General features: G+C 33.4%; 1 long non-coding RNA gene across 1 annotated transcript; it reads right to left on the reverse strand.

The window, feature by feature from the left end:
* Positions 1 to 35633: 35633 nt before the first annotated feature.
* LOC124458524 lies at positions 35634 to 59771 on the reverse strand. Its single transcript, XR_006953249.1, has 3 exons — positions 59761 to 59771; positions 53137 to 53140; positions 35634 to 35703 (listed from the first exon to the last, which is right to left on the reverse strand). It is a non-coding gene; the product is annotated as an uncharacterized LOC124458524 (long non-coding RNA).
* Positions 59772 to 72089: the final 12318 nt, after the last annotated feature.

Consider the following 72089-nt stretch of genomic DNA (forward strand, 5'->3'; position numbering starts at 1 on the left):
TCTAGTAACAATTCAATTTACTTTCAGTGATACAAAAGAAAAAATGTCCTCGCCCTCTCCGTTTGAAGTCAAGGTAGCCTTTTGCACTTCACTTATCTGTGATTTGTCGCATATTGAAGAATTCTGTCGAAGATTTTGGAAGCAAACCTAAACTGTCACCTTTGCACTTATGTATCAACATAGGAGAAGCCTGTTTTAGACCTAAATCTTGTCAGTTTTAAGAACTTATGGTTAAATCGTGCGCAACTTCACTTTTCGAAGCATAGCAACGCATCTTCCCATAAATTTTTCCTTAAACACTAAACCTTGGTAAGAAATTGATCATTACCACTAAAGAATTTTATGTTAATAAGCTTTTAAAGAGGCACATCATTATGCATAGGCCTAAGATAAATGTAAAAATTGTAGAACAAACATTTAGCAGCTTACAGCTATGTTACAGATGCCACAAAGTACGTGCCTTTCTGATTAACCTGCTTTAACTGATGCAAGAGCAAAAATAAAGTTTTGCTATCAGGCTATTAGACTCACTAAATACAAAAATTGCTTCGATGCAATGTTTTGACCACTTTTTCTACAAGGTCACTCAACATAGGATAAATGAAGTCCATTCTTTACTTTGGAAGAGTAGAATTCTGAAATTTCTCTTTTTAAATATAGAAGGACAACATTTTTTTTTGGTTTTGTAGAAGCTGCACCAAACATTAAAGTGCTTGCTCACTTACTTCTAACAGAAGATCTTGTCTCTATTACATACCAATGTCCCAAAACCATCTTTAGTTGCTGTTTCCATGCATTGTCTATATAAAGAATGACTTCAAAAATAATTTAGATATTCTTTATTTTAAATCAAAATTATAAACTTTTATCAAAGGACACAGAGTAAATTAGTAAACTAGTATGTATAGATCAGAATCACAACTACATTTCTTGTTGAGAAATATATATACAGGATCACTTTTTCAATCATTGTGCCAGAACTCTTTCACTCTCCTTTTCATGGTATGCAAAGACAACTTTTATCTATGAAAGTCCTTGCTAATCAAATTTACAATAAAACAAAGTTTCACCTCAAGCAAAAAACCCAGCTTTCTGTCTTTTGAAATGGCTTGCTGAAAAATATTCTTTCTTGAACTGTAAAACATAATCTTGAGTATAAAGCCTTAACTGAAGATTAACAATCATCACAACCTGTGAAAGAGATTGTTGAAAAATACAAAAGTTTACCACTTCTGACATATTGTAAACAAATAGTAGCTAAGTTTGTTCTAAGAATCATATAATGTTGAGTTCTAGCTTGGTGTTTTGAGATTTTATGCTTCTTAACTGAGATTTTTAACTTCTTTTTGCAAAATACCTCTCAGTTGTATATAGAATGCAATAAGAATGACTTTAGCAATATTTACAATAACTCTTGATTAGCAAGGGAAGTTTATGGAACTTACATCGTTCTTCATTTTTGTAACAACCTGCGCTTTGGCCTTTCTGTTTACAACCACAAATGGATGTTACTCCTCCTGATGAAAATGGGTGGCAAACGAATGACGGGAAACTACAAGTCTGAAATCGTATGGATGACCATTCCACTAGCCCCGGATTCCCTACTTGATCACGTTTATTGTGGTTGTAAGACTGGCTGCAAGGTGGCTGTAACTCCCAACATTCTTCATGTAACAAAGCAGGAGTGAAGTACACAGATATGTATGGTCGTGTACTGCAAACACGAATGTAGATATTGATGATGACAATGATGTTGAGGAAGAGGAGTTTTTAGATGATGACATTGACGGCGAATTCGAGGCAGATCTTTAAAAAAAGCGCGCCTTGTCTTGCACAATACGATTATAACTTTTAAAATATTATCTTCGCAACAATTGCTATAATCCTACCTAATGCACGAGTGAAATATGTATTTCTTTTAGGCATTTTATTTATGTTGCCAGTATTATCGTGCGGAATAACTGTCTATTAGGTCTGGCAGTAGCACACAAAATATAAATAACATGAAGTTTCCATATATGTTTGTAAATGATGATCGTCCAGGTTAACCATTTACTTTATGAAGTTTCCATGGAAAAATGGCGGATTCCGAAATTGTAATGAGCTACAAATTTTAAAATTTGAATGTAATATAGCAATAAAACTGCAGCTTTTTGGATATGACAAGAAGTAAAACTGCGTTAAGCATGTAAAACTCCTGTCTTCAATTTTTCACGACCTTTCTGGAGGTGTCCAACGGGAATGAAAGAAAATCGGTCACAGATCACGGACTAAAGTGCCACGTTTCCCAGTCACCATTGGACCTTACCAGGTCACCCCGTATCGCTGGCAGCTTGTCGATGGTCACCATCGTAAAAACCCTTCATTTCGTTCAACCTTTTGTGCGATCGTAATGATTGCACGCATTATGTAAACTTGTCACTGAAGTCAGCAACCTTTCTTGCATTTGCTGTTGAGATGTGCGGCAGACTCAAAATCTTTTTTACGTACGCCTTTACCAGCTCTGATTCTTTGCCATACTTCTCCTCCAATATAGCCTTTGCTGTATTTTTACCTTCGACCGTGAATGGTAAGGATTCTGCTTCACGTTTAACTTTGTCTCGGAGAAGTTCTCTAAGGTACGAAAACTTATTTATACTTGCTAGTCCAGTCTTCTCGATGGATTCTGTGAACTGTCCCCCAAATCGCTGCCAATCCATGTATTTTCCATCGAATATTGGATATTACGAGCTTTCGAAGTTTCGTTTCCACTTGTTTTGAATGCGCATCCCTCGAGGAATTTTCTTCACTTAACTTCGCTTGGCGTTCAGCATCAAGTTTCAGTTTAGCTATGTGTAGATTTAACTCGTATTATAACTGCCTCTCACGCGCATTTCTCTCTTTCTCGGGTTCGCTATTTTCTCGCCATTCCTCTAATCGCTTTAAGTCGTTATCTGCCTTCTCGATCTCGTCTTCAACACCAATATTCCATGCTGTAACTTCGTCCTCGCTCACTTGTTCGATTTTAAAGGGTTCTACGTTTCGTCTCAAAGTTTCTAACTCGCTTGTTAGAGCCTTTACCGCTTCCAGTTGCCGTTTGTTTGCAGAATCTTTGTTAGAACTAATAACCGAATCAGTTCTCTTGCATGTCATTTTAAGTTGTTTTAATTTGACGCCGCAATCCGCTATCAAATTGCTGTCTGCCATTTCTGTCAACAGCTTGGTTCGAATATAGTGAGATTTCCTCACAAACGCTTGAATCCTGTCGGAGGTGCCACGTTTCACAAATTACCTGCCTCCCCGGTATGGATCTGCGAAAAGTCTCATGAAACTTACAACACAAAGTCTCGTATGTTTAAAGGATATAATGTAATGTATCACAACTCGCTACGAACAGTTATCTCGACTACACGTGAAAGAAAAATGACACTTTTCTTGCCATGCCCCGCCCTTTTATTTTCATTGGTTGACAGTAATTAAATCTACTTCCCGTCACGCGACCTAAACTATAACGATTGTTTTCTATTTCCAACATGTCCATCTGTTGATAGTTTTAAACTTATTTTTATAATTTAGAATGACGGGCGTTGGTGGAAGGCCTGAAATAGGTATTGAAGGAAGTGATTCTCTTGATGGTCCATGGCAGGTAGCTATATCGTGATATGGTGAAGTTAGAGTTAAATTGACTGCGCTTCCAAGATAAGATTATATTTAATTTCCACGACTAAAAAACTTCTCTTCTATGTTTCATCATAGAAAGCCACATCCGAGATTTTAGCAACAGAAAAATATCAAGGGTATTTTTGAAGGTCAAGTGCAGTTCAGCGGACGCCTTATGTCGCTGATTATCAGAAACGTGCAACAGGCTCAGACTATAAAAAAAAAAGATTGCAATTACAGCAATAAAGTAGAAGGTTAAATTTTATTTCAAACTTTGAAAGTCTGACCCTTGCCTTAACCAAAAACTAACCATAACTCATATTCTAACCGTAAAATGGATTTCTATAGCGTTCCTTTTACTTTTTATTTCGTTAAAGAGTGAAACGGCGTTTTGCTGTAGGTTTTGTTATTGAGTAGCATTTCCCGCCATTTGCTGCAACATGTGCCACAGTCTTCGTGATTACCGCAAAATACATACTGGTGTTTGCTAAGATTCTCTCTAGCAAATTATGTAATGATGTATGTGTGTTTGTGAGCATTCATGCTTACTTCGTGTTTGTTATTTTTTTAGGAGTACAATTTCAAATACAAACCTGGAGATGTGAACAATTTGCCACCATTTTTAGGTATAATTGTATATATTGCTTAGATTAAAGATCAATCATTCTTAAAGAGGTTTCAACACTATAATTATATAAATTCACGAGTGTTTTTCTATCAATAAAACACCATAACAGAATAGGGTGATCATGATAAGATAAATATTATTTTGGAATTTTTAGTTCCCCACCAGCCTAGACTAGATTGGCAAATGTGGTTTGCAGCTCTTGGTAGCTATCAGCACAATCCTTGGTTTGTTCATCTTGCCTATAGACTACTATCTGGTGAACGCGCTGTTCTGGATTTAATGGCTAAGAACCAAACATTGAAAAAGCCCCCTCGTTATGTTCGAGCAATTCTTTACAAATATCATTACACAAAAGTTTCTTGTAATTCTTTGATTGAATTCTTTCGAAAAGCAAGGTATTAAATGCATCATGTCATTTTCGTTATAACCACTCAGCAAATTTTTACTTGTAAGATTTCTTACTGCTTTAGTGCCGACCTTATAGTATACTAGTTTATCCAACTTTGCCAGTATCTGCAATGTTCTTTATTATTATTTCTAAAATTTGCATTGTATTTAAATCATCTAAAATACCCAAAAATAATTATTTTGTCTGTTGCGCAGCAACTGCAACGGACAGTTGGTTTTTGAGCTTCATTTTTAATTTCGAAAAAAGACAAAAAACATCTGCAGAGACGTGCACTGTATGTAGCCAAGAGACATTTACAGCAGATATAATTGCCTAACATAAAAATATGGCCATTGATAAATAGTTTTTGTAACAATAACGTTTTATCTTTGACTTAAGACATCATCAGATTGAAATATACGTACATAGGTAACATAATTAGATAACATAAGTACTATTTGTACGATATTTCCAGAGTTATAAGTTACAAGATATAGTGATAAAAGTGTGGTGAAATTTGTCTGTTAAGAGATAGAGTGGGGTTGAATAGAATAACTAAGACTCTCACTCAATCAACTCGATGGACTTTCTTCAAAAAAGTGTAAATATTTTTCTCATCTTTGCTTTGAATTCATCTTTGCAATGTATTAATATAATCAATAGAACTGTCCTTTTGAAAAACGCAATGACGTCACAAATTGACGCCGCTGAAAGAACCACGTATCAATAGGGCGTCAAAATTCTAACTTTGTCAGCTATTTCTCCTTTATTTTTTATAAGCATAAATATTTTACCGAATAGCAATAAATAGTTGTATCTTTTATAAGAGCCAATGTTTATTTTCGATTGGAATTCCCCTTTAAGGAAATCAAGAAAGATAGGTGCATGTATAGGAGTGGCTAGACATTTCTTTAACTTAGGCATTTCTTTAACCATGATTTCTCGTGGAAAGACATGAAGATATATTGCGAAGAGGGGGCCCTAAGGTACAATAACGATTTTTTGATACATACAGCCATTCAATGTGTAACTATACAATTTTAACTGAAAGTGACAGAAGTTTGGTGAATTTAGAACGGTTATAACCGTGGAAGCGAAAACTATCAAAAAATATGTAATTGGTGATTATCTCAAAGGTTTTGTCTACTGGACTTTCCACGAGAAATCATGGTTAAATAAATGTCTCTCTCATTTCAAGCCACTCATATACTGACTATACGTTGATGACTGTTTCCTGCTCTTGAGTTCCTTAGAACATGTACCTCTCTTTCTTGATTTCCTTAACCAACAACATGCAAACATTCTTTTCACTTCCGAATTAAAAAAAAAGGACGGTAATCTTCCCTTCCTCGTCGTCGAAATCGCGTGCTCTACTGGCACATTCTCTGTTTCTGTTGTTCTAAAACCCACTTTTGCCTGTCTTTTTACAAACTTCCATAGCTTCAAACTTGTAACATACAAAGCTCCTTATTTTCTTTTCTTGTTCCCTGAACTTTCCATCTTTTCTCCACCTACGAGAATTTTCATCGTCAATTTGAAGTCGTCTTAAATAGCGTCCCTTCCCAACTCTTGATTAACTTTTCCGACGTTTCCCTAATAACTTTCTCCAATCTAAACCTCGTATGCACACTTTACTAAAGAAAGTCATGTATTTTCTTCTTTCCTTCACCGGCTCATCACTGTCTTTAGATTCGCACCCAAATCACTAGACCATGCAATGTTGATTATTCTCACCTCAATATTCGTTTTGTCTTTAGCCCTTCCACACGATTTTCATCCTTCTTTCCTTTAAAGGTTGAGTCCCAAAACTTCTGACATCTGGTGTTGTATATCTAGTTAAGTTTCGACACTGCTTGACACGCGCAATTTTACACACCAGAGTATCGGAGCATTTGAGTATCTCTCCTTTGAAAAGAAAACCTTTATGCAGCCCAATCAATTCCAGCGTGCTATCCTATCTGAAAACAACTAATCACTCCGCCGACTTTGACGACTTCAAAATTGTGCCATCCTCTACTAATACATATGAACTATCCATCCACGACAGCCTTCTCATCTCCAAGTTACTAAATCTTATGTAATTCTATTCAACCCACTCTCTATTCAACCCTACTTTCCTAATGCATATGAACTATCCATCCACGATAGCCTCCTCATCTAAAATCTCATGCAATTCTATTCAACCCCAATCTATTAACACACATGCAAATCTCACCACACTGTCATCCCACTCATCGTTTTATATCACTATATCGTATAACTTAACACTTTTTTAAACATTGTATAGTTAGTATATTTATTTTCTAACTTCCTATGTGTATGTATTTGAATCTGTTGATGTCTTAAGTAGACAAGGCGTTAGTTGTTGATAAAACTATTTATCCATGGTGATATTGAAAGTTGTATGTTTGGCAGTTATCTTCATACTAAGAATTCGCTTTCAGCCTGATTGTCATAACATTTAGTACTGAATCTTGACACGTCCTTTATAAACACATGAAAAACATGTGATTTGGACGAGATTTGAACTCGCACCTTCGGAATACCAGTCCGGCCCTCTACCTGCTGATCTACCAACCTGAAAGGGGTTGGAGTCGAGGCATATCCTTTTTGAACTGCATATGGACAGTAAGGACTAGTACGCGTTAAGGAAAGGCAATTTTATATTTTATATGAGCTTCAGTTTCTTTTCAAATACAATGAAAAATGTATTTTCTCAGTTATGCTTGTTTTCTTGATTGGTTGTTTTATTTGTAGGAAGGTGAAATCATTTTGGTGGCGAGAATATTCTGGGGAATATCTTCCTCCATTGTCTAAATCTGAACCGAGTATGCTTCAATTTCTGAATCATTATGGCTTAGGACCTGTAAGTTATACCTGCATGTGCTTTATTTTTGTCTTTCAATTTGTCATCGCCCGTTTTTTTGTGTTAATTTTGTCATTTCATACTATAGTTAAGATGTAAAACTTGTTTGTTTTGTTTAGAGCAAAGAAGGCGTTACAGTTTCAAGAACTGGCTACCTCCACCATACTTTGCTATTTATACGATCTTATCTTCGTGCTGCAGATGCATGGATTCTTCTCGGCTCCTTGTTTTTTCTTGCATTTGCATTAAGTGATAGTTATATATATCACTTTAAAGGTGGACGTTATATTTTTTATAAAGTTCATTTACCATAATCTGTGCAACCTGCATGTAGATCTTCATAATGTTCCTATCTTGTTTACTATTTTTTTTCATTCATTCTTAAAAGCTCGCAGGTCGTATGTCCACACTTTCATTACTTTCTGTTTTTGAATCTTGTTTATAAACATTAAAATGATGCTATGTTTAACGTTGGAACCTCGGAAACATTGTTATTTGTATAAACCTCGATACGTTTGGAAAGTGTGTTTTGAAATAATCGTCTCCAGGCACTTTTACTGGTTTGTACAATGTAATAAAATGATTTTTAAAGGATGGGAATTTTTGATACACAAAACAAGAGAAACGCATCACAACAAAACTTAACATACGGACTACCATTATGATAATCTCTTGGATATAATGCAAAGTGTATTTAAACATTTTAAAGAAGTAATCCTGATTTCCCTACAGTATCATATAACAAGATTAAGTAGATAGTATGCCTGAACAGCACAATGAATTCTTGTGGACTGAGGCAAATATAAATATCAAGGATATAACTGGAAATGAGTAATTCGTATCCACATTCTCCACTTTTTGTAAAACTGCAGTACTTTCTATAGCATTTTAGAAGAATTCTCGAAGGAGTTTGAAAAGGAGTGAGCTGCAATATTTATATCCCAGGCAAATGCAATTTTAAATGAACTGAACACTCTAATTACATGGACTGGATGTTATAATACTAACTAGAATTGCATCTTGTAATCTTGGACAGTTCAAGACTGGTGAGGTATCTGAAGTAAACAGACTATCTTTCCAAGCAAATGTAACAGAACATGCACTTTATAGATCACACCCACTAGCTAAGGTACAAAAAGGCATTTAGTATTTAAGCCTCGATGACTATTTTGTGAATATTTTTCATTATTAATAAATTAATGTGTGAGCAGAATGTCAGCTTCCATGTGCTGCAAATTAATTTTGTTCTTAAAGAATATATCTAAAAAGAATTTTTCTTCAATGAGATTTAAGAAAATAGCTACCTGAAGATATTTCCTTTCCAAAGTGCCTTTTTCTTTATTTTCATGTACGTAAAATTTTTATGCTTTACCAAACAACTACTTATTGACTAAAACAAATCGTAATAGGATCAAGCAGGAAAGCCAAAATGCTGTAAATTTGCTTATATAAAAATTGAGCTTTGACCATAGTTATATTAACAATACTATGGGCAGCTGAATTTGAGACCATAAATCATGGAATTGTTTAGATGAGCAACTAAGTATGACTCTGAGGACTTGGGTGACATAATGATTCGTGAACAATGTCATTTTGGCCGTCCCCCTTAACTAGGGGCAGTTATTTAAATAGCAGCTTTATTAGCAATAGGTTGACATATAATGCAATGAAACTTTGTCTACACGAGGTTTGTCGGCCTGAGGACGTATGAAGGTAAATGGCAGGTAGAATTCAGTAACATGCACATGAATGAAAACATCATAAAGTTAAATTTTAATTAAAGATTATTCATAGTATAGAACCTTATAATAAAGTAAAATATTTTTTTCACATCCAACCAACAATAAATTAATGAGCAGAAAACTTTGTTCAAATAATAACAGTTTTAGAAAAGTTTATGTATCAATAAAATTGCAAATGCTGCCGTATGGATATTGGAAAACAAATCGCCAATTGGTACGTATGATTTAATCCCAGCTGCAAAAGAAAATTTAATATATTTTGTTCAAACATTCATACGAAACAGGGACATTATGTCTGGATCTTTATGTGAATAAAAAAAAATAAATTAATTGTTATAAATATTGATAAAAAAAATTTGATGAAAAAGACTTTATCTCGGTGGTTAATATATATACTCATAACTATATAATTAGAAAATTTTTATATTTTTTTATTTGAGATGGCTGGTTTAAAAAAAAGTTTTTCACTAGATGCATTAAAAAAATTATGTAAAGGTATTCAAAATAAAAATAAAAATTTACGACAAAAATTGCATTATATTCAAGATAATGAACATGATGCAGAAAAATGTGGAAAACCTCAAAAGAAAATCATTTTTTAGTCTCAATATTTAAAAATTACTAAAAGAAAATGAAAATTGATTACTTTAAATGAAGCATATAAAGCAAGAATTGGTGTGTTCAAACATAATCATTTTTTCAAGAGTTTATTTGATGTCGGTGAATAGATAAAAATTTTATAAGGACTAAAATTTATTTTTTTTAATCGAATTGAGGAAAAAACTCAAGAAAAGATTGCATTAAAATTAGATGTTGAAAAATTGAATTAAGGAATTGAAACTCTTAACCACAATATAGAACAACAAGATATTATAATAAAAGATCAAGAAACGGAAATTATCGAATTTAAGAAATTGATAGAAGGAGCGAAACAATTATTGAATGAAAATAGAAAATGATTATGATGATGATGACGATATTTTTATTTTTTATCGTAGCATTATTTATTATTTTTATTATTTTAATATTGTATGGGGATATATAATGGATGTTGTTGAACAATAAGAAAGAAAATCATTGAATGAAAATGGAAAATTATAATGATTATCATGATGTTGACGCTATTCTTCATTTGTTTTGGTATATTATGTACTATTTTGATTAATTTAGTATTGTATGGTATATATATTGATGTTTTTTGAACAATAAGAAGAGAGAAATGGATGATTCCTACTTTTGTCTTTTACTTATATCTGGTTGTATTCTTATACAATTGAACGAAATACATTCAACGATTAGTGAAGTGGAAATTTTGAAGACCAGGATAGAGATATTAGAAGAAAATATGAATGATTAAAAGATTTTATTCGATGCTTAAAGATGAATTAATTATAACATTTCTTGTGATATTATTATTTTTTCAATATTTGATGGAATATTGTTACTATTATTTTTATTTGGTGTATTCGATATCAATGGCATATTATTGAAGAGAATTTTATACAGATACTACGAATAGTGAAATGGAAATTTTAAAGATCAGGATAGTGATATTAGAAGAAAATATCAAGGATTTGAAGATTTTACATGTTGAAAGTACATTAAGAAGATAGGATTATAACATTTCGTGTTATATAATTATTATTTTCAATAAATATATCATGGTATATTTGTTATCATTGTTATATTATTGAAGAGAATTTTATGAAAACAGATAGAATACCAACAAAAGAAAATTGTCGAGATACAGAAATTTATAAAAGGTACGTATTTGTTTGAAGAAATTATCTGCATTGGTGGTGATGATAAATGGGAATGACTTAACTCATTGTAATTTTAACGGAATTTATGTGTTTTAATATGATGAAAAATTTTTTAAAATAATTTTTTCAAAAAATTATTTGTTGATTTTTTATAAAAGAATAACGAATTAAAAAATTACTGATCAAAAAAAATTTATAATTTTATATTATAATATAAATTATATCTCAAAAACTGTAATATTTATATAAATGAACAAAAATATATAAAAAAATATTGGTAAAGAACTATATTATTTTAATTATCATTTATTACTATAACAAAAATGGAATGGGAATAGTAAAATACATTTGCTGATTATTTTGTAAAAAATTTGTTTTTTGTAAAAAAATTGTTGTGTGTATATACATCTTATATTTTTCATGTTTTGTATCACTTGGTTTCATATACTTTCAAACAATACATCGATATAAGTTTTTTAAGGAAAATTAAAAGAAATGCCTCAAGATTTTAACAAAAAAAAAATTTTAGAGATTTTGTAACAGTTGTAGAAAGTTATGATAGTGGAAAAGCAATCGTTGGAAATAAAGTATGCAATTTTAATTTGTTTTAAAAAGCAATGCTTTTTTTCAAAATCTGTTTACTCTCCATACAATGATGGATGGTGCTGTGAAGATGATGTGCAAATGAATTTTCAAGCATGTGAAAAATTAGCAAGTGTTTTCAATAAAAATGTTAATTAAGAGGAATGTGAAGATTTGTAAGAAGTTTCGTTTTCATCTAATGAAAACGTGTTATTTTGGAACATGATTCAGGAAAATTAGTTTTAAAAACACAAAAATCATCTCGTACTGTTGATGAAAGTGTATCTGTTTATGTTGATGATAATGATGAGTGGGATGAATGTTTCAAACCCAGTGATCTAAATGAAATTCCAATTATTAATTGGATGGATGAATTTTACAAACTATATTTCAGAAAAGATGACGATATAAAAACTATATTACAAAAATTGCAATAATTTATTGGATTTTGTCGTGATTTATTAAAAAGTGAAGAAGAGAAAAAAAACGAAGCAAAGCAATGTAAGTTAAAGGAAAAAAAGTAAAATAGAAAAGCCAAAATCTGTGCCAAGTAAAAAAATAAAAAGTAATGAAAATGGTAATGAAATTGAAGCTATTTCTTACTTGAAAGATTTTTCTAATAAATTGGATATTTCAATATACGATTGCATTGCTTATTATAGTAAAATTATGAATGAAATTTTATAGGAAAAATATAGGAAAGAAATAGGATTTTGTAGAACATTAAAAAAATTATGGAAATGATGAAATCAAAAGAATATATAATAGCATTTTTCCTTCAGTATTTGATTATCATTGTCCTCCCCTTCCAACGATTGTAAATGATGATGATGATGAGGAGAACGAGGAAGAAGAAGATTAATTTAATTAACGATAATTTTATAAAGAAAGCTGCAAGATTATTAAAGGCGAAATTTTAGAAGACAATGAACAAAATATATATAGTTTGTATCAAAAAAAGGGGAAAATATAATCACTTAAATATAAATATATGGAAAAAACTGATTTATTGAATATTGATTTAGCTGGTATGAAAGATTTGCAACATATAATGAAAATTTGCATTATTTGTTATGAGTAGTTGGTGTTTGTTCAAGATATGCATTTGTCCATTTATTCCAAAATAAATCTAGTGAAACTGTATGAAAAAATTTGAAGATATTTTATTGAAAAAAAATGAGTTTCCTAAAAAAGTAGTATCCGACGAGGTAGCTGATTTTCAAGGGATTCAAAAAGAATTGTTAAAAAATATGATTTTACAATTTATAATACTTATAATCGTGAAATTAATGCTACTTATGCCGAAAGATTTATTCAAACAATAAAACAGATGATTAGAAGAAGTATTGACTTGTTGCAAAAAAGAAACGAAAAAGTAGCTATACATTTTGGTGCATTTTACAACAAATAACATAATCATGTTGCATGAGATAAAAGATAAAAATTGTGTATGAGTTATTAAATGAGAGCAAATTTTTAGAAACAACCCTTGTACCTAAGCATGCGTAATTATGAAAACAATCCAAGAATTTAAGTTTTTACTTAAATTGAAAGATACTTTTCTTTAATTTGAAAGATACTTTCAAAATGGAATTATTAAGAGGATAATTATTATCTAAGGGGCTGATAATATGAGCAATTTCATAAAATTCGGACTTTATAAATGCACAAGCATTTAAAATGAAAATAACTAATTTGAGCTGATGTCAGTATTACAACTGGAATAACTTCTGGCCTTTACGAACAGTTATAATTTTCCGCAAAAATTTTGCTCTTTCGATGACTCGAGATCCTCTCACGCCTCACTGAATTCTTCTTAGCTGGGATCATGTAAACAGCCCTAAGAAATTCTAACGACAGTTTGTCCGCTGTGCTCTCTATTCCATACTTTTATCCTTTTTAACTATAAACTGTGTGTTCGATTATGAATCTGCCGAGAGGCGAGTAAGGATTACATACACTTAATTTCCCACAACCAACATTATTTGGTTAGAAATAATACTAATTTTCCACGACCAACATTATTTCTTTCATTGTATTATACCAAGAAGCGAAAGGTCCTTTTTCTTAGAAAAACTACATGCTTCGATGAATTTATTTTCATCTAATAACTGAGATTTGCATGTGATGCTTTTAGCAACCAACCTTAATTTGAGATATTATGCATAAAGTTATCTTTAAAGCAATTACTAGATGATTCGTTCGTAATTAAAAATCCATTGTAAAAGTATTTATCCTCTTTTCATTGTACTTTAATCTTTTGTTGCCCTAATCTTATGTTGCTAGTACTTCATTGAACCTATGTTTGATGAATTTAACAAAGGATTTTTCTTATTTACGATGCAAATTTCATCCAACATTGCCAGCATTCAATTGTTCTCTTACTCCAGGGAGGATGGTGGCAACCCACCAAAATGAAATGCTTTACTTTGAAATATTTTTGAATAATAATTTATTACTGGTGTATAAAGCATAGATCATTCTGAATACGTTTCCCTTCTCGGTAATGCTCTTCATGTCTGTCGGTTCAAATGACAGGTTTCCGTTTCTTTTCCGATTGCACTGTTATTCTTTGAGTTATGCTGTCGTTGTGTCGGTAATCGGTTGTGTCATTTAGATTGTAAATCTCTTGTATTTGTCTCATCTTTAATTTGTTGATATCACTGGAATAAGTTTTCATGTTATCTCGTCATTTCGCTTATTTATAGCACTTACTATTATTGTTTGTTTGAAATTTGTCAGCTTTGTTTCTTAAATTCTGCTGTTATTTTCTTATTTCGTAGACCTGTAGTTATCTCTGTTTTGTTATGTATTTATCAACATAATTGATTTACCATTTTCTTTATTATAAGGCTTCATAGGTCTTGAATAACGTCTTGTGTCGTTAACGTTTAGCTTAATAATTGACGTTTACTTCCTATATTTTATTTGCTTGCTTGCGTTATATTTGTTAGCCCTTTAAGGTTTTGTTATTGTGACTTGTTTTAAATATATTTATTCTTATATACTCTAAAAGAATTCAGTTAAAAAAACTAAATAGGGTAAAATTGTAACCCTGATACAGGAGAATATGCCAACGATGCAAGTTGTGTTAAATTAACCAGAAACCCTTGTCAAAATTTGACTAGGATACATGCGTTCGATTTTTAACTTGGATTATTTTTAACTTTGATATGGGATAAGGTAAAAACTGACCTAAGCTACAGGTTATTTTACTCCTTAAAGAAAATGTCTTTTTGTAAACAGAAATTAAATTATTCCAATCCTTTAATAAGCAACAGTAAATTTGTGCTTCACAAAACACCAGCAAATGTTTTTAATCGTGTTAGAAGTTGACAACTCTATTAATACAGCAGTGTATTCGTGTTAAGAAAGATAAGCCTACTAACTATTAAATACGTAATCTAAAAAGAAGCTAAAGCTAATTAGCTGATGTTCCAGCACTACTTGGGATAATAAATCTCCTCCACATAAAACGGATTAGAGAATGCTACAAAAAACTTTTAGTAAGCTTTGTCACTACAATATAAAATCATTCAGGTATTTCTCAAGTACCAAGGGCAAAATCACGCAAATCGAGATCTTCTGGCTTCATCTAATTTTCCAGTAGACATTAACGAGTTTGCAATATAGCATAATAATAACTAAAGTATTTAAGTTTGCAATTTCCTATAGTTCATACTTTTTACTTTTAAAATTTCTTATAATTCATACTTTTTACTTTTACAATTTCCTATAATTTGCACTTCACCAACGCTCTGCTTTTGTGTTCGACAAGGTCTGTTTGAGACCTGACAGACAGATGCAGGGGTAGTTTTGAAAGTGACCGTTTTCATGCAGACATATGTTACATGACGCGCATGGAAAACTTATTTGTCAAAGGCGTACAATTTATCTCTTTCTTATGTATCGGAAGAGTCAAAGTATTAAAATTTGAAAGAAAGTAAGTTCTGGTATGACGAGGAGGCAAATTGGAAATGTTTGGGAATGTTCTCTTTCCAACAATACACAAAGACGTGGAAGTAAATTATATCAATTTCGTTAATTCTTAGCAGGTGAACTATAACGACTCGCCGTTTTGCATGGGCATTACCCATTCCACAATTATGAAATGAAGACGAATATCCAATGATACTTTTAAAGGCATGTTAAATTAGAATGGCTTACGTGTAGTCAATATACTAGACGCTGGTTGAAATATGGCTGTTTTTAGTATTTTAACAAGGCTTAGGCACTTTCATCATTGAAATGGTAAAAGCTTATAATTCTACTTACAACATGAATGAATTTATAAAAATCGGATCAATGATAATGCTCATTTATCATTGTTACTATAAAGCAAAAAAATATTGAATTTAAATTTATATGTTTAACATGTATATAAAAACCATTGTTTGTCGTCTTACATTTCTTTTTAAAAGGATGGCCGTTGATATGTATATTTAGTAGGCCATGGCAATAGTTAGCCACGGTTGGGATGTACTAGTTCTTAACAACTTTTATACCTGATCATCTGTCGGGATGAAAAACATAAAACCCGTATCTCCTATTGAGAAATAGACGGATGAGTTGCCGTTATTGAAACGGATGTTAATTTTATTCCATAAGTCCTTCAGTATCATACAGTCGTTCTCAGGACTATACCAACCTGGACGATGTACATTTTCAAACACGTAACAATACTCCCGGGTTCAAACCATTTACTTTAAGCCTATTTTATATTATGAAAAATCTTCATCTACGCAACGTCCCATTATTTCACTTGTTTCAACGATGAGTAATGGGGTATTTATAAGTTGAACGAAACACATCAATTTCATGACGTTTTTTGAGCGCAAATAAGTAAGACGACCTCGTTTCAAACAATTTTTATGTCCATCAACTCTTCAGCAAGCCTCAAAGAACAAAGTCAAGTTTAACTTATTAAACGTGTACAGACGGCATAATATTAAAAATATAACAGTTTTAGAAAGTATTGTTAGTCGTTCAATTTTATATTCGGGATTTTGCGTAATTTTGTTAAAAACATCTTTGTTCCTATTTTGTTCTGATTTGTTACGTTTAACCCATCTTCATAGCTGCGCATAAATTTGCTCATCACTGTGAATCAGACTTAACCTAGCTATAATATGAACATGAAAAACATATTTTATATCAAATGTGGGGTTGGCAAAAATAAATGAATGAAACTTTCACGATATTAATACTTTCACCTCATACTCAAACTCAAAAGGTTCACAAATGTTCAACAAGTCCTTACAGGAAAGAAATTTTAATGAATTGAAATAATTGAATCACCCGTCTTTATAGTTTCGTAGCCTGTAAAAATATTTCACCAAACATTAGTGAGCGATTAATTCTAATTAAATGTTACCATATATAATACATTAAAATATCATTACGCACATTCGTGTAGAAAATATTCTTAATGATAATCCTAATAATCAGTAACAGGTTGTGGTTATTAACACATGTCAAAAAACTGAAGAGAAATATCAAAAACTAGAATTAAAGTATTAAAACTGTTATAGGAATTGGAAAAATGCTAGTAAAAGAGTGAGTGCTTTTGTCAGGTTGATTGCTAGATTGAAATTCGCACCCGCTGTTCCAAGCTTTCAAGCGTAGAAAGGATCTAGCGTCACGATGTGTGTATAATTAAATGCAGGTTTGAAGTAATTCCGAAAATGCAACAATGAAATGAAGAAAAATTTCCTAAATATACTAGAAAATTAAAAGTTGAATTAGGTTTTGTTGTGTTGCAGCGATTGTTCGAAAGCATTATATAAATACATAACGTCAGCTTTTATGATATATTTTTGCATAGAGAAGATGATTTTTATATAAATGTCGAGCGAGAAGTAAAAATTACTAATATAGCCAGCAGAATAGGAAAGCAAATGCTGCATATACGTTCAATAGGGAAATTTAGTTGTCAACTGAATTTAATCCCAAAAGCATTGTTATTAAAGATTGCTTATTTTAACAATGAGTATTTACAATATTTTCATTCATTCTACATCTGTCACTCATTGGTTGAAAATATGACGACCAATGATGGTTATTTCAATCTGTAAATTTTATACTAAGAAAACACATTTGTTAACATGGATTTCTATTTAGTAACAATAATCCTTGCATAATTTGGTATATCTAAATCATGATTATGGAGTTGAAAAAGCTAAATTAATCGGATTTAAATTTTGGAATACGACAGAACACAAAACGCAAAAGCATGTTTCCACAAAAATAATTTGACTTTTTTTGGATGAGAGCTATTGTTCTTTTTCTCGCAATAAATTTCGCACGTGGAATCAAGGAATAAAATGTATGTATAGCTTATAGCAAATCTGGTAAATGAACGCAAGTCTTTAAACAAACAAATCCAAAAGTTACGTAGAGTAGTTCTAGTGACGTAATTTAAGGCAAATTCATCGTCAGGCGAAAAATACAAGCTAAATGTGCCTCAAGTTGAATATATGTGTATATATATTTTTACATATCGCTACTGTGTAGTCTATGTTCTGAAGATGTCTCTTTATAAACTGAGAAATATGAACGGTTTGACGTTGAACATATCTTGAAACATTTTATCGACTTATAAATTATAAATAAATTATTGATACCTGACACATTTGAAATAAACTTTTAAGATTTTAAGATTGCAATATCAATGCCGAATTGATTATTGCCTCTACAGGAAGACTAGGAACTAACGACAAGAGACATAACAGTACATTTGCAGATACCGTCACCAATACGGCGTCGTTCAATTTATCCAAAATTGTGTACATATTGTGGTACTGAAAAATAGAAAACAGTTTATTACCAAATAAAGATTGTTCATTAACTTTGGTAATCCAGAAAATCGGGTTTGAACCATGTTTTACTAATTACAACAGTTGATTATGGTCTAATAATAATACCTGTTGTGCGATCTCCTTCTCCTACCTGTTGTGCGATCTCCTTTTTTGTTCGACAATGTCTGTTCAAGACCTGACAGACAGATGCAGGGGTAGTTTTGAAAGTGACCGTTTTCATGCAGACACATGTAACATGACGCGCATGGAAAACTTATTTGTCAAAGGCGTACGATTTATCTCTTTCTTATGTATCGGAAGACTCAAAGTATTAAAATTTGAAAGAGAATAAGTTTTGGTATGACGGGGCGGTAAATTGGAAATGTTTGGGAATATTCTCTTTCCAACAATACACAAAGACGTAGAAGTAAATTATATCAATTTCGTTAGTTCTTAGCAGGTGAACTATAACGGCTCGCCGTTTTGCATGGGCATTACCCATTCCACAATTATGAAATGAAGGCAATATCCGATGATACTTTTTAAGGCATGTTCAATTAGAATGCCTTATGTGTAGTCAATTTACCAGACGCTGGTTGAGATATGGCTGTTTTTATTACTTTAACAAGGTTTAGGCACTTTCATCATTAAAATGGTAAAAGCTTATAATTCTACTTACAATATGAATGAATTTATAAAAATGGGATCAATGTTAATGCTCATTTATCATTGTTACTATAAAGCAAGAAAATATTGAATTAAAATTTATATGTCTAACATGTATATAAAAACCATTGTTTGTCGTCTTGCATTGCTTTTTAAAAGAGAGATGGCTATTGATATGTATATTTAGTAGGCCATGGCAATGGTTAGGAACGTTTGGGATGTATTAGTTTTTAACAACTTTTATACCTGATCATCTATCGGGATGAAAAACATAACACCCGTATCTCCTCTCATGCATTTGATGTGTTTCGTTTAACTTATAAATACCCCATCTGCATCTGCAATGTTGCAGCCTTGTCACACTGTGTGTCACGCTGATATCAGCGTTGTGGTTGCGTGAAAGGTACGAGTGATTGTAGTCTGGTCAGCTGCCTTCACTATAATTTAGGTAACCAGGATGTTCCACTTTGTGGAACCCTCATATGTCGAAATCGACGGAGTCCATTAAATACCCCATTACTCATCGTCGAATAGAGTGAAATAATGGAACGTTGCGTAGATGAAGATTTTTCATAATATAGATGATAGGCTTAAATTAAATGGTTTGAACCGGCAGTATCGTTACGTGTTTGAAAATGTAGATCGTCCATGTTGGTATAGTCCTGAGAAGGACTGTATGATACTGAAGGACGTATAGAATAAAATTAACATCCGTTTAAATAACGACAACTCATCAGCCTATTTCTCGACGTTTATTGAGCGCAAACCAAAAAGACAACCTCGTTTCAAACAATTTTCATGTCGATCAACTCCTCAACAAGCCTCCATGCACATAGTCAAGTTTAACTTATTAAACGTGTACAGTCGACATAATATTAAAAATACAACAGATTTAGAAAGAATTGTTAGTCGTTCAATTTTATATTCGGGATTTTGCGTAATTTTGTTAAAAACATCTTTGTTCTTATTTTGTTCTGATTTGTTACGTTTAACCCATCTTCATGGCTGCGCATAAATCTGCTGTTCACTGTGAATCAGACTTAACCTAGCCATAATATGAACAGCAAAAAATATTTTATATCAAAGTGTGGGGTTGGCAAAAATAAATGAATGAAAACTTCATGATATTAATACTTTACGTCACACTCTAACACCAAATGTTCACAAATGTTCAACAAGTGCTTACAGGAAAGAAATTTTAATAAATTGAAATAATTAAATCACCCGTCTTTATAGTTTCGTAGCCTGTAAAAATATTTCACCAAATATTAGTGAGCGATTAATTCTAATTAAATTTTACCATTTATAATACATTAAATTATCATTACGCACATTCGTGTAGAAAATATTCTTAAAGATATTCCTAATAATTAGTAAAAGGTTGTGGTTATTAACACATGTCAAACAACTGCAGAGAAATATCAAAAACTAGAATTAAAGTATTAAAACTGTTATAGGAATTGGAAAAATGCAAGTAAAATAGTGAGTGCTTTTGTCAGGTTGATTGCTAGATTGAAATTCGCACCCGCTGTTCCAAGCATTCAAACGTAGAAAGGAACCAGCATCATTATGTGTGTATAATTAAATACAGCTTTGAAGTAATTCCGAAAATGCAATACTGAAATGAAGAAAAATTTGCTAAAATATATTAGAAAATTAAAAGTTGAATTATGTTTTGTTGTGTTGCAGCGATTCTTCAAAAACATTATATAAATACATATCGTCAGCTTTTATTATATATTTTTGCATAGAGAAGATGATTTTTGTATAAATGTCGAGCGAGAAGTAAAAATTACTAATATAGCCAGCGGTATAGGAAAGCAGCTGCTGCATACGTTGAATAGGGAAATTTATTTGTCAAAGGAATTTAATCCCAAAAGAATTGTTATTAAGGATTGCTTATTTTAACAATGAGTATTTACAATATTTTCACTCATTCTACATCTGTCACTCATTGGTTGAAAATATGACGACCGATGATGTTATTTCAATCAGTAAATTTTATACTAAGAAAACACATTTATTAACATGGATTTCTATTTAGTAACAATAAAACTTGCATAATTTGGTATATCTAGATCATTATTATGGAGTTCAAAAAGCAAATTTAATCGTATTTAAATTATGGAATACGACAGAACACAAAACGCAAAAGCATGTTTCCACAAAAATAATTTGACTTTTTTTGGATGAGAGCTATTGTTCTTTTTCTCGCAATAAATTTCGCACGTGGAATCAAGGAATAAAATGTATGTATAGCTTATAGAAAATCTGGTAAATGAACGCAAGTCTTTAAACAAACAAATCCAAAAGTTACGTAGAGTAGTTCTAGTGACGTAATTTAATGCAAATTCATCGTCAGAGGAAAAATACAAGCTAAATGTACCTAAAGTTGTATATATGTGTATATATATTTTTACATATTGCTACTGTGTAGTCTATGTTCCGAAGATGTCTCTTTATATGCTGAGAAATATCAACGGTTTGGACGTTGAAAATATCTTGAAACATTTTATCGACTTATAAATTATATATAAATTATTGATACCTGACACATTTGAAATAAACTTGTAAGGTTTTAAGATTGCAATATCAATGCTGAATTGACTATTGCCTCTACAGGAAGACTGGGAACTAATGACAAAAGACAAAACAGTACATTTGCAGATACCGTCACCAATACGGCGTCCTTCAATTTAAATATTTTCTTTCTATTGCATTGTATAAATTATTTAAAGACATGAGAAGTGCCTTCTATATGCATCATGAATATCTAATGTTCTTGTTAAACGCTCATTGATGGATTTAAAACAACGTCATTATCCTGAGAACCTTGAACGTTGTATATCTATAATGAAACCAAATAATAAAGCTCTTATCAGCTCCCCGATATGACTACCCAAAAATTTGTACACATTGTGCCACTAGAAAAATAGAAAAGAGTTTATTACCATATAAAAACTTTTCATCAACTTTGGTAATCTTGAACATCGGGCTTAAGCCATGTTTTATTAATTACAAATAAGTAATTTTGGTCAAATACCTGTTGTGTGATCTCATTCGCAAAGCTCTGAAATAAATTTATAGTAGATTCCGACAACGATCCATGATCGTAACTTGTAAACATAAAGAATAATTCTAACATGAAGTGTAATCCAGACAAAACACACTTCTTGAAAGGGAGACTAGATTTAAGATAAGTCATTGCAATAGAAAAAGCCAGTTTATCAATCTAAATTATATGTTGAGGAAGTGAAATGAAATTAAAACGGTATAAAAGGCAATTGATGATGTAAATTCTGAAATGTTTTTCTATTATGAAGTTGAGTAAATAGCTTTCATAATACTTAACACGACATTCGAGCAAAATTGTTATTTTCTGAGTCACTGTTTAAAATGTGGTATTCGCATAATATCCATGATGAATTGAATAGTATCTTTATAGGAAGATTGGGAAATAACGACAAAATACAAAACAGTAAATTTGCAGAACCTGTCACCAATACGGCGTCGTTCAATTTAAATATTTTCTTTCTATTGCATTGTATAAAAATATAAGGACATGAGAAGTGCCTTCTATTGCATTGTATAAGGTATATAAGGACATGAGAAGTGACTTCTATGTGCATCATGACTATCCAATGTTCTTTTCTTAACGTTCATTGATGGATTTAAAGAACGTCATTATCCTGAGAACGTTGTATATCTATAATGAAACCAAATAATAAAGCCCTTATGAGCGCCCTATATGACTACCCAAAAATTTGTACACGTTGTGCCACTAGAAAAATAGAAATCTGTTTATTACCGTAAAAAGACTGTTCATCAAATTTGGTAATCTAGGACATCGGGTTTGAGCCATGGTTTACTAATTGCAATAAATAATTATGGTCCAATACCTGTCGTGCGATCTCCTTCGCAAAGATCTGAAGTAAATTTATAGTGGATTCTGACAGCGATCCATGATCGTAACTTGCAAACAGTAAAGAATAATTCCAAAATGAAGTGTAATCCAGACAAAACACACTTCTTGAAAGAAAGACTACACTTAAGATTAGTCATTGCAATAGAAAAAGCTAATTTATCAATCTAAAGTATATGTTGAGGAAGTGAAATGAAATTAAAACGTTATAAAATGCAATTGATGATGTAAATTCTGAAATATTTTTCTATTATGAAGTTGAGTAAATATATTTCTTAATACTTAACACGACATTCAAGCAAAATTGTGACTTTCTGAGTCACTGTTTAAAATGTGGCATTCACATAATATCCGTGATGAATTGAATATTATCTTTACATGAAGATTGGGAAATAACGACTAAATACAAAACAGTAAATTTGCAGAAACTGTCACCAATACAGCGTCGTTCAATTTAAATATTTTCTTTCTATTTCATTGTATAAGGTATATAAGGACATGGGAAGTGCCTTCTATCTGCATCATGATTATCTAATGTTCTTTTTTTACGTTTATTAATGGATTTAAAAGAACGTTATTATCCTGTGAATGTTGTATATCTATAATGAAACCAAATAATAAATTCCTTATGAGCGCCTCAATATGACTATCCAAAAATTTGTACACATTGTGCCACTAGAAAAATAGGAAACTGATCATTACCATAAAAAGACTGTTCATCAAATTTGGTAATCTAGAACATCGGTCTTAAGCCAAGTTTTATTAATTACAAATAAATAATTATGGTCCAATACCTGTCGTTCGTTCTCCTTCGCAAAGATCTGAAGTAAATTTATAGTAGATTCCGACAACGATCCATGATCGTAACTTGCAAACAGTAAAGAATAATTCCAAAATGAAGTGTAATCCAGACAAAACACACTTCTTGAAAGAAAGACTTGACTTAAGTTAAGTCATTGCAATAGAAAAAACAATTTATCAATCAAATTATATGTCGAGGAAGTAAATGAAATTAAAACGGTATAAAATGCAATTGTTGATGTAAATTCTGAAATATTTTTCTATTATGAAGTTGAGTAAATAGCTTTCTTAATACTTAACACGACATTCAAGCAAAATAGTGATTTTCTGAGTCAATGTTTAAAATGTGGCATTCACATAATATCCATTAAAAATTGAATATTATCTTTACAGGAAGATTGGGAAATAACGACAAAATACAAAACAGTAAATTTACAGAAACTGTCACCAATACTGCGTCGTTTAAATCATCTTTTTCTATTGCATTGTAATAAGAATTTATAGACATGCGTAGGGCCTATTATGTGCATCATGAATATCTAGTGTTCCTTTTTAACGTTCATTGATAAATTTGAAAGAACGTCATTATCCTGAGAACGTTGTATATCTATAATGAAACCGAATAATAAAGCCCTAATGAACGCCCGGATACGACTGGCCAAAAATTTGGAGCTATTGTGCCACGAGAAAAATTTGGAAACAGTTTATTACTATATAAACACGGTTCACCAATTTTGGTAATCTAGCGCATAGGGTTTGAACCGTGTTTTACTAATTACAATAAATAGTTATGGTCCAATACCTGTTGTGCGATGTCCCTCGCAAAGCTTGGAAATAAATTTATAGTAGATTCCGGCAACGATCCATGCTCGTAACTCGCAAACAGTAAAGAATAATTTCAAAATGAAGTGTAATCCAGACAAAACACACTTCTTGAACGAAAGACTAGTTTTAAAATAGGTCACTGCAATAGAGAAAGATATATTATCAATCTAAATTATACGTTGAGTAATTGAAAAGAAAGTAAAACGGTATAAAAGACAATTTATGATGTAAATTCTGAAATATTATTCAATTATGAAGTTGAGTAAATAGCTTTCTTAGTATTTAACACGACTATCAATGAAAGACGTCACTTTCTGTGTTGAAGTTTATAATGTGATAGTCAGAAAATATCCATGATGAAATGATTTTTATCTTTACAGAAAGATTGGGAACTAACGATAAAATATAAAACAGTAAATTTGCGGAAACTGTCACCGATACTGCGTCGTTTCAATCTTCTCTTTCTATTGCATTGTATTAAGAATTTATAGAAAAAAGATGGGCCTCCTATGTGCATGATGAATATCTAATCTTCTTTTTTTTAAGTTCATTGATGGATTGGAAAGAATGTCATTATCCTGAGAACGTTGTATATCTTTAATAAAACCAAATATTGAAGCCCTAATGAACGCCCCAATATGACTATCCAAAAATGTGTAGATATTGTGCCAATAAAAAAACAGAAAACAGTTTACTATCATAAAAAGACTGTTCCCCAACTTTGGTAGTCTAAAGCATAGGGTTTGAGCCATGTTGTTTAATTACAATGAATAATTTTGGTCTAATACCTGTTGTGTGATCTCCTTCGTAAAGCTCTGTAATAAACTTATAGTAAATTCCGACAACGGCCCATGATCGTAACTTGCTAACTGTAAAAAATAATCGAAAAAATGAAATGTAATCCAGAAAAAACACACTTCTTGAATGAAACACTAGACTTGAGTTAGGCCACTGCAATAGAAAAAGCCAGTTTATCTAAAAGCCGGTTCCTGCGAGTGTTTGTTTTTGGAGTTCGGATTGATCTAATTCAATGATATTTCCCAATTGCCGTACCTTCCTTTGCTGCGAACGAATGCTTGCTGTTTGTACTTCCAAACTTTGTAGAACCCAAGCCTTTGCAATTATTGACTAGTTTTTTCATAGTTTTGACACCGTTACGATCGTGGTTTCATCGCCGTGTTATTCGAGTTCGATATCGGCTTCTTCGCAGCCAGCGTTAAGACTTGCCGACGCTCGCTCTTCTTCCATTTGAGGTTCTATAGCCTCTATTTCAAATTTTTATTCTGCCATTTTCCTTTGAGGTTCATGGTGTTTTGCTAACTGATTTTTTTTCAGCTGTTCAACGGCTAACTTTTACTTACTTCTTGACACTCTTGAAGACTTTTGCTTTGGCTTCTTAATTTACTTGCTGAGCTTCTACTTGTTATTAATGAAGGAGAACTCACATTTCTCGTCGTTGCTTTACTTCTAACTTGGTTTTCCTTTGCCATAATCTGATCATTTCATCTAGATGCACCTATTTTGCCATGTGTTCTTTGTAGCTACAACTTGCCATATCTATTTCTTCTTCCTGGAACGCTAATTTAAGGTATTGTTTGTGAACGTCAAAAAACGCCATCCAATTGTTTTTTGTTCTGTACAAAGCGGTAAATCGTACGGTAGTCACAATCACTTCCTTTAAATGTGTATTTTTAAAGCCCTGTTACTTTCAAAGGAAAACAGCTTAACTGAGGCTATAACAATGATGAAGAAGGTTATCATTTTGTTGGTAATGATATGTGCTTTATGTTAAATTCTCCATGTTCAAAGTTCAAATTAATGTTTACTGGCTGGATTGCCTTGCGATTGGCAATATCAACCCAGGTTCGAGTGTAAGTTCAAATCAATGGTTCAAATATATATAACAAAAAAGCTACCTGATTATATGATATTTTAATCTAGAACTTCAGTGAATTGAAACCAAACAACATTTCAAACCGGCTGAGACAACGTTACATAGCGACGGATTCCTTATTTGAATAGCATGCATTTGAACAACAAAACTAATTTCTGTGAGTAATTCGAGAGTTAAATTGCAAAAACATATGAATAATGATCCTATATGCGTTCAGTAAGTGGAGCTTTAATTAAATTGTTAGTAAAAATGCCCGATACGATTACGTCTTGATTCCCTTGATCGCAAACACATAGAAGAAAAACACAACCACTTTCAAACCAGTTCGAAGAATCTAATGTTCTTATTCGCGATTTGTCGTTCGAAAATGTTTGACCTGTAAAACAATTTATTTCAACGATAATTTTCAAAGCATGCTTTGAATGTTTTGAGCAGCAATTTTGGCAAATTTTTGTATAAGTTCAGTATAGATGGCTTAAGTCTCTGGAACCCCGACTCACCAGATATAGTTACTTGTTATCGTAGTGGTTGAACTTGGTATAAATACGCTTACGCTTTTTTCCATTAATATAACCCTCACTTTCGACTGTTGCTGTTGAGTTTATCAGTACTGTGGTGCAGCCTACATTTCATAATGTACTTTTTGTTTTGGTATTATCGTACTTCGTAATCATTTAAATAAAACATAGTTGTAACCTTTGGAAAACATTTGTGAATTGTTGCCAAATTTACGGTAACTCAAACTTAATAATACAGCAATTTTGGAATACTAAATAGCTAATGTGGATATTTGTTATGCACTACGAGTGGGCTACTGTGGATTTGCCAATTTCGACACTACTTTGAAACACACAAGAAATTTGAAACTCTGCACATCCTACTTGAACCCTGAGTAAATATTGCAGAATGAGCTTTGGTACGGCAGACATAGCGCTATGAAATTCTTTAAAAATGGTATAAAACATTAAACGTATCGGTGTTCTTCTTTTTTTGTAACAAAGCCCACTTAGCTTAGATGTTCCGTTACAGATACTCAAAAATAAAGCAATTAAATGTAATCATTCTAAGGCCACATCAATAGGGTATTTCCTAATTTTTAATCAAGTAAACAATTTTTGGCAACAAGACCTAATTTTAGGTCACTTTTAACTGAAATTAAGTCTTCGGTAAAATCTTTGTCTTCGTTAAAATATGTACTTTACTACATATTTAAATGATTTCAATCAGTACAAGTTTATATTTTCATGAAGAGTAAGGCGTGAGTAGTTATGATGCAGGTATGGTCACGGAAGTAAACGGATCTCTTACCTGTGCCGATTAGTTTCCAGTCCTAGGAAGTAAACAGGGCTCGTGGGTGTGAACCGGAAACCACGTAAATTGAGCAAAGGTTGCTACTGGATGATATGAGTAATTGAAGCACGATAAAACTGAATTAAAATTGTCAATTGTTTCCTATTCTTAAAGCAATATTAGATCCATTTTCTTGTTCCCTTTACGAATATAAAAAAGAAGGTCCCATTGCCTGATTCTGTCAGGTCAGGTCCCTTCATCTTGGTGATGAACACCTGCTGCTGGTAACCATGTAAACCAGCACTACCTGTGCATGGTCGGGTGGTCGGCGACTAAACCGGCTTCCCCACCTGGGTTTCCCTGGGTGAGGAGGGTGTGTAAACACCCAGCAGGATTAAAAACAAGACCTGTCAAAGGGCGGATGAACTCTCTCTGAGTCAACGGCCGTCCACACCGCAGAAAGAATTCTTTGGCAGTCTACTGCGGAATCTTTTGCCAAGTCAACCATGAATCAAAGACAAATTGTTGAAAACGATAACGGCGTAAATGAGACTGTTTCACCCACAAATGGTGTCAGTGTCTCGCCCGGTAGGATTCGTGATGGGCTTCAGGTCACGACCGACCGTCATCCAGCTACTAGAAGCAATCGCGTAATAACAAGAATTGCAACATGGAATGTGAGGACATTATTCCGAGCGGGCAGGCTAGATAATGTTGTTCAGGAGATGGACAGGTTACGGATAAACGTTCTTGGATTGAGTGAAGTGCGATGGACTGGAGCAGGAATGCTGAGACGCGAAAATTGTACGGTGATATACTCAGGGGGCCAGAAACATGAAAAAGGAGTTGCAGTGATCTTAGACAAGCATACATCAAAGTGTACTTTGGGATATTGGGCTCTATCTGACCGCGTCATCTTGGTCAAGCTGAAGGGAAACCCATTCAATGTGAGCATCATTCAAGTATATGCGCCAACATCGGACGCTGATGATGAAGAAGTTGAGAAATTCTATGAAACTGTTGATGAGGCTTACTGCCAATGCAAATCTGCTGACATCAAGATTTTGATGGGTGACCTCAATGCAAAAGTTGGTGCAGATAGGGACGGAAAGATTGTCGGTCCTTTTGGCCTCGGTGTACGCAATGAGCGTGGCAACCGGTTTGTGGATTGGTGCAACCGTAACGGACAAGTCATCACCAACACATGGTTTAAGCATCATCCAAGGCGCTTGTATACGTGGATTAGCCCAGGTGACCGTGTGCGCAACCAAATCGATTTTATCACAATCAATGAACGATTTCGCAATTCGGTTTTAACTCAAAGACTTACCTGGGGCAGACTGCAACAGTGACCATAATCCCGTTGTTTTGACAATGAAACTGGCTGAAGAACGAGAAGAAAAGCAAAGAAAAACAATTAGAGTACAAAGAACTGAAGAATGATAATACCAGGTGTGAGTTCAAAGAAGATCAACTGAAGACTTTCTACCGTACTCGAAAGCAGAACTATGGCATGTGGTTCGAGATGCCCTCAAAGGCAGCCGAGATGAGTTTGCCTGAGAAGAAGAAGCTGAAATTTGGCAAGAACTGGATGACTGAGGAGATTTTGAAGTTGATGGAACGGCGGAGCTTCTAAAGAACAGAAATGAAGTGCAATATATCGAGCTATGCCGAGATCCGTAGAAAATGTAATAAAGCGAAAGAGGCCTGGCTGAATAAAGAATGCGAAAGATGGAACGAAAGGGCTGCACAAACTTAAACGAGATATTTGATACGTCAGGAAGCTAACAGGGGAAAAAAGTAAACAAGTGGCTGTATTCGTTCAGAAACTGGAGTCATGCTGACAGAACCTCGTGGCATTTGCGGCAGATGGGAGCGTTACATCACTGAACTGTTTCACGATAATCGAGGCGAACCACCACACATCGAGGCTAACATCGATGGTCCTGAGATAACGAAGGATGAGATCCGGAATGCCATTAGGAAGATGAAGAAAGGCAAGGCATTGGGCCCAGACGATGTCCCGGTTGAGTTATTCGAAGCAATTTCGGACTAACACAATGCAAAGCTTTAGCACCCAGAAATTTGTATCTTCCAATTCTTCCTTCACGAATAAAGGATAAACTCTTTTTCCTTTATGTAAACAGCGTGTTGTACAAAACTCTTCAGTGTGTACTCACTCGGAAAATGAGAGTGCCTTTTGGGGTACTTTTACCACAGTTGAAGTGATGAAAGCTATTGAAAAAAAGATAAAAGTTTATTGGAACTTTTGAAATTTGGCACTTTGAAAACACAAGTTCAGATTTGTTTGCAGATTATGTGAATTGTTTCCTCCATAAAAAGCAAGAGAGTTCAGGATTTCCAGGTCGTTTACAAACTCCCGAGGAATCACAGAAATACGTGGCGACTATTATAAAAACGAAGGAATACAGTTAAGGCATGATAAAATAGACTACAATCCAGATTTAAGAGCATTGGCTAAGCTTTGTCTTAACAGCTTGAGGGGTAATTTTGTCAAAAATACAATTGACTTAAAATAGAATTCATTAATGATCCGCTACATTTCTACAGACGTTTGAACGGGGCCGACATTGAAAGGCAAAATCTTTGCATCTTGAATGATGATTTAGTCGAAATTGTCTTCAGGAGAAAGCATGAGTTCGAAGTATAAAATAAACTAACAAATATCTTCATAGGAATTTTCACAACTGCATAGGCTAGATTACAAGTTTACAATGTGATGGGTCTGTTGCAGCATTATATTCTATACGTAGATACCGTAGCTGTATATATGTAAATAAGCCGGGGATCCAAGGCCACTCTAAGGGGATTACCTGGGTAATTTAAAAAACGAAATCACTCAAGAACATGGGGTAGGTAGTTACCTTACAACAATTGCATGCGTGGTCCAAAAAGTTATGCGTACGTTGTAAATAATGGAAAAATCATTGTAAGATACAAGGTTTTACTTTGAATTTTAAAAATAGCCAAATTCCTGATTTTCATTCTACTCTACAAATAATACATAACTATGCACGTTCATATGTCGAAAATTTAAACAATAAAAAAGATGTTGCAAATAACAGTAAAATAACAAGAGAAAAAATGACCAGTTGGCTGGTCAACAAGAAAGAAGTAAAGCAGTATCAGATCGTCTACGACAAAAAATTATTGTCAAATCTGGGGAAGACACAATACCATTCGGATATTATTGCCCACCAGTGTCTAACTCTGCTTGTCCGTCTGTAAAGCACATTATACGTCTTCCTGATTCAATGCTTTATACAATGTTACAGCACACTGCACTAGGGTGTAGAGTAAATCATATCTGTGTTGATGACAAAGCTAACGACGAGACATCTAGTGATGAAGAAATAGAAGACGTTTTGGTGTATAATGATGTTGTTAAGGATGACGATGACGATGACATGATTTTTGAATGAAGAAAACGCAAGCGATATAAGTTTATCGGAATTTCACGACGAGGAACATATGGATTTTCAATCTGAGTACGAAAATGATAAAACATTTTTAAACGACATTGAAATGTCTGAAGATGAAAATCACGTTTGTTTTTATCGAAGGTTTAAAAGTAATTATTAATTTAATGCTTATTGACATCGTGTTAATATTTCAAACATACATTTAAAAAGTACTTAATCCATGTAAATCATATTTTCAATGTTCAATTTATAACAATGATGAATATTTAAACACTCATCATTTTCCAACTGTCTGATATTTTTTGCAATTCTATCTTTAAGGTCGTGGACCATTCTTTTGCATTTGCAGGATAAACGAAGTATGTTGGATGCTGCATTGCTTTTGGTACTGAGACACAATGCAAGGTTTCTAACATTATTTGTGCCAATAAAAGGTTGTTGAGTTTTTGACTGTTCATAATTCTTGAACATCCAATCAGCTTCTTGTTTATTAAGTATTTCACTTCTTTATAGAGCATACTTAATTGATACATGCAAGATGGTATATAGTCTGTTGTAAAACAATTCCGTTTTCATTTGCAAGACAATGGACGTGCGTTTTAAAACACCATTTAACTTTTATATTTGCGGAGGAAATATCCCTTACGAAAATTATTAATAGGATCTTATTAGAATTCCATTAGGAATATAAGATTCCTATAGGAAATCCTATAGGAAGGCAGAGTGAATTCATTTTTATTCCGATTGCGATATGAAATAAATTAGGAAAATGGCGGCAATTTTAAAGCCTATAGGAATATTTAAATTCCTGTAGGAAATCTTATAGGAAGGCAGAGTCAATTCATTTTCATTCCGATTCCGATAGGAAATATATTAAGAAAATGGCGGCAATTTTAAAGCCTATAGGAATATTTAAATTCCTGTAGGAAATCCTATAGGAAGGCAGAGTCAATTCATTTTCATTCCGATTCCGATAGGAAATATATTAAGAAAATGGCGGCAATTTTAAAGCCTATAGGAATATTTAAATTCCTGTAGGAAATCCTACAGGAAGGCAGAGTCAATTCATTTTCATTCCGATTCCGATAGGAAATATATTAAGAAAATGGCGGCAATTTTAAAGCCAATAGGAATATTTAAATTCCCGTAGGAAATCCTATAGGAATCCGTAATTGGATTTGTTTTGCAATTCTGACTTGAAATCCTTTAAGAAAATAGTGGGAAATAAAAACCTATATAAATATTCAAATTCTTATATGAAATCTTCTGGAAATGTTATTGGAAAAACCTATATAGCAATCGAAATATATAGGAAATGCTATTTATTTTTTTTCCAAAATTACAACTATGCTGGATTCTTCAGATATCTAATGCATGAATTAAAAGGAGCATTGTGGCATGGAGTGGTTGTTGTGTAAACGACAATGATAATGTCATCTCTTGAATCAAAGGCTGCAGATGCTTGAATTCTTTACCAGAATTTAAACAACAGCTTTACGAGCTGACATTGATTAAACTCCTCAAAGCAGAGCAACAATACATGTCAAAATTTAGCCATTAGATAATGAGTTTTCAGAACCATTACGAACAGCAACAGCACGTGATTGAAGAGGAATTGATTTTTGATTTCGCCACCATGGGCCAATTTCCAATAGGATCCTCTATGAAGTTTTAATAGGTTTTTGGAGATCTGGTAGGAATTCTTATAGCAATAACTTGTATGGGAAAACTTGTAGGATTTCCAAAAGGATTACTTTGTAAGAATTCTTATAGGAATACTTGTAGAAATTCTTATTTCAATTTGTATAGGTTCTTACAGCATCCTATAGATTATTCCTTTAGGCTCATGGGCCAATTTCCATAAGGATCCTGTAGAAAGCTTTAATAGGAATTCCTACTGATAATTATGTAAGTGAAGCTAATCTGGTAAGAGCCATCTCGTTAGGTCAATGCTTTCTAACTTAAATGAGCTATTTCACCCAGTTACATGTAAATTCATTTACTGCTACGGCAAACCTTGGAATTTGGCAAAATGTTTAAAAGGATACCGAATGTAATTTTGCTTGAAGGGTTTCCTGAAAACTTGACGGATATTTTGGAAGGATGTCAAAACGCTTTAGGGTGGATCTCCACTAGACGATGTTTATGACGATCGTCTTAAAAATTCACTGCGCCACATGCGCAGTAGGAAATAAAATCGTCAACAAAATCGTCAACAAAATCGTCAAAGACGATTGCAAATTGCAATGTGAAATTGAGAAAATGGCGGATGTGAATCAAACTTTAATGCATTATTTACTTCTTCGAAGGCATTTGATTTTACTGCATGCATGTAAAGTAAGATCCATAAAAACAAAGCGAAAACGACCAAGATTTTGGATGCGTAAACTGTACGAGGAAAGAAATGAGAAAGGCGAGTACAATTTGCTGGTTAAATACTTGCGATTATACGATCATGAAATGTTTTTTAGATATTTCAGGATGTTACCTGACACTTTTGAGACCTTGTTGGGGTATATTGCCCGGTTGATAAGAAAGAAAGAGACGAAAATGCGAGAACCAATAAGTGTAGATCAAAGACTTTTAGTCACTCTGCGATATTTGGCAACTGGGGATGGTCATACAACTATCGCTGCCAATTATAGAAATAGCTCAACGACTGTTGGTCGAATTATCTACGAAACATGCAACGCACTTTGGGACAAACTAAAGGAAATGGGTTTCATTTAAACACCTTGCACTGAAAGTGACTGGAGAAAAGTATCTAAAGATTTTGAAGATCGATGGAACTTTCCTAATATGCTGGGAGCAATTGATGGAAAGCATGTGCAGATGTTTGCTCCTGCTGGACAGGCATAGAGTTTTTTTAATTACAAAAAGACTCATAGCATTGTTTTGTTGGGAGTTAGTGAGGCAAAATATAAATTCACACTGATTGATATTGGTGATAGTGGGCGGCAAAGTGATGGCAGCGTGTATGCCAACAGCAATCTTGGCTATGCTATTGAAAACAAGCTTCTCAACATGCCCACAGATGGCAAGATTACCCATTCAACGAAAGTACTACCCCACGTATTTGTAAGGGATGATGCATTTGGCCTAAAACGCCACATGATGAAGCCCTATCCCTTTTCAAATCTGTCTGAGAGGAAACTAATTTTCAATTACAGGCTAAGAACAGCCAGACGTGTCATTGAAAATGCTTTTGGTATTTGTGCTAGTCGGTTTGATGTGTTTCATAGGCCTATATTTGCCAAAGTTGATAATGTGATTTCCATAACTAAAGCTGTTGTGGCATTGCATAACTTCCTTATGAGCATAAATGAAGATGACGATTCAAATCTATACTGTCCACCATCATTTGCTGATCAAGATGGGCAAATGGGTAATGAGTTTAAACCTGGTGAGTGGCGACAAGATGCAAATTGTATGAATGGATTGGGTGACATTACAGATGCTGGTGCATCAAATAACTATGGTGCAGAAGCTAAGTGGGTTCGTAAATAATTTGCTGATTATTTTAATAATGAAGGAGCAGTTGACTGGCAGTGGCATATAGTAAGGTGTTCAAAATAAAAAACAAATTTAAAGCCATTTATATTCAATATGAGCATTAGTGATGTGATGGGTTTTCATACGAAAGGGGTTTTCCACTTATGTAGTTAGCAATACATGTTTAAGCTATAGTTCTAAAAATAAATGATTTCACTTGCTATATATCTGTATTCATAGGAAGGAATGTATCTTGTATAAGTGAGAGTATGTTATTAATTTTTAATGTGATCTGTGAAGTTCTACAACAATTTTCTTTAGGTATCTGAATATTGTAAATCATATAAAAGCTGTTGAATTTTTAATTTAGCTTGTCGGAGTTGCTTTTTTTCCATATCTCTTAAAACTGGAACAAGACTCATACAAAAGAACTCTGCTTCATCCTTATCTTCATTTTATCTTTTACTTGACATTCCTTCTAAATAATTTACCATTTTCTGGTCCATACTCTTCACATTGTCAAGAAATGGGTCTAGTTGATCGTTAGAATTAGGACGTTTTCTTTTAGCATATTTTGCCTCATCTGATACGCTTGAACAGCTTGAAGAAGGCTGACTAGGTCCTGGAGATTGTGATGAGGATATGTCCAATATGTTCTCTGGTATTGTTTGGATTTCGAGGTCCAAATTGCTGTGAGTTTCCAAATTGCTTGTTTTCTCATGAAGAAATCTTATAACCTCAAAATATTTGCATGTTGGAAATGTCGAAGCAGCTGCCCCAGATTTAGACAATGCTCGTCTCCTATCAAGGCATTTTTTTAGAGAATCTTTAAGGTTCTTAAAAATTTTCTGAAGGTATGGAACTGAAAAAACGGCAAGAAACAACTTTTGTTAGAGTTGACATAAAATACGAAATAACACATATAGTCAAGGAGCACAGTCAAACGAAATGGTGAGACGAACACCCTTACGCAGAAACGTCGAGAAGTTTTCCTGTCCACTTTAGCATGTTTAAAATGTTACATCACAATAACCAAACAACACATAAGTAAAATTCTCAAGTTTCTTGAAGTCCTCCATTAATTTAGAACACTTACCTTCTCGCTGGAACATTCGACACAAAGATTTCCATGCATTAAGTTTTATGGTCCTATTTTTGTAGCTTATATTGCTTGTATCCACAAGCAACTATAGTCTCGGAGAGCTTGCAAAAACATTTCCTTATCGAGCTCTCCAACATCTTGTACCACATTTTGATTAACAAAATATTGCACCACTGATATATTCCTCAGAGATGCAAGTATTTGAATCTCTGACGGTATATTTTCTACAGGATTTGTACCGTTCAGTTGGAATTCGTTTTCTCCACTGGTGGCAGCCATTTTGACTTTAGAGAAATGGTAATTAGTTTCACGGGATGAAATTTCATTGGTTCAATTTACGACGATCGTCAAGCGCTCGATGAAAATTAGAAACCGTTTCTACTTTTCGTCGAGCGCTTGACGATTTAGTTGACGATTTTTATTTCCTACTGCGCATGTGGCACAGCGAATTTTTAAGACGACCGTCACAAAAATCGTCTAGTGGAGATCCGCCTTTAATCATTGTAGACGATCCTATGTTAGAATGTTCTAATGATCAACGAATGACTCACTTATTCACCCGTGGGTCACATCATGGCGGGATATCTGTCATGTATTTAACGCAATATTTACTCTATCCGGGTAAACAATCAAGAGCGATAAGCCTTAACTCTCATTATATGATCATTTTCAAAAACCCGGCAGATTCTCTAGGTATTTCAACTTTGGCCGTCAAATGTACCCTAGGAATGTCAACTACCTTTTGGACTCGTTTCAAGACGCTACGAGTTGCACGTACGTTTATCTCATGCTAGATTAACATCAATTAACCCCTGACAATTTGCGTGTCAGAACAAGCATTTTGCCTCATGAAAAGCACATTGCGTATGTACAAATGCGATAAGCATCGACAGAAACACACATAAATGCATCATGTCGAAACGAATGAAGAACTATATTCCGTACCTGCAAGTTCCAGCTAAATCTAAACCAAATGTTCGAAAGGTGATAATTGGACCCTCTAACGTTATTGTGTGCATATGTGAATGTGCTTTCAATGTTTTAGAAGAAACTGCCCCAGTATCTGCTATTCAAAAGTGACTGTCTTCAAGGTGCAAAAAAAAACCTGGGAGCGCTAGCCAACAAAAAAATCTCACGAGCAAAGAAGAAAAAAATTTTGAATCAGAAGGCAGGAAGTGTATTGGGAAGTTTAGTCACAAAATGATACATGTCAAACGTATGATTCTTCTTCCTGAAGATGTATTTAACAGATAAGAAAAGCAAAAAAAAATTGAAACTAGTCCGATCATGATGAATATAATAAATATAGATTTGCAGCTCTCACATATTTTTCAAGAAGACGGCATGAGTGACGATCAAAGGCAAAAACCTTTTAACGCAAACTTTGAACAGTTCCTTAAAATGAAGCAACAGAAAGATAATCAGATACCCATGGTACGCGTGTTAGACACTGTTTACGGGAATGGAAAAGCTCAATAAGCGACAATGAAATTCAGATATTAGCTGACTCTGTTCTTGTACAAAGTGTGCCAAAAATTATGCGTGAGCAAGCGAAAGCAATATTGCAGCGTCTTAGAACACACCGAGTATAATATCTTGGGACGGTTCTAGACAAGTCAAATTGGGGAGTCATTATTTCGCAATCATACATAACAGATCTCATTAGTGATGCTGCGAGAGGAAATAAAAAATTTCAATTCTCAAGAGTCTAAAGAATTCTTTCGTGCTTTACAAAAAATAAACATTCCTCGAGATTTGGTTAGGAACGATATGAGATGGAAGGAGGCTCAAATGGAAACTTCACCACGTAAAGAAAACGAAACATTTTATCCTAGTTCATTAAAAGTGAAATTGACAACGCCCAAAGCTTCCTCTACACACAAGAAAACTCATTTAAGTTGGTTAAGCTATTAATAAGTCTTGTAAAGAATTTTTTCTATAAATAAATATCGCAGTTGATATCAATTTCCTGAATGTCTTCAGTTAGAATATGTAAATACAAACGCAAGGAATTAAGTTACACAAAGAACTTTATTATTGATAATTAAACACTTCAATCTTTTACACATAAGTTTGTACTTGTCTTATTTCCATCGTTTGAGATTACACAAGTTTCTATTTTTAAAATGTTTGTTTACAAAATTTGATACATTCTTATCGTTCTCAACAGTATTATCATCAAACATGCCTACAATTCTACTCATCTTATGTCCTCGCACTCTTTGGCTTAGATAAAATATACAATATTGTCCACATATATCGTTCCAAATACTATGTAATTTGCGTGTATTAAAATCCCAATCATAAAGCTTTAAATAGTCTATAAAGAATTTATGATATATCTCGGAAAGCTATTTATGATATGTCCATAGCTGTCGAAGAATTCGGCTCTTCGTTCAGACGAAAGGAAAATGTAACCCAATGACTTGCAGGTTTTCCGCTGATATTTGTTTTTGCTATAAGCCCATTAGGACAGCTTTTGATTACCTTAGGTAAACGATTGGCTGGAAAAACACCAAGAATTTTCTTGCTTGTAACAGGACCCGATCTCAAAGTAGATGATATTTGTGAGGTGTCAATTTAACCAATATAGTCATAGACAAAATTTCTTTTAGAGTCGATGTGGGTTATATTTTCAAAATCTCATAGCAGACAAGACTAACGGCATTAGTTGGTGCTGTTGAGAATTGTATGTCAATGGCAAGATTTCCTTTTTGCACTGTATTAAAATGTTCTCTCGTACTGCACATATCAAACGTCAAATCAAAACAGCACAAAGCAAAACTCTTTGTACTGTTTTGATTTGACGCCTGATATGTGTAGATTTGTGTAGGTTGATTTGTGACACCTGATATGTGTAGATTTGTGCAGAACCCTTTGCTTTGTGCAGTTTTGATTTGACACGTGATATGTGTAGATTTGACGTCTGATATATGTAGAAGTTTTTGATTTGATGCCTGAAACACGAATTGTGATAGAAATGCTTCTATGTACCTAGGATTGTTACCAAACGACAGCTTGAAAGGCTTCGATGGTAGGGATCTGCCGTTTACTGAAATGCCTAAGGAAGGAACGTTGAAATGCTGGAAATTTAATGGGTTCATTTTATAGGCACACTTCAATGCAGCGCATGCAACAAGACCAACTCAAGTGATTTCGGCACCAAACCGTTCAAAATATTATCTTTTGCAGCGATGGGATTCCTGATGGAATAATGAAACTTTTGCAGTCCACACGCCTTACAGGTTAAACGGCTGGGCTTTTTTTCAGTGGAATTTCGCGAGACATAGCTTTACTAGGATTCACTTTTACTTTGCGAACTTTTTATAAAAATCCACCAGTTTCACTTTAAAGGCTGCATTGTTCTCCGTTGCCATTAGAGCGAACTCGTCACCAGTACGGTTCACTACCTCTTTCAAATCAACAAAGCTAAGCAGGAGGCGTTCACCGAAGAAAACATTACAAAATATGGTGCCTCCCACTTCGACAATTGCACTTCCCGCAGTAAACTTACTTCGTGTTTTCAAGCCTTTGTTTGGACTGGCGTTTATTGGGTCAGCACCTTCCATATTTGAAGTTTCGTCTTTTTAAAACAACGCAGATGACAGCTGGGATTGTTTAGCTGATGCACCATAATTCGAAAGTGTATTGATATATGCACGATAAAGATAAGTTCCTTTCGCTTGGGTTACTAACTTACCCTTCAAAAACACATTAACTTGCTTAAACAATCTATGCAATAAATTGTTCAGCGGTCCTAGGTGAATGGTCTATCCATCTCCCCTTTTCCAAACTGGTTTGCGTTGGGGGTACGAAAAATATATCAAGTTCACTTTTTGTACATTCTGCTGATTTTGGATGAAGGAACTCCACACTTAACCAAAAATATCTTCTGCTTCTTTAGCTGCTTTATGTCTCTTGGCTGAACGGTAAATGACATGAAAAGACTATGCTTTTATATTTTTTGTTATTTTTTGCTGTTTCTTCTGGGGGGTTCCTCTTCCTGTTTGAGCAAACTGCTCATACGGCTTACAGATTTTCTTCCCTGTTTCTTTTGATGCTGGATTAACACCAGATTTTGCAACCTTTTTAAAAATTTCCCTGAGATTACATTGCCTAAAACGTTTGCACCTGTATCGAGGACAATTTTACCTAGAGCTTTTGCGCCATATTTTACCAAAGTTATTGCAGCTCGAGCCAATCGACGCAATAAACCAACAAGGTCATAACCCATTTGACCATAACCTTTTTGCCAGGATGCTCCCCTAATGACAGGTTGCGATCTGTATCTTTTTGCTGATTGAGATAATATTGAACATAACGGTTTTTCAACTCATATTTTTTCTTATGTAAAATAAGATGAGGCTTGTGCTCTGAAATGAAGTGTCACTATCGACTTCCCTCGTTCAAATGAGATGGGATTTCCTCAATATGACAATGCCTCAATATTTTCCTTGAACATTAATTGCCTTTAGTAACTTTACATTGACATCTCCAACAACTTGCGGTTGTACCATGTTGCAATATACTACAGCATGACGGATACGTGCAAATCAGAAGCATAAGGGCTTTAGGTTGTTTTCGATATCTCTACTTCTTTTCCACTAAAGTGGAGTAAGATCGACATTTTTCGCTTAATTAATACTTTTCAAACCTATTTTACATGGACTTTAAATTTTTCTGTTCGGTTGTCAAAGCTCAATTGAATATTGCCTTTTACTTCTTTGTCAAGAGTCTCATTAACTGCTTCACTAGGTCGAAGCCTTTTTATAAAAGCCATAGTCGACAATTACCGGAGTAGACAGACCTGTTTTTTAAGTATCTATTTGTATGAAACCTTTTTTCGACGTGTACCATGTATGAGGATGTTTAATTGAATACAATCCTACTTCCAATTATCTTTTAAATTCACAACGTGCGGTAATTTTGCACGATAACTTGAAACTTTTCATATTAACGTGGTCATAAAACAACTGAAGTCAAAATGCAATAACATTGAAATTTATATTGTATTTTTTTGTCAAAGCAAATACATAGTTGATTTGTATTTCAGTTTACAACTACAATCAGCATGGTCAAAGAGATGTTGAAAAAAAGGAGGAAGTTTTGTCTCCGCGTACATTAACATTAGTTCTACCCAAGTAACACTAAACAGTTTGTCAAAATATGTCTTATGATAGTTTGAAGGTGCCAGTTCTTTAGAAACTTAAAGGCTTCACATATTCAATTCCAGACATGCTCGCGAGTAATTGTTTCGACTGCCCGAGCTGCAAAATTGAACCGACGATCTTCCTCAGTCATCTTTTCTAAAAAGTTTTGATACTCTACCCAAGGGACTGCTTTACTTTCATCCTTTTCAGCTCTTCGTAACTCTTGAAACTTTTTACTTGTAAAATCCTCGAAAATCAAATTGATAAGATCGCTGTGAATAACTTCTTCAAACTCAACAGTGTATGCATATATCTGATTAAACATGTGTGCCATATTTTTTTTCAAAACGTCCAAAAGCAACGCAATAATGAGTAACGCAAACAACATTTTTTAAGACGATAGCTTCACTACATAGTGAATCGTGTAATGAAGTACACAATGAGTGCTTTCAGACATTTTATTGGATGCTTTTAATAAATTAGATAATATTTCTTCTCACCATGTTTCTTGTCACGTTAAGTTTCGAGAAAATGTTTTTATTTGACAAAAAAACAATACGTTATCGTCACTACCGTTGAAAACGCCATTTTATATTGTCATTTGCTTCAATTCCCTTTATTATGATAACCAATTACACTCAACATTAGAGACCTTACGATTAAGCGACGGCAACGGCAACGGCAACTTTCAGGACTGGAACGGTCGCGCGGCTTAGGTTGCCGTTTCCCGATTAAATTTAACCTTACGATTGCATGTACTCAGATTGTTGTGTGTAAATACAGATTCATCAAATTCTAATATGCAGAGTCTCAGGGAAATTACTGTGTTCGCTCATGCTTTGAACGCAATAGATGATGACGAATTTGCTCCGCTATACGGTAGTTGGCAAAATGTATGTTGTGTGTGCTCTTATAGAAAATGCATGAGCATGCCTGTATGGCACAACAACAGTAGAATATTTTGCCATTCACCCACCCACTATACACAATTACTTCATGTAAATGAATAAAAAAGGCCATTGTTCATAAGAAATTCTTTCAAAACAGAACATTAATAAATGGATTTAAATGCAAAAATTTAAACATTTAGACAATAGTTGTAAAATATGAAAGACAGCATGAAACTGCGTATACCTTTTTAAATATTTACTCTAAAAAAATGAACAATTGAGATTTGTAAGCAAGTTTACTTTGATCTGTTATCATCACAGCATAAACAAAATAAGGAGGCTGTTCTCTGGTAATAGTCTAAGTCATCGTTCATTTTGCAGAAGTTAACTTATTCAAAAAGGCCATCATGTATGGACTTTCCTCCTGCTGGTGCCTCATCAACTGCATGAACTGCTGCTATTGAGTCCTTTCCGATTCCGCAAGCTGATTCAGCACGGAATTACTCTGATTTTGGGCTACTTCCATTGCTTTTTTTCTAAGTTTCATGTCATTTTCTTTTAATTCTCAATCTTTGGCAGTTTGCTGCTGCATTATTTCCAATTCCTTTTTCTTCAACTCAGCCTCTCTCTCACTTTTTTCTCTTAAATACAAAACCATGTCAGAACCACTACTGCGTTTCCTTTTGGCAGTTTTTACCTCAGAATCAGTATACTCTGATCCCTTGCGAGTTTCACCAAATGATTCAAGGGATTGCTGTATCATTTCAGCTGCCTGACTGGCTTTCTCCTCAAGTTTTCTCTTCTTTTCCATTAATGCTCTTTCGTGCTCCATATTAGCTTAATGAAACAATGTGATAACTTCATCCATGCCAAGAACTACTTCATTCTCCTGGCATGATATTCCACTTGCAAGATTTCATCACGTATTTTCTTCTTATGTTTCTCTTCGAGCACACCATATCGATCACGTACAGACCTTTGAGTTACACGAAACGTTGGTGTTTCCAAAGAATGCAATGAAATAGCTACCTTCATCCATGCTTCTTCTCTTTATGCACATGCTTTCCTACTGCTCCATGGTTGAATCAACAAAATTTCTCGCACAAAAATGTGATCATGCAGCTCAGTCCATTTCATAGGAACACTAATTGAAAAGAAAAATACGATTTCTTTGCAAAATAGAGTAACCTCGAAGTATATTGCAGTTAAATAATTCATACTTCAAAGATATAATAAAAATATAAACAGAAGGACAAAAGCAAGTGAAGCCTTGACTTAACATCATATTTTAACGCCTCAATATTTGTGTGAAGCCTTGACTTAACACACAATATTTTAACGCCTAAAATTATAATAAATAACTAGTCTATTATCAAAACAATTTACCCTAATGCTCTTCTTTCTGAAAACATTGATTTTTTGTGCACTTTATTAATGCCGTTCTCGCACAACGTCAAATTAAAGAGAATGGCGTCGTGCACGCTTAGCGAGAACGTCACTATTTTAATCGGCGCATGCGTAGACGTATTTACACCCACGTTGCCGTTGCCGTTGCCGTTCGCATTGTTGTCGGTAGAACGTAAGGTCCATATTCCCCCCCTCCCCCAAAGTTCTTTTCCGGTTTACACGCGCACGCCCTGTTTATTTCCCAGGACTTGTAAGTAATTGACACGGGTAACAGCTCCGTTTACTTACGGGACACTACCTGCGTCATAACTACTGATGTATAAATAGTTATCGCTGGACCCCCAAACTACAACAGAGTTACTAATTAGTAACACAGCCTGGACGGAGGGGCTAAGGTCCCCGACGGAGGAGGGGGTTAACATTAGGCTGATGTGACAATGAGCTTTCCATGCAAATCTCTTTTTCAAACAAAATTTCAAAAATTGTTATCAATCCTCCCTTTAACTAATTCGTTGAAACGTATGGTTTGTTTTAAAAATGCTAATTTACCTCTACATAAAAACTTAATACTACATACTCGACTAGTTGTGATAGCCGCAACTAAACACTAGTTTGGGGGATAGGTCTTTTTCTTATATTTGGTAGTGCCCAAATGATTTTGTAAAAGAAAATTAATTTAAAAAGAAGTCAGTCTTACACAACTGAGTGTCCCCACCAATGAGCTATGTCACTACCGAGGGGTGGAGGTAAGGGTGGGAGTGGGAGTGGGAGTGGGAGTGCAACACACCCGCATTCAAAAATTAAAACAAAAATTAGAAAAAATTAAAACAAAAAATTAGAAAAAATTAGAACAAAAATCATGTAAATATCAGGTGAAAATCATGTTGTAAATTATTACGCTACTAATGTAAATTTCGCTAAACGATTATTTAGACAATTCCATTTTTAAACTGCTTCGTTGGCGGCCAGTCTTAAATTACTGGTATGTAATAGGAAAAAGTGGTTGTATTTTTGATGCCAGTAAAAATTTTAAAAATTAAAGTCGACCATTAATATAAATTAGCAAAGAAACAATAGTTACAATACCTGTTTGAAAACCAGACAGTTGATATATTATACACTTTGCCGAAGGCATTGATTTTGACCTTTGTAGGAAGTAGACATAAAGTAAACAAAATATTGCATTATTTCGACTTTCGATGAGTAAGGTTAAATTATCTACGCAATAAAATCTCAGGGGAGCGATTATATGACTGTAGGATTCTTGCTACTGGGAAGGATATATAGCCATCACAATTGACGTGCACAAACAGGCGAAGAAATGGGCTGTTTTGCAGAACCGTAGAGTGCCTTTGTGGGTGGTTGCACGAAACAATTAGGGAAATGTAAATGTAATTACTATTTTAAGGAGAGGAACCTAAAACGTTCCTTATTACACTAGGTTAGGGGCATGCTTAGACAGGTTTGTACCTTCCTTGTTAATGTAGAATAAAATTTTTGTGGAATAAAATATTTTGAACCTGTTCATTCATTTTTTTTAAATTGAAATTTCTGAAGTCAATGTTTCGCAAATTCAGCCAAATGCATATCTGGAAATGCGAAAAATTTCAGGTACATTTAAAAAATCTTCAGGTAAATAATTATGACACCCCAAAATCAAGGTGTTTGCGACGTCCCTGCCACCAATCACCGTTGTACCAACAGCTGTGGTAGTCGTGCATGCAATCCAGTGATATACATATGATTGCATAGAACAAAGATGTAGAGTAAGTAAAACGAATGCCATGGATTTTATTGTAACGTTGAATAGTAATAATCAAATAATAATTATCTCCATCAAAGCTTTATAAACATATTGAACGTCTTTTTAACTTATACAAAGCTGTAATCCAAGTAAGACGAGGTTCCATTAGTTATTAGATATACTATTATTTTTTCTAGGATTACCCGAGGGGATGCTACAGCCCCTCTTTCCCCCCTCTTGCGCCACCCTTGGAGCAGATTTTCTTGCACACTTGCCTATCCTATCGTAATTTTTGATTTTATTCTTTCACTTCAACATACACCATTGCTCATTGCATTTTTTCATATCAACGACTCATGATCCACAAGTAAAAGGAATGTAAAACTAAAATTATTGAAGAGAAGCAAAAATGACCAATGTAAAGTGGTGATGCTGGGAGGATTATATTTAAAGGTTTCGAGCGAAACATCCCCATAGGGCTCCTCACATATCATAAGAGACTTAAATGAAACTTCAAGAAGTGCATGCAATAGAAATGACACAAGAAACAACTTCTTTTCAATTAAAGCATGATTAACATGATAATCCGGGAGCTATCTAGTGTAAGGTTCTGCCTCATTTATTTACTGATTTAGTGTGGCTATCTCAACACAACGTTTTTGTTTTTGTCATATTTGTATGTTCAAAAGTTATTTGTCGGGCAATTGAGGTGATTAAACACTAACTGAATGATGTTATGTAACAATGTTAAAGCAAAGTGAGCTATTTTTATAAATCTAAACAAAACGTGAACGAACATAAACGCGAAAGTCAAAGAAAGAAGCAAAGTTAAGAGACATTCCATTACTAACAACTCCATGAACGCTGATATTATTCTTTCCAGTTATTTTTATTCCTAGACCAATGGCTTGAGGTACTGTATTATTGCATCATAACAAAAAAATGAAGTTATCTGAAGGAAAAAATGGTTTATTTTTTTCTTTCTGTTTTAAAAACAGAAAAATTTTCGTAAAAATGTTATAATTAGCTAAATAAACTAAAGTACTAAAAATTGCGAAGAAAAAATAAAATAGAAAAAATTATGAAAAGTACAAAGGTTTGATATGGAAAAGACCCAAGAATAGAATAGCCAATACTTGAAGCCCGCTCTTCATTTAGCTCGCGGAATTTCTGAAAAACTATACCTGATCTGTTGACTGACACAATCCCAACTCGTGCCTGGATGAAATTTGAATCACCAACGTTGAATCCGACTTCGTAGCAGCTCCGCATGAAATATGGTCGTGGGACATAACGCCAAAGTGATGCAAACGAATCGAGCAAAATTTGTGCTGGCATGTTCAAAATTTTCTTTCCAAAAAATAAACTACGAAAGGAAGGTGCAAAAGTGTAAAATTGTATTTTGCCATAATACGTTTGCAGGCACAATTCTGTAACGTTAGCACTCCAGAAATGGGAATTAAAGACCGTTTGTTCTGCATTTTTAGATTGCCATATCCTTGAATCATAAGTGGTGTTATTCTGCAATGCAATTAAAACATAAATAACTAATAACTAAAATAACATTTACTTCAGATAATCAGTACCTTTTGTGTAACAACAGTCAAAGATGCGGTTTTACCCGTACATGAAAAAATATGCTTTTCACAACTATATTCTATGCTTTTTGAGTGAGTGGAAAGTACGTGTATTAATAAAATGTCTCGTTAATGCCTCGTCAGTCATCACCCTATTAAAAAATCATTGGCAATAGTTTAAAACGTATCGAATTAAACCAATTTCTGTATTATCTTTTTTAGATTTGCGTATATAATTCATGTGAAAAGTATTAGTTTGTAAAAACCGAAATAAGCATGTAAGTAAAAGGGGCTTGAAAAAAGGCATTTAAAAACGGCAATACATAACAATCCATTTATATAGATAGAAGTTTACTGCTGCAATAAGCATATTTTAAATTACCTGAACTAACTCATCGTCATCAGCTGAAAAGTTATGTGCTATATTCTAATATCGTGTTAGTTTCAATAGAATGTTAATTGCGTCGTATTCTCCAAGTAATATTTTTCATCATACAAATGATTATCATTATTAAAGATGATTGTAATCTAAGATAAACTAATGTAGGTGTCCAAGTACTTAACTGACCAAAGGTAACTGAACACTTAAATTATCGTGAGCTTTTTAATTATCAATTTATTTGGGCATGGTTATTTCTGCATTAACTGTATATCCTATAACTATATAAGTTATACTTTTACCATTAAAGCTCACTCGTACTATGAAATCTAAAATTGATATTTACATATGATGTTAAATTGAAAAATAAAAAAATATAGATTTTCATTTTTCTGAGACCTTATACAATATTTTTGGATGGGAGGCAAATGCCGTAAAATTAATTTGAACTTACAGATTTTGAGCTTCCACTTATTTTTCCAAGAAATGTCCATCCAATACCATTGCATTCTACACTTGATCCAGCATTTCTTCGACATTCGGTTTCTTCATAACCCAAATCATTTCGCGATTTGATGTAATACTTTCTTTCGACACTGATTTCTCTAATGAAGGAAATCATTGGAATTGGTACAATTGATCATTCTTGACAGATAAAAAGCAGTGACCTGAAAAAACGATGTTCACAAAAAGCGCTGACAAAGCAATCACCTGTGTCCACATCCCATGAAAGTGATTGCTCAGAAAGGAAAACACTGTGTATCTTCAGTAACTAGTGATGAGAAAGGATAATAACAATTGTTCTTTGTGCTGCAAGTGCTCCACCGATGATGATTTTCGAAAGAAAAATAAAAAAGATTCCCTCACTGATCATGCACCAGTTGGAACACTGCAAGGAGTGTCTGAGAATGGTTTGATAAAAATCCAGCTATTTGTGCTATGTTAAATCGACAACACTTTAATAGGCATCTTAATTCTCCAAAGAAAATCCTGCTCTGACGATTTTCGATGGGCACAACTCTCATACGAAAATAATGGAATTAATTGACCTTGCCAGAGGTAACGGACTGTTTCTCTTTCATTGCCTCCCAATGCAACTCACAAGTTGAAGTCTTTGGATGAATCTTTTTTCAAGCCCCTGAATGCTCATAATAATTCTTGTCAGAAGTGGATGAGAAATCCCCTTGGAAAAAGAAGTCAAACCTAGAATTTGGGAGAGCTTTTCAATGAAGCTTCGATTAAGTCGGCTATAACGGAAAATTCTATCTCTGGTTTTCGAGTTGGTGGAATTGTTCCATTTAATTCAAATGTGTTACCCGAGAGTGATTATATTGAACATCCAGGTTTTTTATCGAAAACTTCTATTGCCGCAAGTGGAGAGTTTGGAAAAAGAGTTGATGAAGTAAGTGAAATTGACATACCAGTAAGTAGAGATGAGGAAAATCATCCATGTACGCCATTCTTTAAATCAATGTGCTACCTCAACACGTGCAACGTAAAGTCTTTCATCTTCTACTTCTCATACCTCTAACATTTTCAACATCGAATAACCCTTTAACATCATTGAAGGATAGTTTACCCCTACCTTCCTTTTCTGCCCAAACAAGTCGCCGTGGGGAGTTCTCTGAAATTAAAACAAGTTCCTCTTATAGAAGGAGACTGCAACTTAAAAAAATGAACAGGTGAGGAAGAGCTTAACAACAAAGGAGGAAAAGAATAAGGAAGAAAAAAATCCAAAGATAAGCAGTAGAAGCAAACTAAAAAAAAGAATACTGCAAGACTAGTTCTAATTGAAGACGATAAAAGTACATCTGAGTAGACTTTTCCTGTCTGCAGTGGGAGTTTGAGAGAAAGTGAAATAGACTGGATTGTTTTATCAAGTTGTACTGCTTGAGTTCATGAAGATTGCACATCACAAGATTTTTTTTATACATACTGTTTTAAACATTACTCCTCCAGTCAATTACTACCTTCTGAAAAAAAAAATCCTTATCTAAGTGTCACACTTTTCCCCAGGATTGTGATAACTGAGACACTTCACCTTGTCTAATATTATTTATAAAAAAAAGCAGTAGTTTTTTTTTCAACAGATTTATTCACCATAATTTGTTTCAATGGCATTTTGAGTTTCACCGTGCCAATTTTCGAAATAAGCACGTTATTTCTGGTTGAGAAATATTCATAAACGTGAAAATGTGTCGCACTTTGCCTTTGAAAGTCATTTTAATTGCTGAAATTTCCCTGTTTACGTCTTGAAACGATTCTGATACGAGTGTAAAATTCCCAACAGATTCTGTTATAATACTTTTTCTCTTCACAGCTACAAACAAAAATTTCATCACCTAGGAATAATGTTCAATGATTTGTAGCTAGCAGGACATTGAGAATTATCTCTAAAGGATGTTAGCCGATCACGATCAATATTGCACAGCCATTTTATGACGATAGTTGATATTTTCAAATTGGATTTATGATTTTTTCCTCTATTGTTCATTAGATTCTAGACCCAAAACAAAACATGTCAAGATATAACAAGCCTGATGGTAATGTTTTGTGCGACAGCTTACAGCTCGTGACTTGAAGCTGCCTTCATTTCTGGCAATGATTTATTGTCCTGCTATGCTCATTTTTTCTGTTCATTCACCTTAAAAACAATACACTTTCCAAAGAAATTTATAGTCATTTTAACATAAGACGTAATTGCGGCGTTGGTAAATGGTTATGATAAAGCTAGGTCTGACTAAACTTTGTTATTAAGTATTTAATTATTTACGTTAGATTACCGTTGCTATAATGTTAGTGTAACAATTAAAGTTTAAAATAATGTTTTTTTAATGTCTTTAAGTAAAATTTGAACGTATTATACAAATTTAATGATGTACCATGTTCATATTAACGTTTTTATTTCTACAAACTCACCAAATACTAAAGTCAACACTAAAACTTTTAAAAATATAAGCGCATGATTTGAATAAAGGTGCATGCTCTAAAAAAGCTAAAATTTTGTTATTGATTTCATTGAATATCAATTATCAGCAAAATGCTTACAACAAAATGACTTTAACATCTCCTGACACAACTACGGTAAAATGATTATTTAAAAGGAAGGTTTTGTATTCATTTACTGCTTAAGCCTGTGACCTGTCTTCCTTAATTATTTGAAAAACTCTATACTAAGCTAAAAATAACTCGAAAATCTAAGTCAGACTCTCGAACAAAAAAGCAAATAGCCTTAAATCACAGTTTTATTTCAAACTATTCTGGGACGTCTACAAATAAGGAAATGGTAAACATAAAACTTATAACTTACTGCACTGATATACCCTCCTTCTACTTGTACCGTAAGCTCTTCTTTTTGCCAAGACCTTACATTAGTCATTGTAGTAGACAATACTGTTTTTGTTCCATTAGCATCCATAATTGCCGTGTTTAAGAACACAGAAGAATGGGAACGAGCGTAAATCTGGTACCAAAACGTCACACAGAATAAATCACCAGGAGCTTGGTTTATAGTGTTTAATATGTAAGCATACACAGAGTTTTCGTTCTTTAGCGTTTGAAGCAGGAGAAAATAACCTATTGAAAAATAAACAACGAAGAATGATGTCTTATTTTCTGCTGAACCTAAACTAAACTTGATTAATTAAGGGAATATTTCAAAATTTTTTTACGAAATTAATGTAATCAACTTTTTATAGTTTCACTAATTATCGTTTTTAATTTCACTTTCCTTCTTTACTGCTTTGCATAAGTCATTAATTGATACATCGCTGTGGTTATAGTTTGGTAGCCTGAAAACGAATTGGCAGCAATCAGCAAAGATGCTGTCTTCTGCCAACGAAATTTTTTTTACTTTTAGTTTTTTTAATTTTTTTTGAAAATAAGTAAAAACAAAACTAATCTTAATTGAAATGGAATAATGTAAACTTATTTAGGAATTATTGTCATCTGGCAGCTCTTGGTTACCATACAACTGTCATGTATAATCATATTTAGTCAAAACACTATAAATTTTACCATATATATTTTACTATTTTTTGTTTTGCCTTCAATATACATATTTTGTATTATCATTACTAGTGGGCATGCGCATCAAATCTAGAAACTAGCTGATACATATTTTGTATTATCATTACTATCAAATCTAGAAACTAGCTGGCATGCGCAAACACATATTTTTGAAGCACAGATGTTGTTATTGGCATTTGTAATTGAGTTTAACTGATTTGTTATATCTTGCTGTAACATAATACTGTCTTACTTATAGGATGTTGGTCACAAATATACAATACTTCTGATTACTTGCCATTAGCTATTATATATATTTGAGTAGTTGAGACTACTGTGTACAACCTACGAGGATACAACCTAGGAGGCATAGCCTACTAAGGTAGGTTGACAAGCGTCCATCTACCAGACACCTATCTTGGCTTTTGAGCTGTAAGTATCTTATGTAATTCATTGCTTCATTCAAGAACACTCAAGACAAAACACTCGAGGATGTACACGAACACTTCGACAGAGGAGATAAGCTACACTGATTAATTGCTAATAATATTATTAGGACATTTGTATTATACTAAGCGTTGATAAATAAATCGTTTGGGTAAATATATAACTGGTTTACAATATTTTTTTACAAGTGGCAATATAACCAAAAAGTAATAGTTATTTTTCACGTCCATGCACGCACGCAACAGTTGAACAATCTTCGAAAGCACTAATATTACTAACCAGATGAATTGCCAAAGGTGTGATCAATAATTTTTCCATTAATCATATATAGATTAGAACCAGCACGTACAAAGTTTCTTTTTCTGGTAAAACGACAGAAGTCTTTTGTGAACGTACATGTAAATCCCACTAAAACATCATTTAAACAGATTAATATGTGAAACCTTTCACAAAAAGAGGCTATTGTAGAGCCGATAAGATAAACAGTTTGGAATCAGCTTTAGTTACAGATATTTAAACTTGTAAAAATTTTTTTTTTCTACAGCATGTAGTGATAATACGACGGTACACTCCATAATAAGACGAATTTATAAGCTCACGAATTAATGACATACCAAATATTTACATTGTTGTGTTTTTGTTGTTGAGTAATAAGTGCCTTTGCTCCAAAGATGTGCATATAAATATGTAATAAGTTTTCTGTTTACGAAGCTGAACCCTTTTTTGCATAAGAATTTGTATGACTAAGTTACCGCCCCTCTGTCGTGAAATTAAGACTTTATAGATTGTGAACCAACTTACCCTCTGGATGATTTGTCAGCATCGATAGTGTAGGAGCTGTTAAAAAATATATTATAAAATGCATGTAACAGCATTTACAGAATCGTTAATTTAAGAAAAAATCTAAGCGAGAAAAAAGAACTCCGTGAAAAACATCAGGTAGATAAGAATAGTGTCGATGAGAAAGATTTGTGATATAGTTTAGGTTGCTCGTTTCAGTTTTACTTTATTGAAAATTTTATCTGAATGTCTTTGTTTGCAATGGGTCCCCCCAACTTTTAGCTCCTATATTCTCAAAGAAGAACATCATATTTTCTTTACAAACTTCTGATAAAGGCAAAATTTTTATGAAGACCGGTAGAGAGTTTTAACACAGAAGCTCTGTTTTTTTTGCTCTATAACGACTGAAAAATAATATGGCAAGTTGTATTGAAATTTGAAAGTTGAAGGTGATGAGGACAATTTCAGCCATGCGACGCATTTTTAGCAGATGAATACTTAATATACAAATTTACAACAAAGTAAGAACGAAGGTGTTCAGGGGCGGATCTAGGATTTTTCAAACATCAGTCATAAAACGTCGAAGGCGCTCCGCATCTGGGGGTCTGAGGTATTCTCACGTGAGAAATTTTGAATTTCAGAGCCTTGAAAATGCCATTTTCAGCGTTTTAGAGCAATACAAAATGTATTTGTGGGCATCGTTTTTGCGTAAAAACAACACATTTTGCTTACGTTTTTTCAAAAAAAAAATGAAGTGAACAATACTTGAATGTTTTGCCAAATATTTAGGCTCATTATCATGCCAAATATATGGCTCATTAGCATGTCTAGGAACGTAAAATTTATTTTACAACAACGCTATTCATAAACAGATATAGTCTTTAAAAATTTCTACCAAGTTGTCAGGCATAGACCCCCCTAGAGACCCCTATTCAAACCTCTATGTAGTGAGTTTAGTTAAGTTAGAAATTTGGTACTACAAGTGACAGTTCATTGATATAGAAAAGCTCAGACTTCAAACCATGCAAGTTTATTGTAACCCTTTACCCATCTCCAAATAGCCAAATTTGCAGTTAAGGACAGCTTAATGCCATAAATGTTTATTAGTCATTTCACTAGACTATTATCTCCTGTAAGTATATGCAAGTTGTGCTATATAGCAATCACTAGTAGCATTGTATTTGCTAATACAAACAGAATGTAAACAACATGTCTTTAATTATATAATTACATGAATGGTAAAATTGGTTCATCTGTCATGCTTACTGGTTATGATAAATATCTTTTCATATGATCAAAGCTTGTTTAAATGTAAATCAGAAATAATTTAGTTTAGAAATTATAATGATCATCAGAAAAATTACCTAGTGATCATGAAAAATACTTTGCTGTTTTGCCAAATTTCAAGGTTTATCTGCATATATAGAAAGACATTTTTACTTTATAGAAAATGCTTTTCATACATCAATAGCCCTTTGGAATTTATGGCAAACAATTTGTTATGAGCCGTAGATTAACACACCTTTACATCTCTACATGAGGTGTTCAGTTAGAAAAGGGGACAATATGTGACATGGGACAACATTCCATGTATGTGAAATACTCAGGTTTAATACCATTCCAGTCAAATTGTCAAAATAAAAAGCTTCATGGATCAGAAGACTCAAAATCACAGGTTATAGTAAACGGCTTCTCATGTAATCAATGTTAGTTTTCTCAAATCTTAAACAATATGTAGTATAGCTGTCCAATGATTGAATGATCAATGATCATAAACTGAAAAACCCCAAACATTTTTTTATGATAAAGTAAATAATAGTATGGAGTCTTATGGCTACAGATTTTTTGTCCATTGAAATATATTTGCAGGAATGTAGGATTTCGCTGCCGTATAACGGCCACGATTCCCCAAGCACTAAAGAAATCATAGCTAAAAGTCCTTCGTCAACAACAATTTTAGAAGCATCGATCTGCTTACCATACGCCATATTGACATAAATCACATCACACACTCGCATAATTGACTTTGATATATTACAATCATGCATACACTTCACTTGTCCTTTACTTACGATTTTAGATATAAATTTCTGCTGATAAAACTCAAAACAACGTTGGCTTTCTTTTGAACATCAATGACTGAAATGTCGCTCGCGAGATCGTCTTTGCCAAGCATTTAAAATTTATCCATAATTTCCACCCTCTTGAAAAAATTCACATTTTGGACAGCCGCATTCATGTCAATATATGAATTTGTAAAAGATTTCCATAAATTCCATCTGATTGTAGTTTAGTTTCTATCATGCTTATAAAAATTACTATAAAACGATCAAACATTCAATTCAGACAGTGAGCTTGACTATGTTAGTTCAGTTGGCTATCAGTCAAAATCGGTCAAACCAATCACAGTAAGACAAAAATTCAAATGAACCAATTGTAAGATAGCAATTGGACTCTCTTATAGGTCCGGCCACCCCGCTTATCGGTCGAGATTATTCCAGATCGTGCACTGATCTGGGTATTGACCAATGAAATATGCGTTTTTGGCGTTCATAGACTCCTTTATCCATCGAACCAGTCAAGCCACACCGCTTATCAGTCGGTTATTCCAGGTCCATTAAAATTCAACTGATCTGGTTACCAACGAGATATTCATTGGATTAGTCATTAATTTTCAATAATAAATAATGCTGGATTTTTATCACGAAGTAAATGCGATAAGAAAATAAGAATAATTCATGAATTTTTAATTAATATGAATAGGTAATTTTTGAATTTCAAACATCACTCGCGCGACGGATTTGACATACTCTAGATCCGCCCCTGAAGGTATTCATATCTTCTACACATTCATAGGTATTTAAGTTGTTCACATATGAACTGGTTGAAACCTTTGCTTTGCTTTAATGACAACAGAGGTACTTTAATTCGCATATTTTGATTATGTTCATCTCGTCGAATTTAATCATACTGTTTTCAACTTACTAATGTTCATCCAAATGTTGTTTTTTTTTATTATTTTTCTATGTCGATTTGTTTTGTTTCTTCACTTATATAATAAAGACGTAAATTGAAATTATTATGATATTAGCGATGTGAACAAAAAAGTGTTGTTAAATAAGTAAATTTGTAGCAATCTTTCATAAACATCATTACACATGAAATTTTGGTAGCAGTAGTAGGATTCTGTAACATTTTTACATTTTTTTAAGAAGCAGCAGCATCATATAATCTCCAGTTTGTTTCAAAACAATGCAGCTCGACCTTGCACCATCTCAATTTTCTGCCATTATAAGGCCAAGAAGACAAACTTTTTAGGATTAAATATCTTTGCCGGTTGTTCTGTCCTTTTCACAACAACAGCAACACTCAAAGTATACAATATTTATGAAGATGACCTTCAACTATATACTCGTTCAGGTAATAAATATATAATGAGTGCTTTCTGGTGTTTTTATTGGATGAAAAGCATATTTTCATTTTCAAATAGTATCCAAAACGTCCAGTCTTTCAGGAAAAACCTGCAGGTATTACATTCTAGGCCGCCTTTGATCATTAAAGTTGTAAATAATGAGGGTACGATGTAAAATGTTCGGTATTTCTAACACCTTAAACATTTATGCATATCTATCATTGCAACAAAAAAAGGCAAATTAATTTCAACATAAGATTTTAATGTCTCAGTTGTATGCAGGTCCATTTTTTCATGGACTTGATCGTAGTTTTTTGTCAATGTTCTAAGTTAGCACCAAGAAAATGAACTTCTAAGTTGCATCTATGCCATATTTCATCTTTAAACTTTCTCCATCATGACGCTTGTTTAAAAAACAAGAACAAAAGGCATTAAGTCTGTCTGCACCACTGTCCAGCTAAGCAAACTTTGAAGGTGAAAGATGGGAAACGTGTTGCCAACACCACATCCATGTTTTCTTCGGTTGAACATGAAGACACGTCTTTATCCACACTTTTTCTGAATAAACCTCTGAAAATATCTTAGCTTCTCATTTCTCAAAGTATAATAAATTCTAACTCTTTTAAGGCTGACAAGTTTCTCTCTAAATTATTTTTTTAGAAAGACTCTTTTTGTTTCACATCCGTCATGTTTGTCACCATTAACATGTTTTTTATTTCTTTTATATCATTTTAACCTATAACATTTAACATCACTATAAGAATTATTTCACTATTCTATGTAATTTCTATGATGATGTTAACATAATGATACCAGATGATTTTTAAATGATATGGATAGTTGTATTTATTTTTAGTAACTTAGAGTTGACTGATGCACCCGCCAATGAATATTTGGGTTGTATTTGTCCTATTTAAAGATATTGACCTTTAATAATGATAGCTTTGATTTGTGTATGCTAGTTTCGACAGAACAAATTGAGTTAATCCATCATTTTATAAACTTATGATATATTCTTTATTTTGTCTGCTCATTTTAATGGTGCTATAGCATTCCTGCGAACAAAATACTATGTGTTTCAGTATTTTATTTTAAAAGATTGGAAAATGCGTAAAGATTTATAAATGTTTTGACTGAAAAGACTTAAATATTGAATTTTGCTTTAATCTTGAATATACATTTATATCAGAATATTTGCCGCTGTATTATTATTTTATTGCTTTATTATGAATTTTAAAGTTTTGAGCTCAGTTGTGAATAATACCGATATTACTCCTTTAACATAATGTCATTCATTGTCTTTGTACAGTCATAAAACCAAAAGTTACCTTAAGTTTACTGTGTGAGTGCTTAATAGCATCTGTAAATCATGGCCACTAAAATGATGATGAAGTTGAGATTTAAAGTAGCTATAGAATTAAGATAACATGTTGATTCAACTTTTACCCGAACTTCTTAGTATTTTGTCAGATAATAACTTTTTAAAGTAAGCCTCTCAATTAAGGAAATAAAGACTGCTATATCTAATATTAATTACTAAGGAATAAAACAGTTTTCCTAGCTCGCTAATGGAACAACGTTTTGACAACTTGAATTGCAAAGTTTAAGCAATACTTGTTTTATTGCGTATAATTTTCATATTCTGTAAAATTTTATGTTATACTATTTAATTTTTAAACAATAACGGAATGTCTAAGAGCTAGTTTTGTTTTATAAAAGTACTTCGATGTCTTTACAAAAATATTCATCAAAATGCACGGAATGTGATTTTTACTACATTGCTTCGAATTTTAATAAATGGTTGAGGTGTACGTCGTATTGTAGTTGCAATCTTCCAGTACAATTTCATACAATTTTGAACATGGTCATCCAGAAATATTATAACTTATTTAACTGCAATTATGGCATGTAACATCAATACATACTTCAATATTTTTATTTAAATCAGTGTCTTGACTTGAAATTTTTTTCATTTTTTATTTATCAAGGTTGGCTTTGTAAGAGATAATTACCTTATGTTTTGGTGGGGCCACTCCTCAAAGCTGATGATATATGGTGAATAATTATTATTTGTATACACAATGATAGGCATACTCTACGAGTCTTCCAGTCTTTTGTTTCATATAAGTCTTCCATTCATTTGTTTCATTGTTCCCGCTGTGTAGCATCTATGTAGTGTTCTTGATTGTACGCAAGATTTGTGCACCATGTCAAGAAAAAGAACTTTGTCAATGTGATTAATGATTTGGTAAGCAAACAGGATCAACACAAGTTAAATAGAAAGATAAGAAGTTTGGATAAAGAAAAAAACTGTAATGCTTGGTAATTATTTCAAAGATTACAGAAAAATTTAATAGAAAAGTTATTAAGTATCTCTACTCTTCAATCATTTTATTAAGTTATAAGTTTAACGTTTTCTAACATAGTAAATTATGTCAATTTGAGTACAAATTTTGAGGTAAATCCTTGCATTATATCTTTAACATAAATTTATCTCAGCTTATATACCGTAAATAATGGCACGTCTCACTTACGCAGGATGCTTAAACTTTTTAAAATGTACTAATACATATATCATTTCAAAAAGCAGTACGAAAATTAGCACCCATGATTTACAAAGAAGAAACCTTGTAAGAAATAGATTTTTTCAATTTCCACAATACATCTCTACAGTATGTATGTCTCCCTTGCTTAGCAATATGCTCGTACTTTCAAAGTAAACTTAGCAAAATTGAAAATATAGCTAAATGGTAAAAAATTAAAGAAATTTAATTTATAAAATTAAATAAATTAGGCAGGGAAAATAGCTATTGCGGACTAACTTATCTTATGCGGATTTCACTTGAGTAGTAATTATATAATAATAATTGATAGTCATATGCACAATCATTTATGCGAACCGTTTGTTTTAAGACACATTGAATAAAAAAGTACCATAAAAACATTAAGAGTTGTACAATTATTTAGCATACAAATGTTATAAAAAGCCAGTCTTTTTAAAATCATCAGGATTAAATAAAACAGTACGGGGCAAAAGATACTCGTTACTAGATTTTCAAGCGTCACCAAAGAATTAATGAACGAAAAAAAAACATTATTTTTTTTGATCATACAAAGTCAAGAAAAAGCAGATTTTATATACCGATAATATAAGGCTTTCTTTTATAAATGCACTGTAAATTCATAAACTTGTAGAAGTGCTAGAGGCCACGCAGGCTCGATGATTGGGGGTGATATTCATATATTCGTAAGTTTTAATAGTTGTTAAACCATAACCACAATTGATTTCAACAGAAACTACTAAGTTAGAATTTGCATATATGAATATTACTCGCCTCAATTATTTGAGCTTGCGCGGCCTCTGAGTGCTGGCAAAACTTAGAGTTCTGTTAAGTCACTTGTATATGTTCTTAATCTTTACTAATAATAGTCAAGTGTAATGAATATTCCTGCGAATGCAGTTTGAATTGGATTTACTTACAAATATTGGCACTTTCTACTTTGCAAAATTGAATAAAATATTTCTTAAATTTGCCATGGTATAACGTAAAAATGTTAAATCGTCGCATCTTCATAAGTTATTCATCTTTTCTCTTATTTTTGTTTGTAAGAAAAGCATTTGGTCAAAAAGCACTATACTCCAAATTGAGATAAAGAACGAATGTAATATTTAAAGTCATGATTAATTAGATAATCCAATTTTCGTTACAAGCTTGAATAAAGCTTCCATATACAAAACATCTATACTCGTGCCATTGTACCTTTAATCTTTCGGTGTGAACAATGCGTGACTTTACGTTGAAATATTCTTGAATAGTAATTAACATTATTATTGTATATATATTATAGATCCATTCACAGGCGTTTCTGCCTTTGGTTCTTCTCGATGTATGCACTCGTTGCTTCTTTGCCCTTTTTAGTTCGCTCTTTCCGTGCAAAACTGATTCCTGTCTTTAAGTGTCTTGTGTGGTCGGCGTTCAGTTGTCTTATTTCGATGGTCTTTCATCAACTCATTCGATTGCCTTATGTACTTTGCATCATTAAATATAAATTTCGAAGACGTAGTTTCAATTCGCTGCGTATCTCACATTGTGTCTTTTATTGCTTTGATTCGTTAACTTTCGACAAGTACTCTGCTCTTTTGTTGGCTTTGTGCATTCTTCTATGCTTTATGTCAAGTGGATTGTTTTGCATTACGTCGCCTTTACCTGTTTTGTGTTGTTTTAATTTAAGCATAATTCGTTTTGTGTGAGTTATACTGTTCACCTTTAAAAGATCAGCTGTATAGTTATGTTGAATTACACCTGCTGTCTTCGCACTTATATTTGATTGCATGGCTTTTTGATTGTTCTGTTTTTATTATCTTAATTGTTTGGTTTTTACATATACGTCATATCTTTGCTATGTGAATGGCAGCTCATAATATTTACGGCTATTAATTCATTATTTCTTTTGTGTAAGATCATTGCTACATTTGCTGAGTGCTGAGACAAATTTTATAGATTGGGAACTCCTGGTCTTATTCTACAAATACCCTCTGAACGTTGATTATTTCACTCAAAGTTATTGTACAATTGTACACTCGTTGTTGTTTAGTAGTCATGTTCAGTCGTGTGCTTACATATTATAGTTTAATTTTACGAAAGCCACTAATGTCGATGAATGAGAGACTTGTATTTATTAAAAATTGAACGAATTTTAATGTCAGCATTCTCCCTTAATTAAATTAATTGGTCACGTGGCACGCGGAAAGAAGTATAGTTTCTTCATGCATGCTATGACGTTAAAACGTTATCAAATGTGCTTAACTAACCTCTTTTCGCATTTTTCAATGGACAAGGGTATAGGGCATCATTCCCAAAAAGTTTCAAAGAAAAATTTGCCAGGAATATTTCTAAAACGAATTTTTTATGATTGCAAAGTAAGAAAACCTTTCTTCCAAAAATTTTTCAACTAAAATAGCTGTTAAGCATAAAATTGCACAAACTGTTTAACCCAAAGTCACGGCCTAGAAAACACAGTGAAAGGAAGATGTGATGTTAGGGATGGAGAGTTGCGCTGTCTGACATTTCTGCAACAATGAAGCACATAACAGCAACGAGCCAGTTGCGTTGTCTTATATTTCTGAGGTAACGTTTCAATAACATTATAAGCAAATTTTCAACATGTTTTACTTTCAGTAAACTTATCAAGCAGTTATCAATATCTAAAATAATTTCTAGATGTATTCGCAAAAAAGCTAAGTAATTTAAATCTTGTGTATCATAGTACGCCTTTGGTATGATTTTATATTCCTCAAAACTGAAATCGAACTTTCATAAAGTTAACGAGTTAGTTAATTTCTAACCGAAACTGCAAAGAGTAATTTCAATGTTAACTACATGTGGTTGAAAACCCTATAGCAATTTCAGAACTTTTAAGCGACTCAAAAGATGTTTTGCAAGCAGACTTAGAAAAGGGTGCAAGAAAAAAATAAGGCACACACAAAGCTAGCTGCTCTTTAAAAGAAAATGTGTCATTAAGTCTTTGGTCAATTGTTTTTGTTTTTTTTTAAAACAAAAACAACACACTTTATTTGTAACAAACTACTGAAGACGGTGACGATAATAAGTGTGATATACCTAAAGACTTTCTTCTCATTGCACATGTATCTCAAAAATAGAAAAGTTGATCAATAAATTTTCTGGAATTACATTAACTACTTACTGAAAAATAGAGTAGTCCAAGAACGTTCATATAAGCCCTTTTTACTGTTTAAGATCACGACCAATAACAGGGTGGGTGGTTTGATCAGGGACCCCAATTGATATCGTGTATTTAAATTCTTTCAATTTCAGTCTTAATGTGATTGATATGACGGAATTCGGCTAATAGCCAACTGAGCCAGCACATTGAAAGTTTGATCATGTCATAGTAGTTTAAAATAAAATGATAAAAACTACACTCAGAACCATTAATGGAATTTTGCAAAATCGTTTACAAAATTCAAATCGTCTCGTGTAATCTGTTGTTCATACTGCGATATTTTTAATGGGAGGAAAAATCTACAAGAAATTGTACTTGTCTCGGCAAAGAAAATCTCGCAAGAGAAGTTTTAGTCATTTCTGTGGAAACAAAGGCTCGTCAAGATTCGAAAGGATAGCGGATAAAGGATAAGTTTCTCTAGGTATAACTTTTAACGAACTAGGAGGCATTTTAAACAACATGATATATATGCTTACAAAATTAGCACAGAAATAATACATTACTTTACAGTAATAAACGGCATTTCAAATATTTATGATAAACTGGAGCGTCAGATCATTGTTTGCAGATCATTCTTTAGAAAATTATTTATACGTAAAGGATAAATGAAATGTACGTACTACTTAAAAATAACAAGTCAATTTACGTTAATGCGATGCGATTTTTGTCAATATGCGTCTTGTATCACATTGATGCTTCTAATAATGTTGTTTCCAAAGGAATTTAGCTATGATTTCTGTATTGATGCGCTATTGCTTGTATTGAATCACGTGACGTTTCATTGTCCTTACTTGAAGTGGGCATCATTGTCAAAGAAAAAAAAAGGACACCCGTCCGCCCTTGCCCCATTGAATGCTTATCAGAGTTTAAAATCCGATGCAAGTCAAACATATCTTTAGAAAATAAATTTATGTCAAGGGATTGATCCATATATACACGAAAGAAGGACTGCGAGGGAGATTTCAGTAAATAACTTAAGATAAAGCATTGGAGAATACGGACAAGTTTGACCACCTCCTTTGTAACCTGCATATTTAATTAGTGTTCTTGACATTATATGAATACACAGAATCTTGGCGGTAATATGTCAGAATATCCTATGCGTATCTCCGCAAATGCTTTTGAGTGCACGAGTAAGGGGCTGATTACATGATCCCAGGTAGCCGGAATTCAGCCAAGCGTTAAATAATTTTAGCGAATGGAAACGATTCAAACTTATCATCCGATAACTCTTCTCGAGAAATGTTCTGATTTAATAACAACGCAAAACATTTAAAACTTAAAACATACGATTTAGCCTAATTTGTTAATTACAACAAGAATGACTAGTGGTACTCAAGCCACATTTTAAGGAAATTAACTGCTTGCCAGTGAGAGAACCCGGCATGGTTTTTGGGGAGAAGGGGCAGCCTAACAGCCATTAATTTCAGCTCTGTTCTAAAGGCAAAGACGATCACTCCTTCACTTATTAAACGTTTTCTCAGGGAGTAGGACCTATCAAGGGTAAAGGCAGTACAATGGGGAGTAAATAATGACGAGGAAGCCGTCAAAATATTCACTCTAAAAAAACAGGGTTGGCAGTGAAAGGAACGGGAATTTGGTTTCATTCATCTGGAGGTCTTGGTGCATCTCCAGGTGGTATTATTGATGAAGGAACTGTTCTTGAGGTGAGGTGTCCGTACATGGAGCGGATCCTAACAGTAGCAGAGGCAGTGGAGTCAGCAACATTTTGCCTTGAAAAATGTGCAAGTAGACAGCGCTACTTCTTGAAAAAAGGCCATCTTTTTTGGCACCAGGTCCATGAGAAACGTACATATCATTTCTTTTGAAAGGCAAAACATCATTGTGTAGAGAGTTCTCAGCTGATATCTTCATCCCTAAAATCATACATATGCAACACGAGGACAAAGAAATGTATGCATGGCCTTAAGATATCCAAACAATTAACATCAATTTATGCAACAGTGAGATGTGGTTTATGTCTATTGACTGTTGTATAAATTTTAAAGAAGCAGATTTCATTTTGGGCAGTGTATACTAAAGATCTACGGTTTGGGCTTTTAACTTTATTATAAATATTGGCATAAATTCAGCGAGTAGTGAATTTATATTTGAACTTTGAACTATCTTCTACACGTAACTACGTAGCCATGTTTGATATTTACTGACCATTTAGTTAAACTTTTATTGGAGGACTTATAGGAACACGACTTTTTTATCCAATTAAGATCAGAGGTATCTGGCAACTGTCTCAACAGTTCAGTGTCATTGTTTTTTGGCAGGTGATAACAGTTTATTGCATATTTTGAAGCAGTTAACATCAGTTGAGCTGTTTTTGAATGCTACTTTTTACTGCCAAAATCCTTTATTTTCCTCTATAGTTGAACAGCATAAAGAACTCAACAACAACTAAAGAATATTTCACCTTTGACAGTATCTCAAGACTGTCTAGATTGTGGTTTTGTAGGCGTTGATCTTGTCAAAAAGGAGATCTTTTTGAATTGTCATGACCAAAAGTGGTCATTTTTTCTATTCATTTTAGCTCTTTCTTCTCTGTTGGAGACAAAAAATTTTACCTACTACCTAGATTGTGGAGAGAGCAGGCCTAAATCAATATTCAACTCTCTCGTTTGTCCAAGAACAATAGTTAAAGAATCAGCCGATACAATTCATCTTTTGTTTTGTTATAAAAGGGTAGTTAAATCAGATCAATGTTTCCAAGCTAATCATTTTGTTCCTCTATTTTTTTTTTCTTAGCAAAAATAAAAGGACAATTGTCCAACATGCCCAGTGCCTTCGAAAAAAGCAAAAGCAGAAAAAAGTCTGGGAATATCAGTATGTTTTTTTCACTATTAGAAAAACAGAAATCATTTCAAGTGAGGTTTCTTGTACTGTGGTTACTGAACAAACCATTGAAGATTTACACGTAAAGCCTAACTTTAGTCACAATTTTGATGTAGCTATCTACTACAAAAGAGCTAAAGGTTTAAAAATGTCTGACATTTGTTTGCTTATTAAAATTGTTTTTAAACCAGATGAAAATTACACTTTTCCTCCTGTGAGTGAGAACAATAAAAGGTCTTTTAAATATGAGTGGCTCAAAAATTCTACCTGGCTGTTTTTTTGACCAGAAGAAGATGGTGCTTATTGCTTATCATGTCTTCTTTTTGCACATCGATTCCCCAGTAAATGCTTGAGAATAAGCAAGCTATTTCGTTCACCTTTTCGATATTGGAAAGATGCTGTAAGTACATTATTTGACCTGCTGGAAATTGTAAGAGAGGGAAAATTTGACTACATGCATCTACTCCAATTTTAAATAATATACGATTTCAAATGTCAGGTGTAGCTCAACCCATTGAAACTATCTTAGATACTAACATAAAACTTGAAATTGAGCAAAATAGGAAAATTCTTAAACAAATTGTTGATACAGCTTTTTTTGTGGAAGTCTTCGCTTTGGATTACGAGGTCATTGTGATAATGCTCAATTTTACCCAGAGGTTGGTTGCTATTCAGTCAATGCAATGTTGATAATTTTGTTGAATATTTTTATTTTAGAGTTAGAACTGGTGATCAAACTTTGGAAAATCAATTTCTCAAATGTGGCAAGAATAAAAGTTATAATTCCAAGACCAGCCAAAGCGAAATCGTCAACTGTTTTGGTCAGGTAATATCAGAAGATATTATAAAGAGATAAAAAAATAGACATTATTCTATCATTGCATATGAAGCTGCTGATTCTTCTCACAAAGAGCAATCGTCGCTTTTTTTATGGTTTGTTGACTCTTCAATGAATGGTAAAGAAGTGTTCGTGTGTTTCCTGCATTGCAAATGGGGGTTGAGTGGTCAACAACTTTCAAAGCTTATTTTAGAAACTGTAGAGATATTTGCTTTACACGTTATAGATTGCAGGGGACAAGGTTATGATGGCGCAGAGGCTGTTTCTGTGCATATAAATGTATTAGCAGCCCACATTTTAAGAACTAATTCTAAAGCTCTTTACACTCACTGTTACAGTCATCTAGTAATATGTGACAATCTATCTAGCGTTGAAATTAATAACATGTTATCTTTTGTTTCTTAAGCTGCCAATTTTATCAACATATTACAGACAGGAAACATACACTTTGCGGAGCACGTTAAAAAGTCAGATATCCAGACTAAGATGGCGAAACTGGTAAGTGTTTGTAAAATCAGATGTGTTGAGCGAATTGACAGTCTTGACAAGTTTCAACATTTGTTTATCCCTTTCATCGACATTCTTCAGGACATGATAAACTATGTAAGTGGTGAGAGGTGAATCCTTTCCTTGCTGCTGAGGCTTCCCAGTTACTTTCATTTGTTACTCCATTTCATTTTATTGTTCCCTAGTTATTACAAGAAATATTCTTGATGGTACTCTTCCAGTTACGCAATTGATGCAGGGAAAAACTATTGATGTCATGGATCTTTTTAATTTGATAACCACTTTAAAGAATGATGTAGGCAATATGAGGAAAAGCGTTAATTAATATCATAACACTTGGTATAAAGAGGTTTTAAAACTTGCTGAAGAGGTGAACGTTCAAGAAACAAAAAAGCGAATTCCTGGAAGACAAACTATGCGATCCAATCTCACTAGACGATCATACAAAGAACATTATAAAATAACCATCACTATTCCTTTATTATACCATCTTCAAACATCTTTGAGCACTAGGTTTAACTTGGATAGTGTTAAAGTGTGCCAAGGATTATCTATCGTTCCCGTCAAAATGATGACTCTATCGGACAAAGGAGTTGATTGGAAAGAACAGTTTAAAAGTGATGCAAAATTCTATCATGATGACGTTGCTGCAGAATTGTCTTACAGCACAACTGACTGCTGAATGCGCCGTTACTTCAGAAATGTAAGACGCAACAACTGGCTGCTCAATGCACCGTTGCTGCAGAAATGTAAGACAGCACAACTGGCTGCTTCATGCGCCATTGGTGCAGAAATATCTTACAACACAACTGTCTGCTTAATGCGCCATTTCTGCTGAAATGTCCTATAGCACAACAGGCTGCTCTAATGCGCCCTTGCTGCAGAAATGTAAGAGAGCACAACTGGCTGCTGCAATGCGCCGTTTCTGCTAAAACAATGACTCTCCATGTCCGGAATCACATTATTGCTTTACTCATTGTGTTTCCTAGGCATGCCGAAGAGCCCTGAAATTGGGCGAAACAGTCTTAGCGTGTTTGTCCTTAAGATTTTGTTTGTCCTTAATATTTTAAAGAATGAAAAACTGCGTTTTCATTCACTTTGAAAATTTGTTGTAAAGCTATTCCAAAACGCTAAAAAAAAACGCATTTCTGGGACCCTAGGCTTAAACATTTTCCAGGAGAGGATAACCTCGGACCCCCTACATGCAAACGCTTGGAGGCGTTCTACATTTCAGGACTGACGTTTAAAAAATCCTAGATCCTCCCCGATGACTCTCCCTCATGTCCTGATGTCAACTCTTCACGTCGAATTTTATGGGAAGACGTATGAGTTTTCTTGTTTTTCAAATAACTCCCAAAATTTATGAAGATATTGCTGAAATAAACCAAAAAAAATGCATAAAGATGTTAAGAATATATGTTGAAAAAACTAAGAAAAAATGATTGAGTAAAAAAATGATTAAAAGATTATCAACAAAATCTTTTCAAAATTAGAAAAGATATGTAAAAAAGTAAAAAGTATGATACGTTAATTGTTTGAAATGGTTAATATTAATAATCTGCAAGCCAGGTAACATTAACATTCCTTTGTTATAAGGTAATAATATCTGTGAGAGGTGATACGTTGATTGCCAAAAACCAACATACAAATGCCTCTAGAAGTTCTTAAAGACTTTTAAGAAAAGAAAGAAGAATGTGATACTAGAATTTGAGCGCAGATACATTTCTTCATCAATTCAATTGGTAGGAATTGAATGCAAAAAATGAAGATATCATTTAACTAAAAAACATTAAGTTTGTAAAACAATTCCTAGAGAACTTTCTTTTATTTGAAATGTAATGACTTTGAAACTTGAACACTTCCATTAAAACATAGAAACAATTGCCTGAGGGCTTCCTTAACCTTGTTTGGATTAGCAAATTGTGGCTTACAACTTGTAACTACTTCATTATAAAAAATGCATATTGATGAAATGGCAAAACCTGATCCATTATAAAATTCAATTTACTGGTAGCTAATTTTATGTTTTTAAAAGTTGTGATACATGCTTTAACCTAAAAAATTGCCATCAACCTAAGATGGCTTTTAGTTTTTTGTAAAGAATGATTGTTAATAAAGTTTTTGTTTTGGTACAAATAAGGAAAAATGTTGACGGATGTGCCTAATGTTTAGTAGATTGAGCTAGAAACCTTGCACTGTATGCAAATGCCTTAATTACTTTACATATTACTTTGATCGGCAATAATTCAATAAAAATATCATACTGTTGTTAAATGATTATGGAAAAATTTTAAGACTTACATGAGCAAAATTTTTACGAAGCATGTTGCAAAAATAAAAGAGATTAGTTCAATTATACAGAGATAAAATTGTTTCCATTGCAGACTCTGATAATATTTTTTTATGTGCTGTTATAAAATGAAGTTTTGTGTTTAATTTTGTTGAGCCAACTTTCATTTGATGAAAGGCTTTCCAAAAATATATTAATAACAGAAAAATTTTATGTTTGTAATTTTACAAATATGAAAAAAATGAACTTCTATTTTTTAGGCATGAAAATAAACTTTTTCCAAATTTTGGCAACAAAAAAATTCAACTGAGATGTTTAAAGAAAACATTATTACTATTTTCAAGCTCATCTTAAAATATCCAGTATGGCTAAATAATGAATGACTCCATTGATGCCGTCTTCCTCAAGAGGGCGAACAGATAAGGAAACAATGCGCAGTAAACAGCTGAACTATCTCTATTTACTTTAGCTTTTAGACGTTGAGTCCTTTTGCTTGTGATTGCTCCTGCCTACAATGAAGCTCTGTCTGCTCAAACCTAGGTCGTAAATCATGTATATTGCGATCTATACATTTTCTATTCCACGATTTCCACGTACCCTCTTACAAAGACCACACATTTCTACACCAGATTTAATCTAAGAAACGATTCTGCCATAATAAATTGAGCCCAAAACCTTTGCCAATATTGACTAGTTTTTTCATAATTTTGACATCGTTACCACTGTGGTTTCATCGCTGTGTTATTTGAGTTTAATCTCGGCTTCGTCGCGGTTAGTGTTAAGATTTGCCGACGCTCTTTCTTCTTCCATTAGAGGTTCTATAGCCTCTATTTCAAATTTTAATTCTGTCATTTTCATTTCAAGCTCATGTTGTTTTGCTAACTGAATTGTCTTCAGCTGTGCAACGACTTACTTTTCCTTCTGGACACTCCTGAAGACTTGAGCTGTGGCTTCTTAATTTACTTGCTGAGCTTCTACGTTATTAATGAAGGTGAACTAACCTCTTCTCCTCGTTGCTTTGCTTCTAACTTGGCTTTCCTTTGCCATGATCTGATCATTTCATATAGATGCACCTATTTTTCCATCTCTTCTTTGTAGCTACGAATTGTCATATCTCTTTCTTCTTCCTGGAACGCAAATTTAAGGTAGTGTTTGTGAACGTCAACAAACGCCTTCCAATTGTTTTTTGTTCTGTCCAAAGCAGTAAACCGTACGGTAGTTACAATCACTACTTTCAAATGTGTATTTTTAAACCCTGTTACTTTCAAAGGAAAACAACTTAACTGAGGCTATAACAATGACAAAGAAGGTTATCTATTATTTTGTTGGTAATGATATGTGCTTTATGTTAAATTCTCCATGTTCAAAGTTCAAATCATATTTATAGGCTAGATTGCCTTGCGATTGGCAATATCAAGCCAGGTTCGAGTGTAATTTCAAATCAATGGTTCAAATATAAATAACAAAAAAGCTACCTGATTATATGATAATTTAATCTAGAACTTCAGTGAAATGAAACCAAACAACATTTCAAACCGGAATGAGACAAAGTTACATAGCGACAGATTCCTTATTTGAATAGCATGCATTTGACCAACGAAACCAATTTCTGTAAGTAATTTGAGGGTTAAGTTGCAAAAACATATGAATAGTTATTCCTATATGCGTTCAGTAAAAGTAGCTTTAATTAAACTGTTAGTAAAAATGCCCGATACGATTACGCCTTGATTCCCTTGATCGCAAACACATAGAAGACAAACACAACCACTTTGAAACCAGTTCGAAGAATCTAATGTTCTTATTCGCGATTTGTCGTTCGAAAATATTTGATGTGTCTAATAATACTTTTTAACGATAATTTTCAAAGCATCCTTTAAAAGTTTTACGCAAAAATTTTAGGCAAAACTTTGTAGAAATTGAGTATAGATGGCATAAATCTCTGGAACCCCTACTCACTATTTATAATTACTTGTCATCGTAGTGGTTAAACTTGGTGTAAATACGCTTACGCTTTTTTATCTCATGAATATAACCCTGACTTTTGACTGTTGCTGGCGAGTTTATCGGTACTGTGGTGCAGCCTACATTTCATAATATACTTTTTGTTTTGGTATTATCGTAGTTTGTAATCATTCTAATGACACATTGTTGTAAACTTTGGAAAACGTTTGTGAATTGTTGGCAATTTTACGGTAAATCAAACTTAATAATATAGCAATTTTGGAATACTAAATAACAAATGTGGATATTTGTTATGCGCTACGAGTGCGCTACTGTGGATTTGCCAATATACAACACTGAAGAAAACAGACAAGCTAATTTGAAACTCTGCACACCCTACAGGTGCTCGGAGTAAAAAATGCAGAATGAACTTTGGTACGGCAGACATAGCGCGGTCAAATTCTTTAAAAATTGTATAAAGCATTAAACGTATCGGTGTTTGTCGTGAAAATGCAAAGTTATCCTTACGTTTTGCTTTCTTTATTGTAACAAGGCAAACCTAGCTTAGATGTTACATTGAAAAGACAAAAACTAGTTACCGTCTCAGGTACTCAAAATAGTAGGGTTAAATATAATCATTCAAAGGCCGCAACTATAGGGTATTTCCTAATTTTTAGTCAAGGAAACAATTTTTGGCTACCAGACCTGATTTTAGGTCACTTTTAACTGAAATTAAGTCTTCGGTAAAATCTTTGACTTTGTTAAAAAATGTACTTTAATACATATTTAAATAATTTCAATCAGTACAAGTTTATATTTTCATGAAGAGTAAGACGTGAGTAGTTATGGTTCAGGTATGGTCACGGAAGTAAACGGAGCTCTTACCTCTGTCAATTAGTTTTCAGTCCTAGGAGGTGAACTGGGCTCGTGCGTGTGAACCGGAAACCACGTAAAATGAACAAATGTTGCTACTGGATGATATGATTAATTGAAACACGATATAGTCCAGCAGATGGTGTCAAAAAAACTCACCATATCGCGGGGCAATTCCATTTTGCTTTAAAATTGTCCGAGTACGGATATAGAACACAAATCCAGATGTTGGCCTTGGTAATTTTTCTTGTGAAATCAAGCCAACACGTTTTTTTGGGCTAACTCGATGACTTTTGTGTTATGATGAAAATTGAGTCGGAGAAGAAATAAGCCCGCGATATTTCAACCATCGCATATGTAATTGGGCGGTACTTCAAATAATTTCATTTGTTGTGTAGCATGCATAACATCAAAATTATTCTATCACACAATTTAATTTTTGAATTTTTGCGATTATGCTAGTAGTTCATTGTTTGCAAACTAATAATGATTTCAAATAGAGAATATATTCTTATTCCTCGTCACTGTCAAATGAAGTGTATGTGTCAAGATCATCTTCATCTTGTGATTGGTTTGTGCACGTGGTGCAATTACATAAGTCGGTACATTTCAAGACGCTTGCAATGCATATACATCGGTTGTTTTGGCATCCTGATTTTTTGCAGCTGCAGGATAAGAACTCCAGTAAGGAATCTGGCGCAGGTTTTTGATTCATCCATTTAGGTTCCAATATTCCATTAACCTTTTGCCAACCGTGTCCTTCAGGTGTGGGAGCATAACAGTTAGGGGTCAGACCTAACTTCCAAATGCATGTCACATAGTTTGCGCGCTGACAATGAAGGAGCAATTCATCGACGGTGGGCGGCAACTGTTGTGGCTCAGGGATCTTATTTTTGGTACAAAATTTTTAATACCGTGCTTTGTTGATACTTGTACAGCGTTTGATGCCATAGTACTCACCAATCATCTCTTGAATTACGGGAAAGAGAGCTTCATTGAACTCGAACGTTTCTCCCATTTTTGATAATGCTTCTTGGAACCGTTTGCAGATCTTTACGATCTTGTATGCCTTCTGTTTGCCTATACCAAAAAACGCACTAGTTGAATCGCAACCAGTTAATGCATGTAGAGCAAGAAGAGCGACAGCCAGTTGCTCACCAATGCAGTAAAAAATCTTCGAAATTGCAATGATTCTTTTGTTCCCCTTTATTCCTATCTGAACAAACAGATTGCATGGTATTTGTGCTTTGTAATACACGGCTAAGATAGCAACATCGCGGTCAACAGTCGATACACAAATATTTGGATGTGGAATGAGCTGAGTTGCATGGTTGCAACAGAGAAACATTTTGGTATCTGCTTCTTCTTGGTTAGAGCAAAGGTCTTCTTCTAACTTTGATACTACTTTGTTCTCCAC

The sequence above is a fragment of the Xenia sp. Carnegie-2017 genome, unplaced genomic scaffold (genome assembly GCF_021976095.1).
Source record: "Xenia sp. Carnegie-2017 unplaced genomic scaffold, XeniaSp_v1 HiC_scaffold_6, whole genome shotgun sequence".
NCBI lineage: Eukaryota > Metazoa > Cnidaria > Anthozoa > Malacalcyonacea > Xeniidae > Xenia > Xenia sp. Carnegie-2017.